Source organism: Anarhichas minor, unplaced genomic scaffold, assembly GCF_050575085.1.
Source record: "Anarhichas minor isolate MPS153535 unplaced genomic scaffold, ASM5057508v1 ptg000014l, whole genome shotgun sequence".
NCBI lineage: Eukaryota > Metazoa > Chordata > Actinopteri > Perciformes > Anarhichadidae > Anarhichas > Anarhichas minor.
In genome coordinates this window covers 15,062,854-15,124,658 of record NW_027466460.1, presented here as the reverse complement: position 1 = coordinate 15,124,658, position 61,805 = coordinate 15,062,854, and the positions used below count along the sequence as shown (strand labels likewise).

Genomic DNA, 61,805 nt, shown 5'->3' with positions numbered 1-61,805 from the left:
TAGAGAAAAAGTTTGGTTTTCTTTAGGCTACACACGCGCGCGCACACTGCAGTGTAGGTCCTGAGAAAGCTACGACATACGAGTCTGATTTGAAAGTGTTTCGTAGTCACGTGTCTGTGATGTAAAACGCCGAGTCTGAAATACATGAAAGGTCTTCAGATGATTAGGGATCCAACTGTTGTGTAAATGTAGCACAGAACTTATTACATCTGAGGAATCGGCCTCTTTCCTCCCAAAATCACCTCAGAGACGTTTACAATACATGCATTACATTTACTAAAGAACTGTACTCAAGCACAATTTTGAGGTACCTGTAGTTTACTTAAATATTTACATTTTATTTTACTCTCTACTACATTTTGGAAGCCGATATTGTACTTTTTACTCCACATGTATTTGATAATTAAAGATACTTTGCAGATTAAGATTATTGATACAAAATATAAATCGATTAATACATTCTGATGTATTATAGATTAAACTACTCAGTGTATAAAATGGTTTAAATTGACTCCACCTTTACCAGCTGCAACATTAAAGTGATGATTATAATACAATAATGTATATTATTCTGCATCATGAGTACTTCTACTTTTAGTACTTTAAATATGTTTTGATGTTAATACTTGTGTACTTTTACTTGAGTGAAATGTTGAACACAGGACTTTTTACTTGTAACAAAGTATTTCTACATAGTGGTATTGCTACTTTTACAGTAAAATATCCATGTACCACTACTATTGTACAGACAAGAGAAAGACTATATAAGTATATCAACCTCATTACACGATTCTGTAGTCAATCATAAGTATATTTGAAATACTTCTGACTGTTTTAACCGACAGAATTACATGTATACCAGAGAAAATGTAAATAATAGCTTAAAACACAAATAACGTAATATTTTAATATGCATTTAAAAAGATGTATTAACATGGATTAGATCATTGATGGTGTTAAAATCCAAATATGTCTTCGTAGAAAAGATATATACAATTTTTAATTTATTTTAAATAAGTAAAAAAGTAAAAAATCCACAATAACTAAAATATTATATATACACAGAATATTTGTAGTATTTAGCAATTTTACATTTATGAATGTAAATTGTATTATTATTATTATTATATTATTATTATTCAAGATTGACAAGTACAATGTTTTCATTGCCCTTGAGATCGTAAGGAAAATCTCGCGATATCTTCAACCCGAAGATATCACGAGATTACCGAAGTAACCCGAACGGGTGAAGGAGAATAGCACGAAAACTCCCGAACTCTCTCCACACTGTGTCGTCCCCCCCCCCCCCCTCCTTTTTCATCATGGCTGCTGTGTCTACTCTCTCAAGTTAACGCTCAGATTGGACACTAACTCGATTTCGTACCTTCCCAGAGGCTCTTAAACTTTTTAACCTGACATCAAACTTCGCTTTTGGATGCAAATCCCGTTGTCCACGCGGTTGTTCCCTCTGGCTTCATTTAGAGGATAACCTTCACACAATCACTCCCTTCCACCACTGGGCCTTTTTTTTTTTTTACCCCAAAAACAACCAGCTGCCAGCCAACAACAAACGAAACCGCTTCCAGAAGCGATGGTTTGACTCAGTGTGAAAATGTGTGAAAACTGCGCCGAGCTGGTGGAGGTTTTAAATGAAAGTAAGTAGTATTTATCTTATTTGCACTGCTAGGCGATGCTTGGAACTAGCTGCTTGATGTTAGCATCGCTGTCCACTGGAGCTAGCTGTTAGCTTCTAGCTAAATATAACTTTGTGTGTTTTCGTCTCGTGCAGACTTCTGCAGCCGTACGAACACGTGGCATTGTGTCTGCGTGTGCTCTCGGCCGGTGACGGTCGTTGTCTTCGTGTGTCAGACTCTGTCGGGTTTTCATGTGTATGCCATTTTTTTTATTTATCCATCCCAAAAATTGGCAGTTCATGTTTTTTTTTGGGGCCTGTCTGTCAAAAACACTCCTCACAGAACTCACACAAAAAAAAAATAACCGTGTCGCCTCTATTGGTTGTTGTTCGTGACATTACAGTCACGACTTTAAATACTTCAGCGCTGTTGAACACTGGTGCACGGGGACGGTGTGTGTTTGCAGGATGCTAAGACGCGTCTTGCACGGATGTGTTGGAAGTTAGCAGAGTTAGCTTAGCCTGACTTTGTTTGATGTGTTTGTCAGGTCAGTCTGCTAGCTGTCCACTCCGCTCCCACCCATTGTTATGCGGATGGAGAAACATCCACAGCTTCAAAATGACCCAGTTAACATGTCAATACCACGAAGAGGATGATTGTAAATTGCTTGTTTACTTGCAGAGTCTCTTGAATCTTAAATCTTATAACCTTTAGTAGTCGAAAGCTAGCGGCGACTAAAGCTAGCCCACTAAAATTAATGGCTGCAACGAGGCGCATATTTTGGCACACACAGCATTACCGTTAATCCTCGGTAGCTTTAGGTGTGTGTCTTTCTCGGACCGACGTCGTGTGCACATCAGCCTCACTCCATGCTGGTAAATTAAATCACTGATGCGAAGAAGCCCCCCATTTTCACCTGCAGGTCTACCGCCAAGTATAGCAAAGCGAACGTAAATACAAGGTTTGCCTTTTTATAGCTACAAGTTAGCCGTTCGTCCATGGCGTGCTAACCGGGCCTTTTGCTGCACCTCAAGGATGTCCGTAAGACACGGAACAAAGCCTGTTTGTGTGTGTTATAACACTATATCTGCAGAGCTGTTACTATGCAGTGATTCACCGTTTATTTGTCGTTTTCCTGTGTGGGTCCAGCCTATTGTGTGCGTGTGTCATGAGCTTGTGTGAAAGCTCCTCCTGCAGGGCTTTAACATACAATCCTGCACCTGAATGTAGCATGTTCTCACTTAACACACAATCCTGTACCTGAATGTAGCATGGGATCCACTTTAACACACAATCCTGCACCTGAATGTAGCATGTTCTCACTTAACACACAATCCTGCACCTGAATGTAGCATGGGCTCAGTTTAACACACAATCACACAGGAGATGCATGCATGACACAGTTCTACTGACATGCCTTAAACGTGTCCTCGTATGACACGTCAGTATGACATCTGGTTGTCGTTTTTAGCAGAGACCCAAGTCTGCGTTGGAGTTTAATGCAATTAAGTTGCTAAAGCATACAACAACACAGAATTACATTATCACCAAATAAAAGCCTGTCTTGCCCCATGCCTGCATGTGTTCTGTTTGTCCTGTTCTCTCTTTGTCTCTTTCTTGTTAGGGAGTCTGTCAAATGACTTTAAAGGTCACAATCATTAACGTTCCATCCTTAATAGAGACGGCTGATCGCCAAAGCCGGCCAGCCGTGTTGGTCAGAATGTGTTGCCGCTGATATTGGGTGAAGAGGCCTTGTTGATGTTTCCGCTTCATCCCAAAGGTGTTGGATGCTCTGTGCCGTCCAGTCAGGTTCTTCCACACCGAGCCGGGGAAACGGTTTCTGTGTGGAGCTGGCTTTGTGTATGGAGACGGTGTCATGTTATAACAGGAAAGATAAAAAACACACACACTGTTGACACAAAGCGAGAAGCACACTATCGTCTAAAGTCTGCTGGGGTCTAGACCAGAAGTACAATGTCCACATATCTTTGACTATATACTGTATTTAAAACAAATTATTGTGTGATTAATCTGTTTCTTTCTAGTTTTTTTGTTCACCCCAATTCTGCGATTGTTGTCAGTTGTTATTAGAATATGTGGACAGAAACAAACGCATCTTAGTGACTAGAGGACTGTTTTCTAATATTGATTTGTGCAACAGTATATTTTTTGGGGAATGTATAGGTCAGGTTGTCTAATTGATGTTGATCACAAAGCATGTGTTGCATTGTGTTGCATGGTGAATGGAAGTCAAACGGTATCGATTTCATTATAACCGGCATTCTTAAGGACGAGGTCATTGTGTGGAAAATTGCAGTAATCGTTGTGATGAACTGAGTTGTTAAGTCAGATGTCACAAGTAGAGCTGGGTTTCATTTTAGAAGAATTAATACCAGTGAGCTAGTGACGATACAATACCTGACTTTCAGTTCCAAAACAATACTTTTTTCGATGCCCTACTTTGAGAAATACCAACATGTTTTATTTCTGCTGAAGCCGTAAAAACCCAAAGTTCTCAAAAGTGTAATGTTGTCTCAACACAAGCAGCCATACAACGGCTTAGTCTCGGCTAAAATGAAGTGAATCACCAAGCATTCAATGCTGGCATGCTTATGATACTACAGATACAATTTAGTTGGTACCAAAAAAGATCTCTCATGAATATATTAATATATTGTATTTTTGTACAATTGTGCTTTAAAGGTTCACTTTTTTTCCTCACGCTTCAGACTGAAGTTTGAGCGTTTGATGCGGTGTTGGGTTCTAGTTAGTTTGCTCCGTGCTGATGCGTTCGCTTCGCCTCGCTGTAGTTTGGCTTCGTTCTGACTCAAGTTACGCGACAGAAAATCTGCCGCTCGTGTGCTTTTTCACCAGTTCAGCTGTTTGAAACCCAGTAAAACCTGGTTGTTTTAGTGGCAGGATGAAGTCTGTCGGGCCGGATGCAAACTGGTGTTGTGGAGGATTGTGATGGAGGGGGGGGGGGGGGCCTGTCAGCTGTGACAGCTCTGTCTACAAGACTGGCAGGTCCATGTGTTGTGTCTGTAGGTGACCTGTGAACTCAGATGTGCTGCAGCAGCATGTGTTTGTGTATGTAAGAGACAGAATCCTCTTTTACAACAGGGAGCCGTGTTCAGCGGGCGTTTCCCGGCACACGGCTGATCCTCGTCGTTTCTAAAAATGCAACGATTTGCGTCTTTTCTGTTTGTACGTGTGCTCAACGAATAAGTTTGACTTGTGGACTGTTTGTCAGACAAAACAAACAACGTGAAGATGTCACTCAATGATATATTTTGTAGTATTTTCAGATTTCTTTCCTAAGTTAACTGAATGAAATTGAGCCGGTAGAATCTATTTATACAACAGTTTATACGCAATGTGAGCGTGTCACAAGTGTCAGACAGCATTGAATGACTTTAGCCCCTCTCCCTGTTTAAAGAGTCTTAAACCTCACACACAAACCGAATCGCTCAAATAAGTGAGTTTAGTTTCCGTGAAACAAATATGCTGATGATGCAACTTAAACAATGAAGGTAGTTTGGAAGTCCCACTTGATGAAAAAAGACATTTTCATATCGAAGTAGGAAAAAACAGTTGTAAATAACGACGTAAATGATTCTCTTTCAGTGTCGTGATGTTGTGCATGCGGCCTTACTGACTACATTTATGCACAAGCTGCTCTTTCTGCCCTCATTCCGAAATAGACCATCTTCTAGCTAAGCTGTTACCATGGCTGATGAAAATATTCATTCCTCTAATATTTCCATGCGGACGCCGCCGCCATTCATTCCTTCAACAACCTTTTGCGATATTTGCTCGTATCCCAATAAAATCCTTTGTTTGAGTTGGTTTGTGTATAACTCACAGATCTGAGACTTTGTCGTAAAAACCCTAATTGAGATGCATGTTCTCAATATATATATATATATATATATAAACTGTATACACGTCCAAAGAATGCTCCTATCTCACGTCTTCATCGGAAAATGCTACATTCTAAATGAGGAAGGCCTAATTAGTTATCCAAACGTCTAAGCGCTTCATACGACCTGTGTACAATTCAGAATGATGCACAATATTCACTGCGGTCGCTGTCAGACTGTCACGGCTGACTGGGACACTGGAATAGAACTGAGAGGTGGTCGATGTCTTTAGTAACACCGGTACCTTTAAGTTGAACTGTCCTCGATGGGGAAAAATAGGGCTGTAAATATGTTGTTTTATTTTGAAGGAACTAGTGCTGACAGAAGCTGACTCATAGATTCATGTTGATGGTGACGGTAACCACGGACTCATGCAGACGGAAATGTGGTGAAAGTTCAAATTAAGAGCCACAGCAGCTCGTCACTCATCGATTTCATACTTTTAGGTTTATGAGCTTTATGTCACTTTTTTGGTCGTCTTTGTTGTTAATAAATGCGACCTGTTAACAAGGCTGTCGTGTTCAGATCCACTGTTGTATTCATCAGAAGTAATAATGTACAGCCTGTTTGTTCAGCCTGCTACCCAGCGGGTCTGTTTCAGCTAGTTCGGTTGCGTAAAGCTCGGATCGGGTTCGGTTTTGTTATTTCAAATGTAATTCAGTAACAATGTTCTCTATCTGAATGTGCCAGAGTGTGGTCCCCGTGGTTCATTAGTCTGGTGAGATAATAAAATAAATAAAGGTTTTGGTATTAACTTTGTCTTACAGGCTTTGGTCTCAGTCAGAGACTCGTGCAGAACTGAAACACTAAATAAGAAACATAGAATGTTTGAGGTGACACGAAGCCGGCTGCTTCGCTTCACTACTGAGCATAAAAATGAAACCTGTTAAATTCTGACAATCGTGCATCGCTTTTCTTTTACTGTCGGGGAGATGCTGGTTTAGATGGAAGCTCGGAACACAAACGTGTGTTTCTGAGGTGTGTTGCTGTGAAAGTGTTGTTTACTCTCTGACCGGAGGAAGTGAGGAGGAGCAGATAACATGACAACCTTGAGATGTTGTGTTAACTGTTGCCAGAGCGGTATGGCTGATGTCCCCATGGTGGACGGGCGGGACGGCTTCTTGTGCGGCTGTGTCGGGCTCCAGGAATGACGATGTCGGCATTTAGTCGACCACTTTGGTCCAGACTGAAATAACTCGAGGTGCAAGGATCATTTATTGTCTTTGTGCTCAATGACACTATAAGATGGATATCATTGTGCTGACGTTAGCATTTAGCTCACAGAGCCACTGGGTTAAACACAACTTCACCGAGCCGTTGGAATGACTCATACGACTAATAAAAGTATCGGAGGGAGTTCTTTACCTTTTGAAAATGACAAATGTAACCAGAATAATAAACACATTTGAGAATTATTATCTTTACATTCTTAAAATGGCAGTTTTCAGGTGCTTTGCTTGAAACATTAGTTTGTCTTCAGAATATTGAAGCAAAATACCGAAACTCTTTTAATCCAGCGGCTGAAGACCACGAGCAGAAACCTGTTGCTCTGACAGTGAAGTTGTCCGTTCTACTACAAGAGTTGCTTTTCATCCTTGTATCCGAGGTGCTTCGGGGAGTTGGGCGCTGAGATGACGATGAAGTTGCGGTAATTCAGCCGTAGGCCTCACTGACTAAACTAAAGAAAATGGTTTTCCAGCAGAGTAACTCGCTCACAGTATCTTTACTGCTCAACTTGTCCGTTTGACTGTATAATAGTCCATGAGACGGATGGAGAGCTCTGGGTAGCCCTGCACTGAGATGATTAACCTCTCCTCCGTGTATTTACCGTAGACTGTTATTCACGGAAGAAAGAAAAGATATCTGCCGGCTCTGATTGGTTGTTCCTCGTCACACGACATGTGCATCCTGTAAAATAGACACTTGGGAACGCGTGTGCACCGCGACGGCATCGCTCTTGCTTTTGAGTCTACGTTGACGACAATGAATTTTCGGGCTAAAAAAGACCTTCTTCCTTCTCCATGCATTCGTTTTAAAGTCTTTATCTCAGCTTTAATCCTTTGAAATAAATGAAGCAGTGACGCCCAAACCTCTATCAAAGTGCATCTTTGCTTTTCTGGTTTTGTCGTTTTGAGGCTTCAGATCTTCTGCCTCTACCTGCGTTTGCTTTCAGAAACACATTTTAGTTGAACTGTACTGTTTAGAGTCACAGCTGCAGCGCTCATGTTTAAACGCCTCCAGTCTGGCTGAACGTTGCAGTCACCGTGTTGATCACACGGTGCAGGTGTCCTCCCACGCTTTTGTATTTATATCCACGGTGAGCTGCAGCCGTAAACTGGCTTTAATGCTGGCACCCGTGTGCCCGCTCCCAGACGACGTGGTCGTCACCAAAGCAGCGAAGCGACGGCAGGAAAATGGCCAAAATCCGCCGGGAAAACATCCCAGAGAGTGGAGGTCGGCCCCGGGGCCACAGAGGAGCTTCTGTTCACTGAAAGCGGGTTCGGTTTGCGTGAGGAAAGACGTCCTGCTTTGCACGGCCAAGACGGTTGATTGAGAACTATTGTTGTGTTGTGTGTGTCTTTGCTGTCAAATCCAGGTCAGCGATTCAATGGAGACACCTGATTCCTCTAAGCTGGGTGTGACTGATGTTCATCTCCGAAGGCCAATAGAACAACTGTAACTTTAGACGGAAGCGGTTGAAGTCTGGTGCCAATATTTAATGTCTTTGTAGTTGGCAGCCTCCGTATTTTCAGCCTTTGAGGCCGATAAACATCAACAAAGTATGGGAACCAAGTGCAGGCATTTTCAATTTGTGTCCATATTGTCCTTTTTAATTTATCCAGATATGATAACGTCCTCCGTGTTTGCAGTGAAGCTGATCCATTCCTCCTAATTTTTTGTGGAAATGTCTTCCACTTATTCATCAGTTTTTCCATCCGACACGTATCCCGTAAGGATGGGACGATGTAGGCTTTAACGATGGAAACGCACACCATTAGTTGATCGTGGGGAATTTCCACTACTGGGATTATTGTGAATATTCTCACATGAGTTACTTGAAAAGGCTGTCGAGCTCATAATCATGTAGAGGAGGGAAAATAGAGCCTACAGGATTTAGGAAACAATGTACGTTAAAGTGATTCCAGTATGTTTTAGTGCCGTTTTCTACTATGTTCATCCATTGTTTAAGACTTATTTCAGTCAGCTAGTACAATGTTTGGATCTTGTTTTGTTACTATGTCTCTTGTTTGCACTATGCTGCTGTAATCCTGTAACTTTCCCCGCTGCGGGACTAATAAAGGATTAATTTATTTTATCTTTGTCATAAAAGAATAAGAAGGTAAACGACACAATGTGCTCTGCGTGTGTTTAGTGCGATTACTCTTGTTTAGCCTCAGGCGTCTGTTTTGGTTTTAGCAAATGATTTAGTTTGACTGTGGGGGTCAACATTACATCCTCATTTATAACTGCTAAGTATTTTAATGCCAGCCGTGTTTTTCGGTACTTTTCAGTTTCGGCTCTTTAAAAGATTAAATAGCAGAGCTCAACACTATCAAATGTTTAAACCGCTGCATCGTTGAATTAAGTTTTGTAACCTGAAAGTGAGCGACCGCCAGATCGCTGGTGGTGTTTAGTGTTTAGTCTTAAATAAGAGGATTTTCTATTGATTCCTGGGACGTGGCCAGCTCTCCTCTCACGGGTATCTTCTCTCGTTCCTCCTCAGTTTCGGACACAGACGGCAGTGAAGGAGGCTTCCAGCTGAAGAAGGAACATGCCCTGCGAGTGCTGGGCTACATCAGCTCCTGGACACAGAGGTCAGTGCGTCTTCCTCTGTGACCTCACGGGAAACACGGCACAGAATATCTGCACAAACTACCGACTCTTGTAACACTTTATTTACTCATCACTTGAGCAATTTACATGTCGGATTGTCAGTGAATTCTTTAAACTAGAGACTGTTTTTATACGACTGTATTCATGTAGCCCAATATCACACATTACTAGTTTGCCTCGAGTGGCTTTACAATCTGTAAATCTTTGTAAAATGTGACAAACAGCGTGAGAGTTTTCTAGCGGCAGGTCTTTTCCTCATTATGACTGAGCTCCTGTTGATTTCCTCTCTAACGCGTCCCGTTTCCTCTGCGTTGGGTCTTCAGACAATGTCTCTGCTGCTTCAAGGAGTACAAGCACCTGGAGGTCTTTAATCAGCTGGTCTACGCCCTCATCAACCTGGTCATCGCTCAGATCAGCAGCCTGAGAGACCGCCTCTGCAGCGTCCAGGACCGCCTCCATAAAGGAGGCGCGTCCGGGGCGGAGGGGGGGTCCGAATGGAGCGGGGGCCTCCCCCAGCCGTCCTCGCCCGGGGAGGACGAACCCGTGAACGTGGAGAGAGACTCTGCCGAAGAGGACGCCGACGCCCCCGACCTCAACCAGAATAAGGGCCAGAGTCAGGGGCCCAACCATCCGTGTGAAGCCCAGATGGAAGCACTGGGGCCTGGGGAGGGCGGCAGTGGGTCTGGGGGTGGTGGTGCTGGAGCAAGCAGCAGCGACAGCCAGGACCCGTTCAGCTCCTGGAGCACAGAGGAGAGAGAGAAACTGCTGTTGTGTGCCGCCAAGATCTTCCAGATCCAGTTCCCCCTCTACACAGCCTACAAACACAACACACACCCCACCATAGAGGTGAGGACGGGATACCTCACTTTCTCTCTAAATTATCTCAAACAGATTTTTGTTCCCCCCTGCTTCCAGTCTTTATGCTAAGCTAAGCTAAACGTCATCTGGCTCTAGCTCTGGACTAGAGCTGGGCAATGTATCAATATTATATCGATATCGTGATATGAGACGTAGTGTAAATATTCTGTGAAAGCACCAATGGTCTTCAATATTGATGTCGAGACATTTTCTCAATATGGTCCAGCGGGCCACTGGACTTGGAGTCGTATTGATGTTCTCCTCCAGGCTCTAATGAGTCCACATGGACGTTCCTTCACACTCACAGATGTGTCCTGTGGTGTCTCTTTTCAGTCTCCTTTGAACGTTAACGTTGACCTGTAATTAACTTAACAGAACTCTGCATTCAAATAATAATTACTCACAAAGGTTGTCTTGTCACGTTTAACCTCCCAAACCCTGATTTCACTGTCCGCCCTTTTGTCTCCCGTTTCTTTCCCGCAGGACATATCTGCTCATGAAAGCAACATCCTCGGCTCCTTCTGCGACATGAACGTAAGAGATCTACCTTTTCCTCTTCTCCACCGAGTCGGGTCAAGTGTCCGCTCTGCTTCCTGTCGGTCTCCTGACACAAACGGCAGGAAATAACACTGACGTCTGTCGCAATAAACACAGACTTCTAGTTCATCCCAGTCAAACTCCAGACACCAGATTCACTTAAAGCTGCTTCGGGAACCATTGCTCAATGCTTCAAAGAAGTTGTTCTCGTGTTTCTCAAATTTATTCACCCCGATAACTGTGTTTTTGGGAACCTGCCTGAACAAGCCCCCCGCCCCAAACCATCCAGAGCCGGAGCGATGATGAAAACTAGATGTACTCCAGTAAAGTACATTTGAACTAGTACTTGAGTAGATGTACTTAGTTACTTTCTACCACTGCAAATGAAGTGAAAAGCAGAAGATGTCGTACCAAAGAGCGGCGTTGTGTCTCTTCTAGACTGTCATTCATTAAGGCAGATGTGACGTCAGGTAAAGACTGATGAGGATATATTAGTAATGATAACTCTGCTCATGTTAGACGTTTCCTTGGAAGAACACGTTCATGTGTTCATTTATGTGAACGTTTTCGCTTCACGTCAGTCAGTGTGTCTTCAGCGTTGAGTACAGTTCTGTGTTGGGCTCGGTGTTGTCCACGTTTGCTGCCCTCTCCGCTGGTTTTGTCCCATCGACGCCCACATTACTTCAGTGTGCTGAGCCTCCTGAGCTCCATGGTAACAGGGCTGCTCCTCACGCTGCGCTCTGTGTTCTCAGATTAACATTTTAGGAGCTCACGATCGGTTTAATAACCACGCTTTGTTCTTCTAAACCGCGTTGAATGAGCTTGTGTGTGTTGTGGTTCTTAGATTTACGGGTTTATTCTGTGCCGGGTGAGTTTCTGTGTCTTGAACATGATTTCCTGCAGATGAAGTCCCTCAGAGAGCCGTAACGTGTCCCCCGATAATCCGCTCGCTCGATGGCTTTTACCTTCACACCCGAATAAAGTTTTCATTGAGCTCAGGGGCCGGATGCAAACTAAAATAAACCACCAGCGTTCCTTCTTTTTTCTTCAACATGATAATTGATGTATTTATACTCGATTCAAACACAGATTTCACGTCGTTTCAATCAAGTGCACAAAAATTGGCATTATTATTATTTTTATTTTTGCAGGAACAATAAAAACGAATTGTTCTAGAATTGTCTTGAAGCTAATTTGCATCTGTTGTTTCTCTGCAAATTGACAAAAAACAACGACGACCACATGATGACAAACGGAGTACATAAGACCACATCAATCCTGCGTCGTTTAAACCAGAAAGAAATGCTAAACAGACTGTTTAGCATTTAGACTGTAAATGTTGAGAAATGCAGCAGATCTTAAAACAAACATTAGTGCGTTTTGCATCAATTATAATGTTCTGCACGTTTTTACAATAGAAGTGGTGAAACATCCAAACATACGAAGACCATTCTGGCAGTTTAATTGCGTTTGGATTTTACTGCTTAATTCAAGATAAATCGCCTGATTTTTAAAGGAGGAGGTCAGTTCAAACTGTCTGTGTCTCTCCCCTCGTCGACCAGGACGTGGAGGTGCCTCTGCATCTGCTGCGTTACGTCTGTCTGTTCTGCGGGAAGCACGGCCTCTCCCTGATGAAGGAGTGCTTCGAGACGGGCACTCCGGAGAGCCTCCCCTTCCCCATCGCCCACGCCTTCATCACCATCGTCTCCAACGTGAGTCCAGACCACAACGCCATGATTTATGAACTCTAAAATCCATAAATCTGAATTAAATGAAAGATTGAGATGTATTTTTCAGGTGGATTTGCAGGGAAAGTGATTCTTAAAGGCTGCGATTTATTCATCCTCGTTGATAAACACGTGGTGGAAACAACCAATGTCTATCTGCTGTTTTCATGTGTTTGATGTTAAATTCTTTGCGGTTTGTTTTTGGCTCCACAGATCCGAATATGGTTGCACATTCCTGCGGTCATGCAGCACATCATACCGTTCCGCACCTACGTAATACGGTGAGTTCACTCCCAACAGACGTGTGTGTGTGTGTGTGTGTGTGTGTGTGTGTGTGTGTGTGTGTGTGTGTGTGTGTGTGTGTGTGTGTGTGTGTGTGTGTGTGTGTGTGTGTGTGTGTGTGTGTGTGTGTGTGTGTGTGTGTGTGTGTGTGTGTGTGAGAGAGAGAGACACGATCCATGTGTGATGGTTGAATGTGGAAACATCAGAAAGCTCTGCAGCGTTATGTTTGCAGGTGCCAAAGCTAGCTACATTAGCTCGCTAACACAAAGCTAACATTAGCTTGATAACAGCTTCACTACAGCTTCCCTTTATATCCGGCTCTATTTTCTCCATAAATAAATTATGCATTTCATATAAATTGCAATTATGTTTTTGTGTATCTACCCTGGAGAATCTTGCTGAAAGATTTTATACAAGATACAGTTTTCTTTTTTTTACCCGTATGTGTGTGAGAATAAATCCTCTATTTACCACAGTAGTGAGGAGAGTTCCCTTCAAAATAAAACAGTATCAGTAAAGCAGTCTCCCATGCACCCGTCTCTACACAGACGCACAAAGATCACCTTCTCTGCACATTGTTGGTAAATAAATTGAAATATGAAAATCAGCAGCGTCTACAGTCCACGTTCCTCCATGCAGCTGTTGTGACAAAAGAAAATGGAGAACACGTTTCCTGTTTCACCCAGAGCTCCGGCTCACCGCTGCATGCCCGTCTTTATTCCCTGGTCTGTGTCTGACCGAGTAGCTGCCATTTTGTTTTTGAACACCTTGCTCTCCTGTCAGCGCTGCATCCGACAGCTCCTGGAAGAAGTTAAGCTTCTGCAGAGGACTGCTGCTGATGTTTTGAGTCAAGTCAGAGCAACCCAAACATCTGTTTATGACCGCTGGTCCTCAATCAGTAATCTCCTCAATCTCAGGGTTCGTCTGCGCTGTCAGAGGATGAAGTCATACTTATTGCACGTTTTTAAACATTGAGAGTGTAGTCGTGTCCGTCCGTCGGTGTTTCCATTTCAAGTGAGGAAGCCAGACGTCTCTCTCTCTCTGTCTGTCTCTCTCTGTCTGTCTCTCTCTCTCTCTCTCTGTCTGTCTGTCTCTCTCTGTCTGTCTCTCTGTCTGTCTGTCTCTCTCTCTTTCTCTCTGTCGCTCTCTCTCTCTGTCTCTCTCTCTCTCTGTCTCTCTGTGTCTCTGTCTCTCTCTCTCGTCAGTGCACCTCGCTCATTCGTGCTCTCTTCCCCCAAATACCAAAGTGCCACACATGTGTGTTGCTAGGAAGAACTTCCGTCGCCACGGCAACAGTTGCCAGGCCTCCAGTGAACCTCTCCTCACATGACCCCCCCCCCCCCCCCCCCCCAGAGGAGGGGCCGGTCATGTGACGCAGGCAGCGGTGCTGATGCTCAGCAGAGTGTCAAACACTGGGCTTGAATACAAAATGATTAAAGGCTCGTCTTCTGGATTTATTCTAACTTCCCTCAAAATATGATCTTAAAACAAACATTGCTGCATTTTGCGGGTGAATTCGTATCAATTATAATAATATAATAATAGTTTTTACAATAGGAAAAGCGGTGAAACATATAAAGACCATTCTGTCAGTATAATCAAGGCTGATTTTTAAAGGTCAGTTTAAACGAACAGTGTTTTGAGATTTCTGAGTTTTATTTACATCGACGAGGAGAAGATTCTGTGTCGTTGAGCTTTAGCAGCCAGGCAGCACGCACCAGCAGCTTACGATGCACGAGCACACTCGCCTGGAGTAACGAGGTGAGGGATTGCGTTTGTCCATGTGGATTCACAGCCGAGCAAAGCTGCACAAGAAGACGTTAAAATAACCCCAAATAACATGCAGTACGGTCAGAAACACTGAAGCGTTGAAAGTGCAGACGGAGGAAAGCTTTAGGAGGGAGCAGAGCCTGCAAAGGTTGCGTGAGCTCATGGACCGTAACACTTAATAGGTCATGGAAACTTTGAGCTCGTTGATTGCGGCCTAAACACGAGCAGTCGAACAAGACTTCAGCCTGAATTAAATATAGAAAACAAAAGAGCAACAATATGGTTTGCATCAGAAATCCTCTGATCAAAGAGATCTGAGCTTTCGGTTGCTTTTGGTGCTTTGTATGTGTTAGGGAGGTAATATGCATGTTTGATTCTGGGGTGAACTGTCCCTTTTAAGTGCTGTTTTAATTATATTTGTGTTACGCTGTGTAGGAACATGACGGATCGAGCTCAACTTCTGCAGGATTATTGTGTTATTGTGAAAATGTTTTCTTATTGACAATATAAGACGGACTTTACTGCAGCTAACGGCCCCTCCTCCTGAACTCTGGTTGTGGTTTGTTGTTTGTTTGAGTGTTTCACAAAACACTGATTCCCAAAGTTCAGTTTGTCCATTTTTAAATCTGTTTGATCGGCAAAACTCAACCCCCTTCAGCAGCGACTGTAGCCTCCCAGCTCATCAGAAAAGATCTGAAAAGCAGAAACCCGACCAACTCCGCTCAGAGTGGAGACCGGGTGAGTCAGCAGCGCTCTGCTGCTGATCGCATCTCTCAGCGTTCGCCTACACAGGAATGTGATTAAAGATGAATCTCAAAGGTCCAAACAAAGTTTTTAAAAGGTTGGAGAAGTTTCATAGACAGAGAGAGAAAGATCAGAGATCATAGATTTCTTTCTGATATAGTTATTGAGTCTCATTATCACTGTTGGGATGAGTCTTCTTTTTGGCTCGCTGCCCACCAGTTACTCTATCCCCCCCCCCCCTCTGGTGGATTGTTGTGCTGTCAGAAATGCCGGTGGTGAATTCTGAAGACGGTGTTTTCGTCCGCAGGTATCTGTGTAAGCTGTCGGACCAGGAGCTGCGGCAGAGCGCGGCGCGCAACATGGCCGACCTGATGTGGAGCACGGTGAAGGAGCCGCTGGACAGCGCGCTGTGCTTCGACAAGGAGAGCCTGGACCTCGCCTTCAAGTACTTCATGTCCCCGACGCTCACCATGAGGCTGGCCGGACTCAGCCAAATCACCGTGAGTCACCGCCAACACCGCCGGACTCTCTCACGGGGGGGGGGGGGGGGGGGCATTTTAATGGTCCCGACGGGGCTCTTGGCGACCGTCCTGTGACAGACCCGTGTGATTGGTTCTGTAGTCGTCATTTGAGCTTCAGCTGCAGATTTTCTTTCTTTTCTCTCACTCACCATCTGAACCGACGAGACATTCATCTAGAGTCTTTTGATTTTAAGGTTTCTTTTCTATGTTACTGATGTGAAACAGATGTGTTATGTCTTTACTCACCACGGAGTCACGTGTGTCTGTGTTCCCTCAGAACCAACTCCACACCTTCAATGACGTCTGCAACAACGAGTCGCTGGTGTCCGACACAGAAACGTGAGTTGGTTTAATTAATCAATGATGGGATTTTATTCAGCGTTGAGTGGATTTTTAGGCTGCAAGTAATTACTAAAAGACGGCGGTAGTGTTCTCAGAAGGTGCATGTGTAATGTTTACAACTTGTAATCCAGTTTCCACCAGTGAATAAACATTTACATGTGAATGGAGTTTGATAACGTAACCAAAGAGGAATCTTCTTGTCGCCTCTCTTTACACCTGTAGGTATTCATCCACACAGTCAATGTGCACCGTGTCACACACCTCGTGCTCTACATGTTGAGCTGTAGTTGTGTTAACTTCACCGACTGTCTGATTCTGATTCTTCTTCGTCCCTTCAGGTCCATAGCGAAGGAACTGGCCGACTGGCTGATCCACAACAACGTGGTGGAGCACATATTCGGACCCAATTTGCACATTGAGGTGAGACCTTTTGATGCAGTGACGTGAACTGTCAGCAAATTCATTAACACGTTGCATTTAGACTGCAGACTGGAGGTCATTTTATGTTACCCAAGCATGGACGATTTTTAAGTGTGTGTGTGTGTGTGTGTTCTCCAGATCATTAAACAGTGCCAAGTGATCCTGAACTTCTTGGCTGCAGAGGGACGACTCAGCACGCAGCATGTGGACTGTATCTGGGCTGCAGCTCAGGTAAGACGGGACAGATTTACAGCCGACTGTACGCGGCGTTATCCCGCAGCAGGAAGGAGCCTGCAGTATTTATCACTGTATCAGTAGCATCAAGGTGATGAGCCCCAGATGAAAACAGCTGGCGCTGGTCTTCTTCGAGTTAATAATGTATAGATGTGAACATTTTTATGCGTGTGTGAACTTTTCCTGCTTTAATTGTAGATAGGTCCACTAAACACTTTTTATACTTGACTGTGACCTGATCTCTTTTTCGAGGGAGCTCTGGCCAAGACAGCAGCTTAAGTTTCACAAAAGCACAAACAATGAACCTAAAACATAACTGCAATACGTTAAAAACAACGTTAAAACATAAACGAGCAAGAGAAAATTGCATCAACCATTGAATTTGCAGTATTAAGTAAGAGGACATGTACGTCCAGTTTAAAATTATCTGGTTCAAAGTGACTCTGTGGCAGAAACCAAGATGAGGGTGCAAAAACCTTTAAAGCACCAAAGACAGTGCGTGTTTGAGGAGTGATGAAGACAATTTGTTTGCATGACTGAAGGTTGCAGCTACTGATGGTTTTAAGCGTCACTGGAGAACAAAGATAAGGTTCATATAATATGTTCAAATAAAGAAAAATGCACCAGTGTTCTACGTTTCAAAGAAGATGAAGTAGCATGTATAAAATATAATTCTGTTATTCTTACCCATGTTACATTATTTTAGAACATTGTATACAGACATTCTGTACCAGTCAATGAGGATAGATATGAGATGATTAACTCTGCTTTTTGTTTGGTGTTTTAGCTGAAACACTGCAGCCGTTACATCCACGACCTCTTCCCCTCGCTCATCAAGAACCTGGACCCAGTGCCTCTCCGCCACGTCCTCAACCTGGTGTCAGGCCTGCACCCCAGCGCCCACACCGAGCAGGTACCAGAAACACTGTGAACGACACCACGCTGTTGTACTTTAAGGAGTTGATTATCTATAATAAAAGCTCCTGCCTCCCCTCCTCAGACACTGTACCTGGCCTCCATGCTGATCAAGGCTCTGTGGAACAACGCCCTGGCGGCCAAGGCCCAGCTCTCCAAACAGAGCTCCTTCGCCTCCCTGCTCAACACCAACCTCCCCATGGGCAACAAGAAAGGTCCGTCTGGATTCTCGTGCAACTCCAGGAAGTTCTGAATAATATTGTTAGAGCGGCATTTTATACGTTTCAGGACTCCGTCCAGAGAAACCAGCACTCATCAACATTAGAACATTTCACACTTTTTTACTGAAGGAAGAAGTACTCGGATCTTTTACTTCAGTAAAAGTAGTAACACCACAGTGTAGAGTACCGTTTCAAGTAAAAGTCCTGCTTTCACTTTAATCTTCACACTGGCCCTTTAAGTACAGTGCTTGAGTAAATGACAAGTGTCAAAGTAACAGGTGAGGTTCTGCAGACCGTGTGCATCCTTCCCTCCTCAGCCTCTGAGCCGCTGCTGCTGCTGTCACAGGTCCGGTTCTCCGGTTCTCACTCTCGGTCTTCTTGTCTTTCTCTCAGGTTCACCGGCAGCCAGTCCAGACAGCAGCGACAACAGCGACACGCAACACAGCGGAGGCAGCGACATGGAGATGGACGACCAGATGATGACTGGCAGCAAGAGGAGCCAGCAGAGGCTGTCTGACACAGAGGTACACACACACACACACACACACACACACACACACACACACACACTGACTGCTGGTGGTGGACACATGGAACCAGCAATAAGAAACATTGAGTTTAAATACTGAACTTGTGTGTTGTGTCACTGTGTGTTTTTTACCCTAAATTTACAGAAGCTCAATGGAATATTTAAGATTAAACATTAAGTATTTAAGAGGTCAAAGGAATCCTGTCTGGGCCAATAATGACTGAACATGAACTAGATTTTGTGCTCTGTTCTTGTGTTGTTGTTTTTTTTTTTCTAGGGATTTGTTCTCCCCTCTTTCTCTGACTGCCACACTGAAGTGATTTAAAATAATTGTATTGATTCTTGTGTCCTCAGGAGTCGATGCAGGGCAGCTCGGATGAGACGGCCAACAGCGCGGAGGAAGGCAGCAGCGGTCCGGGCAGCAGCAGCGGCCGCAGCGAGGCCTCCAGCAACGAGGCCGCCTCCAGCCGAGCCAGCCAATCGGCCGGGAGCCCCGGCAGCGAGATGCACTCTGACGACATGGCGGACAGCGAGGCCTTGAAGGAGGAGGAGGAGGAGGAGGACGATGACGAGGAAGACGACGACGAGGATGACGACGAGGATGACGACGACGAAGAGGACGAAGACAAGGGGAACCGGTCGGCTGCTGAGAGCGGGCAGCAGAAGGAGCCAAGGGAGCAGACGGAGTCCAGGAAAAGGAAGGCGGGGGAGGCCCTCGGCGAGGGGCCGAGCCAGGGGGCGGGGCCCAGTGGTTCAGGGGTCAAGTCCAAGGGTCTCCCCTTCAACCCGGACACTTCTGCTATCATGGGTAGTACCGCGTCGACGTCGTTGGAGAGCCGGATGAGGATGTTGGACGCCTGTTCTGCGTCGTCGTCCGCCCGGCCCGAGGGGGCGGAGCCCCAGCAGCAGCAGCCGCCGGACATCGGCCCCTCACAGATGGTCCAGGGGCCTCAGGAGCCTCCGTGCCTGCCGCGGCCCGGGGACTTCCTGGGTGAGGCCATGGGCAGTGAGCTCTTTAACTGCCGCCGCTTCATTGGCCCCCAGCACCACCTCCATCACCATCATCACCACCACCACCACCATGAAGGGTAAGACCGAACTCATGGAGCGCTCAATGAAAAGTCACCAAAAACAGAAGAAGAATAATCACAGCACGTTTTTATGATTATGTTGCCTTCTTACCTAAATTCACCTACACAAATGGACAAACTTTAATGGATCTGCTTCTCTGCCTCCTCTTTTATAAAACCCTCCCTCCTCCGTCAGGCCCATGGTGGAGGACATGCTGAGTGCCGACGACGTGAGCTGCAGCAGCTCCCAGGTCAGCGCCAAGTCGGAGAAGAACATGGCCGACTTTGACGGTGAGGAGTCGGGCTGCGAGGAGGAGCTGGTCCAGATCAACTCCCACGCTGAGCTCAGCTCCCACCTCCAGCAGCACCTCCCTAACCTGGCCTCCATCTACCACGAGCACCTGGTGCAAGGTGAGCCACACACTCAAGGCCTCGACAAGTTTGGAATCAACCGATTATTTTGATCGATACAATAGCTTTGTTTTCACTAGAGGACTAAATAAAGGTTGACCTCTCAACGAACCGGAGGAACTCATTTTGTGAGCGCTCTGTATCTCTGCAGGTCCAGCCGTTCATAAGCACCAGTACTCCAGCAGCCACGCTGTGACCGACATCAACCTGGACAACGTCTGTAAGAAGGGCAACACTCTGCTGTGGGACCTGGTGCAGGACGAGGACGCGGTATGAAACACGGCTTCTCTTTATAGACGACGACGTTAATGTTCCGACATGTTTTATAGACGGGGCTTGCTTCAAGTCCACACACTAGGTCTTCCTTCACCCGGGTCATAACTGAATTATTAACATGCATGTAGACACTACGGCTATGCGATAACTGTTGGCTTCCAAGGATTATGAAAACATGTGTGTCTGTGTCATCAACAACGTCAGCAGACTGTTTTGGGGGTTCTATAACGCAGCAGTAGTGTTGACACGAGGCAGGAACGTGTGTTTACAAATGAAAACGTAGTCGTGTGGATGTCTCCTTGGTGCCCTCTCTCCCTGCGGGGAGTCGAGGATGCTGCAGCCCACCCGACTGGTCTCAAAACAAGGATCCCGTCTTGTTCACCACACTCTGTGGTTGTGACTTTTTAGCTGTTTCATAACCGTTCACATTTACACAACTGATGAATTTATAAACATATTGTTTAGTAGAGCACTAAATCGTGTTAATATATCGTGATCTATCGCACGTTTGATTTGTCTGTGTGTAGATTCATCTGTCTGAAGGTCTGATAAACGAGGCGGAGAAGCTGTTGTGTTCACTCGTCTGCTGGTTCACCGACAGACAGATCCGAATGCGCTTCATCGAGGGATGCCTTGAAAACTTGGCCCACCACAGGTACGAGTGACCCGAACACATTGGTCTGATTTTAACTCTGGGTTCCCCCTGGATTTAATCATTTCAGAGAACAGACGTGGATGAGGATCATTCCTGGGCACAGAACACACTCGATGTTTTATTCCTCTCTTTTCTCTTGTCCTTGTCTTCGACCCTCCCCTTCTCCCCTCCCCTCTCAGGTCTGTTGTGGTTTCCTTGCGTCTACTCCCCAAACTTTTTGGCACTTTTCAGCAGTTTGGCTCCAGCTACGACACTCACTGGATCACCATGTAAGTAAAACCCCTTTATTCCACAGGGACCGCCAAAATCAGCACAAAATGAAGGTTCCTCGTCGTAGCTTTCAATACGATCTTAAAAGGACACGAAGAGGAAGCCGTCTTGTTTCATGAGTGTGGTTCTGATGTGCGTGTCGGTTCTGTCAGGTGGGCGGAGAAGGAGCTGCACATGATGAAGCTGTTCTTTGACAACCTGCAGCACTACATCCAGGAAGTCCGTGAACACCGGCACAAGTTTGCACTGTGAGTCTGTCAGCGCTTCATCACTGCCCGCCTTCAATACCTAGTTCCTTAAAGACACACAGAGAGCAGCAACTCAAACATTTATCTGCACGACCGTTGTGGATTTCAGTAAAATATGTTTTCTCGACTAATACCGACCCGTCTCCCTCGCAGGTACAGCCACAGCGCGGAGGTCCAGGTCCGTCTGCAGTTTCTCACCTGTGTCTTCTCCACACTGGGATCTCCAGACCACTTCAGTAAGATTCAGCTTCTTCTGGATAAAAGAAAGATGTTTAAAAGACGTTTGATACTTTGATTCACAAGCTAAAGATGCGCTCTGAAGGCCTGACATCATCATGATGTCAACTTTATAGATGTTTATGACTGTTCTATTAAGTTATACAGGTGTGATCAAGTTTATGTTTGCTCTTACCCCAATACAATAGAGTTTTTCACACCTGTGTGTGTGTGTGTGTATGTGTGTGTGTAACTGTGTTTCAGGACTGAGTCTGGAGCAGGTGGACATCCTGTGGCACTGCCTGGTGGAGGACGCCGAGTGCTACGACGACGCGCTGCACTGGTTCCTCAATCAGGTCCGCAGCAAGGACCAGCATGCAATGGGCATGGAGACCTACAAACATCTTTTCCTGGAGAAAGTGAGGGCGAGGAGGGCAAACAAAAACGACGTACAGGAATGAGAAGTTTACCAAGAAATGTCAGGCGTTTATTTTGAAGTCGAACTAGTTTGAGTTTCAGGGTTTCCTTTGCTCCTGGACATGTTTTTACGTTTTGTTCTTGGGAAGGAGCATCAATGAGTGCGTTTACGTGCACCTTGGTTTCCTGGTTGGGTGTCTGTGTGTTAATGTCACTCTCTGTGTCTTCAGATGCCCCAGCTGAAGCCAGAGACCATCAGCATGACGGGCCTGAACCTCTTTCAACACCTCTGTAACTTAGCCCGCCTCGCCACCAGCGCACTGGACAACGCCTCCAGCTGTGAGGTACACAGAGAACTTCATATTCAATATATATTTAAAAAAAAAAACTTTAACAGTTTTCTCAATACAGTTTGGAGATGAAAGAGATATGCTGACGTGTTACTCGTCTTGCCTTTAGTTAGATCAGATTAGACGGACAGTTAACTCGTGTGTGTGTGCGTCTCCAGCTGTGCGGGATGGACCAGCTGTGGGGGATCGCTCTGAGGGCTCAGTCTGCTGACATCAGCCGCGCAGCGATCCAGTACATCAACTCCTACTACATCAACGGTTAGTTTACCTCCATCACTCACACACAGTTTACAGACCGTTATGCAACTATATTGACTCTCATATCAAAGTAGGAGTGTGTGTTTGGGGGGAGGGGACGGAGGAGCGTAACGGTCTCTTATATACAGTCTATAGTAACGTCAGCAGCAGCGTTAACGGCCAACGTACGGCATTTCCATTCAGTTACATTATGATGCGTTCAGGCTCTGTTCGGTGAAAATGAGTATTGGGTGAAAGGTAAATTACAACGTTATCATGATGTGTTCACATGTTTTACCATCCTGACTCATGTCTTCGCATACCTCGTTGTGCGTATCTCCAGCTGGTAAGACGGGCCTGGAGAAGGAGCAGGAGTTCATCAGGAAGTGCATGGAGAGTTTGCTGATGGCTTCAGCCAACCTGGAGAAGGACGCGCACTCCAGCCTGACCAGCATCGAGAGGGGGCTGCTCATGCTCAAAACGCACCTGGAGGCCTTTCGACGCAGGTACGCACTATCGGCGAGGTTAACACGAGATGAAGGGACATAAATAGAGTTCAACATATCAACAACACGTTGTTTCCTGTCCTCGTCAGGTTTGCGTACCACCTGCGACAGTGGCAGATCGAGGGGACGGGAATCAGCAGCCACCTGAAGGCTCTGAGCGACAAACAGTCTCTGCCGCTCAGGATCGTCTGTCAGCCCGCCGGCCTTCCTGACAAGGTGACAAATCGACATCTCCTTCTAGGAATAGATACTGTGAGAAACCAGGCGGCAACCTCCGGTTCTGAAAAGTGAAGCCAGTGCTGAAGTTCCTTAAAGCTTCATTCTCTCTAGTGTCCACCAGGGGGCGACTCCTCTGGTTGTATAGAAGTCTATGAGAAAATGACTCTACTTCTCTCTTGATTTATTACCTCAGTAAACATTGTAAACATGAGTTTATGGTCTCAATCTCTAGTTTCAAGTCTTCTTCTATACAGCATGATGTTCATTTAGTACATTATGGTCCATTTAGAGTCAAATAGACCATAAAGCAGGGTATGCTTTAGGGCGGGGCTTACTGTGATTGACAGGTTGCTGCCATTACCAGAGACGTATACAGCGTCTCTACGTCACTCCTCCGCTGTCCAAATAGGGTTACTTCTGATAACTGGTTGCAAAAAACCAAGATGGTGACGGCCAAAACGCCGAACTTAAAGCTTCAAAACATCAGTCCACAAACCATTTCAGAAATCAAAGCTTCTACTTATGACATGCGATCATGGAGGTGTAATTAGTCCTTTTAAGTGCTTGTATAGTTCTTAAAATTTCCACAATTTCTAATCCTACACATTTAACTCGGAGGTAGATGTGCAAAGCACTCTAGCCTTAATTCGTCTTGAGAAATTCAATCTTTCAAGCCAAAGGTTATTGAATATATAATGTAAATCAAGCTGTTACATCAGTAGATTGAGCCTTTGTGTATATGTTTTTGTCTTTTGCAGATGACGATCGAGATGTACCCCAGTGACCAGGTGGCCGACCTGCGAGCTGAGGTGACCCACTGGTACGAGAACCTGCAGAAGGAGCAGATGAACCAGCAGGCTCAGCTGCAGGAGTTCGGTCAGAGCGGCCGGCAGCCGGCGGACTTCCCAGGTCAGCTCCCTCAGATCCTCTCCTTGTTACTGTTTACTTACACTGAACACACATCTCTAGATCACTCAAACAGCGGTCACACAGTCAGTAGGTGCCCCTCGTTTTAACTGTCTTCAGTGAGCTGGTGTGTGACGTCTGTCTCGTCTGCTGCAGGAGGCTTGATGGGACCAGTCCGGATGATCTCCTCCGGCCACGAGCTGACGACCGACTACGACGAGAAGACTCTGCATGAGCTGGGCTTCAAAGATATGCAGGTGACTTCCTGGTTTCTTTGGATATTGTCGATTAGATTAATCCTTTTTGTCCGTCCAAAAATCTGCATTTGCTTTGTTTTTATTTGTCATCATCTGGTGACGGACGATGACAAAACGTCTTGTAGTTCTGTCGTAATTTGAAATGTTCAACACAGACGAATCCCAACTGATGTCGTGAGTGTCTGTCTTTATTCCCAGATGGTGTTTGTGTCTCTCGGAGCTCCGCGGAGGGAGAGGAAGGGGGAGGGCGTCCAGCTGCCGGCCTCCTGCCTGCCCCCTCCCCAGAAGGAGCACATCCCCATGCTGCTGCTCCTCCAGGAGCCGCACCTCACCACGCTGTTCGACCTGCTGGAGATGCTGGCCTGCTTCAAACCGCCCAACACGGAGAAGGTCCAGGAAAACCCTGAGGTGGGTGTGACTGAATGGAGGAAACTTTTAACTTACATTTGCAATTATTCATGTATGCAGAGTAACTCACATGATCTTTTTGTCTTCATTATAACAATGAAATCGTGTGTGTGTGTGTGTGTCCGTGCAGAGTGCGCGGTGTGAGGAGCTTCACCTGCATGCAGAGAATCTGTCTCGTCGGGTTTGGGAGCTGCTGATGCTGCTTCCTACGTGTCCCAAGATGCTTCAGGCCTTCCAGAACATCTCAGACGACACGGTCAGTCATCACACTTACCGAACCGCTTCCTAAGGATTCGGCCATCGCTGGAATCAGCGTCGACTGATACCGATCACTTTTGAAGCCTTGTATTAATCACGTAGCTTTATTTATTTATTTAATTATTCTTAACAATGTTGTATTCTAAAATTAAGAGATGAGAATAAGATCTGTAAATTCCTTCTGTTATACTTGATTATTGAACTTGTGTGTGCAGAATGGGGAGGGTCTCTGCTGGAAGGAGCTGCTGAGGATAAAAAGTCCTCACAAGCTGCTGTACGCTCTGGAGATCATCGAGTCTCTGGGAAAACCCAACCGACGGATCCACCGAGAGTCCACTGTGAGGACATACACACACACAACGTTGTTTTATTTTGTTTTTTCTTTTTCTTTACTTTGTACAATGTGAAGGCAGAATAGGCCGTAAAGACATAAATACTTATACAAACATGCACACAACCACACAATGCATCAGGCTTTTTTTCTAGGCCTTGTGTATATTACCTGGTACGTGTTTGTGAATCTGACCGTGTGAGTGTTTGTGTTTCCAGGGCAGCTACAGCGATCTGTATCCGGACTCTGACGACTCCAGCGAGGATCAGATAGAAAACAGCAAGAACTCCTGGAGCTGCAAGGTACAACACCGCACTCCTGTGAAAGAAAAAACGCTGTTCACTTTAGGGCCGTTGTCAACCGAAGACATCTGTCGACGACCAACTTAAAGTTGATTTAATTGACGGATCTGTAAAACTGAGTTTCTCTATTTAAAATGACACAATAGAACCAGTTTAAGTCTTGACCAAAGATGTGTTCATACATGTCTTGTTCTGTCCTCCAGTTTGTGTCGTCCGGAGGCCTCCAGCTGCTCCTGGAGATCTTCAACTCGGGCATCCTGGAACCCAAAGACCAGGAGTCCTGGACTGTGGTGAGAGAGACCACCTCCCTTTCTTGAGTCTGAATGTGATGAGTCTGTCTGGTGAACAAAGATGCCCGTTGTGTGAAGTCTCCCAGCGTCTTGTTGTTTTTCCATTTTGTTCTCTTATCCGTCTCCTCCGCAGTGGCTGCTGGACTGCCTGGCCTGCCTGCTGAAGTTGATCTGCCAGTTTGCGGTGGACCCCGCGGACCTGGACCTGGCCTACCACGACGTCTTCTCCTGGTCCGGCCTCGCCGACAGCCAACGCAAGCGGGCGTGGCCGGGCAAATCCCGCAAGTCCACCGTGGAGCACGGGAAAGGCCTGCACATCCCTCGGCTGACTGAGGTAGATGTCCCACCGGACGGTGAAACGGCCGACTGTTGAAGTGATTATTCTGAGATTCTCTCTGTTGGTTCGCAGGTGTTCCTCAGCCTCGTTCAGGGTACCAACCTCATCCAACGTTTGATCAACGTGGCCTACACGTACGACAACCTCGCACACAGGTGAGTACAGAAAATCTCCTCCTGCTATTTAAATGTGAAATGTCTCGGGTATAATTTACATGTTGTCTTTTCCCTTCTGCAGAGTTCTTAAGGCTCAGTCGGACCACAGGTCTCGTCATGAGGGTGAGAACTTGATATTCATTCATGATGTACATTTACACACAATGACACAAAAGCACGCAGACAAGATGAAGAAACCTCAACAGCTCAAAACAAATCAAATACAAACAACATCAATGGACCGGATGCAGACAAAGAAACCAGTGCAAGCTGTTGATGTTTGTCGGTGACGTGACGGTGATGTTTCTGTTCTCACCAGTGACTCACTACTCCATGTGGCTGCTGGTGAGCTGGGCTCACTGCTCCTCCACGGTGAAGTCCAGTCTGGCCGACAGCGACCACCTCCACGACTGGCTGAAGAAACTCACCCTGCTGGTGCCCGAGGTGAGCCGGCGAGGTGTAAATTCCATCTGAATGTCTTTAGCTCACTGCTCTAGGGAGGCGGGGGCTCTTAACGTAGTACTTCCTTCTATGTCAAAGTACTATTAAATTAGACTGTGACTGTGTGTGTCACGATGAACGCTTGAGAAGCGCTCGTGTGTGGTTTTGAGCCCTCAGCTCAGTGAAGTCCTTGAAAATGAAAAAATAGTGCCTGAAAAACTACCTGAAAGTCTTTGAATGTCCTTGTGAACCCTGTATGGCTGACTTCTTGTTGTTGTCTTCAGCCGGCTGTGAGACACGAGGCATGTAACGGCCTCTACAAGCTCTCTCTGTCGGGTCTGGAGGGCGGAGAGTCCATCAACAGGTCCTTCCTGCTGCTCGCCGCCTCCACGCTCCTCAAGTTCCTGCCTGACGCACAGGCCCTCAAACCACTCAGGGTGGGTCTCACACACACACACACACACACACACACACACACTCACTCGAACAGGAAACCCGTCTGCAGGCTACACTCTGTGTCAGAAGTCCTCTGGGACGATGATCTGACTCAATTTGAGCTTTGCTACAGTGACACCAGTCTGTTTCTGTGAGACGTTGTCCCTCGGGTGGGATTAATGCCGGAGACGCCGGGACACAATCTGAACAAAGGCGCCCTGTGGAGGTTTCTTCTTCTTCTTCATTTAAACAAACAAAAGTTGTGTTTGTATTCAGTGTTACTTGCCATAATGCATTGTGTGTATCCTTGACGTCAAACAAAGGCTGTATTGTTTGCATCTTGTCCTTCCCTGTCGTATACAACTCTGACTGTTAATGATTCAGAATGTGCGTACGTTGCTGTTAAAAGGGGAGCTTGACGGTAACTTGTGCATTGTGCAGGTGGAGGACTACGAAGAGGAGCCTCTGCTGAGGACGGGCTGCAAGGAATACTTCTGGCTGCTCTGCAAACTCATCGACAACATCCACGTGAAAGACGCCAGCCAGGTGGGACACTCGCCGACCACGGTGCCGACGGTCGTATTGTCAGTCGGTGGTGTTGTTGTGATGCGTCATTGAGCCGTTGCTAGTATTGGTCTGTTTGAACTCACAGAAGGTCTCTCCCTCTCTGTCGCTGGCCGGCTCGATGCAGACCACCCTGCTGGACCTGGACGCTCTCGCCCGACACCTCGCCGACTGCATCCGGAGGTCAGACACACACACGCACTGAATACAGGAGTTCTATAGCACCTTTAAGCAACAAGGCACAGTGCGCTACATGCTAAAAAGCCTCATTAAAGAGCCAAGAGAATAGAAAACAAGCCACAATAGAATAAGACGGGTGTAAAATAAATTTAAATGTTATTTGATTTAATAAAAGGCGGCTGCAAACAGAAAGTCGTCTGTCTTAAGTTAGAAGAACTGAGAGTTGCAGCGGACTCAGTTTTCTGGGAGTTTCATGTAATTTGTTGTTGTTCTGAACACAGTGGCAGATTTCAACGTTTTGGACATGAAAAAATTGTATCGTTGCATTTTAATTCTTGTCTAAAAACTGTTCATAAAACTACTTTTTTTTTTTTTTGCATTTCATTGTATCTATATCTGGACTTTTGTTAATAAAAAATCACAAGAATCACAGAACTCAACCAGTAAATGATCGATGATCTGCTCTGTAAGACTTGCGATGAACTGTAGAGCTCGTCGCTCAGCGTGGAGGTGTAACGCCAACATGACCCCTCCGTGTTCCTCTCTCCTCCAGCCGCGAGATCCTGGACCAGCAGGACGGCACGATCGAGGACGACGGGCTGACCGGCCTCCTGCGTCTCGCCACCAGCGTCCTCAAACACAAGCCTCCCTTCAAGTTCTCCCGCGAGGGTCAGGAGTTCCTGCGCGACGTCCACAACCTCCTCTTCCTCCTGCCCAGCCTGGCCGACCGCGCTCAACCCAAATGCAAGTCCCACGCCGCCCGGGCCGCCGCCTACGACCTGCTGGTGGAGACGGTGAAGGGCTCAGTGGAGAACTACCGGCTGCTCCACAACTGGGTGATGTCGCAGCACATGCAAGGTGAGGACCGCTTCACTTTCCTCATTCTTTACCAGAATCCGAAATGTAGCGGCACACAAAGAAAGCTGTTTAAAATAAAGCTTTCTTTGCTGTTATATGAGTAAGAACGACGGTCACGGACCTGCGCGGTTCATCACGTCTTCTGAACAATTAGATTTTTGTCCGCTAGGCGGCATAAAAACTTCAAAACTCATCTGCAGGCTACACTCTGTGTCAGAAGTCCTCTGGGACGATGATCTGACTCAATTTGAGCTTTGCTACAGTGAATCCAGTCTGTTTCTGTGAGACGTTGTCCCTCTGGTGGGATTAATGCTGGAGACGCTGGGACATTCTCAACAACAACAACCATAGACGTGGTTTAAAACCACACCAGAACAGAAACGTCTCGGTCTACGTGCTGAACATTAAGAACCTGCTGATGCTCTTCCTCCAGCCTCTCACGCCCCGTACAAGTGGGACTATTGGCCCCACGATGACGTGCGGGCCGAGTGCCGCTTCGTGGGCCTGACTAACCTGGGAGCGACCTGTTACCTGGCCTCCACCATCCAGCAGCTCTACATGATCCCCGAGGCCCGCCAGGCCGTCTTCACTGCCAAGGTCAGTGCCTGCAAGACAGACTGAGGGCAGAGAAACTCCAGTTAAGCATCCTTCAAATTCAAGCCAGAGTGTAGATTCTCATATGTGTGTGTGTGTGTGTGTGCAGTACGCTGAGGATATCAAACACAAGACCACGCTGCTGGAGCTGCAGAAGATGTTCACATATCTCATGGTGAGTTTTACATTCATAGTTTTATATTTATATCTAATTAATCAGTTTTATATCAGTTTGCAGTTCAGCCAATATTTCACAGAATTTTTGTCTCGTGACTGTTGGTCTCAGGCGAGTCAATCATGGCTTCACAGTTGCGCTGAGGAGTGCAGAATTTTATGTATTCTACAGAATCTGGTTGCTATTTACGTAGGTAGCAGGTCTTCTTCACAGAGCCGGCCTTGTTGTACCGCCATGTTTTAAATCCTACGCGCTGGTCCTTTAAGGAGAGCGGAGCTCCCGAAAAGTTCAAGCATATCAGTGCAGACGGACGTCTTTACATCGGCTAAACTTTCCATTTCTTCACCGTCCGTCCGTTCGTTCAGGAGAGCGAGAGGAAAGCGTACAACCCCCGGCCCTTCTGTAAAACCTACACCATGGACAAACAGCCTCTCAACACCGGGGAGCAGAAGGACATGACGGAGTTCTTCACCGACCTCATCACCAAGATAGAGGAGATGTCACAGGAGCTGGTAAACTCACACGGCTCCACACAAGTCAGACCAATAACAAGTTATTATAAGTGTAGTAAGTCAAGAACTGGTGATGAATAAAGACAACACATTTCCTGATATCAGAATAAACTGAATTAAATGCTTCAGAGTTAAAGGAATAAAAGCACATTTGGAAATAACACGTGCACACATCGGGATAGTGATAGAAGTGACAGATTTATGTTTACATATTTATTTACATGTTCGTGAATGTGTCTTCTTTGTTCTCACAGAAAAACACAGTGAAGACTTTGTTTGGAGGCGTCATCACCAACAACGTGGTCTCTCTGGTGAGTTTGAGGACATTACTTAGATTTAATAATTAAAAATGTTTTCCCCAAAAATGTTGTTATTTAGGTCTAAGGACCGAAAAGAAGCCATCGAGCTCCATGCATCTGTTACCTTTGATTTCATTTATCATTTGAGTATTTCTGACACCTATTATTCTTTATAATAAATACAAAGTCACGTTATTATTTTAATATTATAGTGATTATAAAGGATATTGGTGCTGCTCTTTAAGTTGATTTTAGGTTTGCCTCTACATGAAGAACAGACTTCATATCGTCAGAATGCTTTTTCCAAACGTGGGGCAGAAGTTTAAAGTCGTTAAATTGAAAGGTTACAAAGCTGACCTCGTGGTGAACTTATGAATCCAGTTGTGGACAGTTTGAGAGATGTTTCGTGCCGTTTGTCCTGCAGGACTGTGACCACGTCAGTCAGACGGCAGAGGAGTTTTACACCGTCAGATGTCAAGTGGCGGATATGAAGAACATCTACGTGAGTATTTAAAACACACCACTATCACACAGTGGTGGAATGCTCGAGTAATGTACTTAGGTACGCATTTGAGATACATGTACTTTATTTTATAACTTTATATTTCTCCTCCACTACATCTCAGAGGTAAATATTGTACTTTTTACTCCACTACAGCTTTAGTTACAGTTTTTCATCTCCTTCCTGTCCAGTTTAAACCTCTTACTCATGTAAGGTCTTGAATACAGGACTTTCACTTGTAGTGGAGTATTTTCAAAGTGTAGTATTAGTACCTTTATTTCAGTAAAAGACCTGAATACTTCTTCCACGACTGGTATTGACTGTTTCTCTTTCTGTCTGTATTCAGGAGTCTCTGGATGAGGTGACCATCAAAGACACTCTGGAGGGCGACAACATGTACACCTGCTCCCAGTGTGGCAAGAAGGTCCGGGCTGAGAAAAGGTCCGTGGAACTCCTGTAGGAATGTTGAAATTTCACAATTTATATCCGTAAAATAAATCCTCTAATTGAATTCTCTCCTCCCACAGGGCGTGTTTCAAAAAGCTGCCACGGATCCTGAGTTTCAACACCATGAGATACACCTTCAACATGGTGACCATGATGAAGGAGAAGGTCAACACCCACTTCTCCTTCCCGCTGCGCCTCGACATGACGCCCTACACCGAGGACTTCCTCATGGGCAAAGGAGAGCGCAAAGAGGGTTCGTCCAAACATATCAAATAGCGTCTGAGGAGTTTGTGTTTTTGGTTACGCCGCGAGAGGAAAAGCAGTTTCTGAGCCGTGTTTGTCGCGTGCCGCAGGTTTTCGGGAAGAGGGCGAGGCAAAAGTCACGGAGAGCTACGAGTACGACCTCATCGGCGTCACAGTGCACACGGGCACGGCAGACGGCGGCCATTACTACAGCTTCATCAGAGACATCGTCAACCCGCACGCCTACAAGAACAACAAGTGGTGAGCGCAGAAGCACGTCGAAGGGGAAACGATGATGAGCGTTAAGGGCTTTTATTGAGTGAGACGTCGGTTAGAAGGTTCAGGTCGCTCAGGTTGGTTTAAAAGCATCACTTCTCACAGGTACCTGTTCAACGATGCCGAGGTGAAGCCCTTCGACTCGGCACAGCTGGCGTCCGAGTGCTTCGGAGGAGAAATGACGGTACGAGCTGCAGCCAAAAAAAAAAATAAACATTTTATCCGTCGCTCTTGAATTTTGCTGACATCGCTTTTTTATCTTTCAGACTAAAACCTACGACTCCGTCACGGACAAGTTCATGGATTTCTCTTTTGAGAAGGTGAAGATGGATTTCAGTTTTCAGTGATCTCGTTCAGTGTTTCATGATGTGGTCCAGAAGGTAATAACGCAGCGTTGATTGAACTTGCAGACACACAGTGCCTACATGCTCTTCTATAAGAGGGTGGAGCTGGAGGAGGAGAACGGGAAGGACTTCAGTTTTGACGTCTCTCCCGATCTGCTGGAGGTACCGAGGCTCTACTTTTGTATTTAGAGTTCGAGTTAGTACATTTATAGTTACGTTGAAATGTTAAACGTACACGTCTGTGTCTCTTTCAGTGGATTTGGCACGACAACATGCAGTTCCTCCAGGATAAAAATATATTTGAACACACTTACTTTGGGTGGGTATCAAACCTCTTACTTATTTTGACAGAATGTATTTATTACTTCCACTATTACTTATAATTATTACTTTATTTGTAGCTTCATGTGGCAGCTCTGCGGCAGCATCCCCAGCACTCTACCGGACCCTAAAGCCGTCTCCCTCATGACCGCTAAGGTGAGAAATAGACCAGCTTCAGGTTTTACTTTTTACAACAATTTAAGAAAGTTCAGCGATTTTATTCTGACAATTAAACGAGGTTAAGGTGATGACTAGAATAACAGAACAGACGTTGTGCTCTAAAAGGCTTCTCGTGATGTTAGAATTAGAGCCAATAACACTTTAGATAATCTATTAAAGGTGCAAGATACTAGATCGGGAGCATTTCTATTGGCTCTCAACATGGCGACCACTGAGCCAGCATCCCGTAGCTAACAGCGCTAACAGTACAAACTACAGCAAACGTGCTAAAAGAGCAAACAGTGTTCCTCTTCAGATGAGAGGATTTGTTGGTATTTTTTAGTTTTCTGTCATTGTAGACTGTCTTTGCGTCGCATGAAACTTTACTTTACTGTAAATGCTCTTTTCTTTGCAGCTCAGCACATCGTTCGTCCTCGAGACTTTCATTCACTCCAAGGAGAAGGTAAAGCTCGCTCGCCTGACGTTATCGTACGTTTGCAGTCTCACTGCTGGACAGTGGAGACAGACTGACGGATGTGTTTCCTTCCTGCTCTGTTTCCTGCAGCCCACCATGCTGCAGTGGATCGAACTCCTCACCAAACAGTTCAACAACAGCCAGGCCGCCTGCGAGGTTTGATCCCGGCTTTGACGAATAGTTCACCTCGTGGTGCAGGTATTTGTTGTTTTGTTGACTCCTCATGTGGACCGTACGGTGTTTTCACTTCCTCTGTTTCAGTGGTTTTTGGATCGGATGGCTGATGACAACTGGTGGCCGATGCAGATCCTCATTAAGTGCCCCAATCAGATCGTCCGACAGGTGAGTTTTTTATCCGATACAACTTCATTGAAACGTAACGCTCAACGCTTCTCCTGTTCTCTGTTGTGCGTTCCTCTATCCTGTCCCTCGTTTTCACCCCCAGAGCTCATTTAATTAATGATTGAAGTTCCATCGCGTCACAAACGCACAGCTGACTCACTTCTGCTTCTGTCCTCCAGATGTTCCAGAGGTTGTGTATTCATGTCATCCAGAGGCTCCGTCCGGTTCACGCTCACCTCTATCTGCAGCCCGGCATGGAGGACGGGTACGTCGCTGCTTTTCACAACGTTTTACTCTCGCTTTGGTTCAAAACACACAAACTGCTTATTTAGATTTAAAATAATTACTTATAGTTCTTTGTACTTTTTTTTACGGTCTCTCTTCAGCAGCCAGCAGAGAAAAACGTCTGAAAGAACTTAAACTAGAAATGTTCAGAACTTTGTTTAATGTTAATCCATCACATTCAGTGACACATGGAGAGTCTGTGTTCATGGTGCCGTCAGAGATGTGCAGCACAAGCAGACAGTGTTGTGTCTGTGATGTCAGTGTGATGGCGGCGATAGAGATCCAAACAGGAGCCGCGTGTCGCTCAGTGTCTCCGTCACTCCGGACTCTGAGAAAGATCTGTGGCTCCACATCACTGACACACACAAGCTCTCGCTCTCGTACACACACACACACATATTCTGTGTATACGTGTACGTCCCCACCTACGTCATGTGTATGAAGTAGTTACTACATCGAGTCTATATGTATTTATTCAAGCACTCTTTGTACTCGGTACTCTTCCACTATTGTATACAGACTCAGATTGCTGTTTGTGTTCACTTCCTGGGTCAATAAAGAAGACTCTGGTTCTGAACACGTTATTTTTTTTTCTTCTTATTCTCGTCTCAGCTCCGACGACATGGACGGTCCCGTGGAGGACATCGGCAGCCGGTCCTGCGTCACTCGCTTCGTGAAGACGCTGCTGTCCATCATGGAGCACGGCGTCAAGCCTCACAGCAAACACCTGACGGAGTACTTCGCCTTCCTCTACGAGTTCGCCAAGATGGGAGAGGAGGAGGTCGGTCTGAACGCATGTTTATAGACGAGAAAGATGTTTGTGGTCCAAAGGCGTCGTTTGTTTCACTGGTTTTCATTTCAAGTGTTGCGAGTCTTCACAAACCTGGAAGATGAGTCTCAGTGTGGCTGCAGCTGGACGGTGTTTTAATAGACTCCACTGTTACTAAACCTTTCTTAGTTCTCATTACGATGTGTAAACTGATGAGCCGTACTTGTGATGTGTTGTTCGAGCTTTAATCGTCTTCTGTTTTTGTGTCTCCAGAGTCAGTTCCTGTTGTCACTACAAGCCATTTCCATCATGGTGCATTTCTACATGGGAACCAAAGGCCCCGAGAACGTAAGTGCACACACTGATTACTTTACTTATGTTTATGTTCTGATACTCGCCTTATTTATTTATTTATTTATTTATTTAGAACGGTGCGCACTGCTTTTATTTATTGGTTTTCTTTCTTGATGTGTGAATGAAATGTGAGCCTGTTGTCCTCTTACGGATGAATGATCAGTGGAAGAGGAATCATTCAAATCAGTTACTTCAGTGAAACTTAATTTACACACAATTAAATAATTGTATCTATTTTATTCTTCTGAATCTTATTATTGACTTTTATTTTGGTGTTAATTTCATTCAATGACTCGACCGACCCATCAATAGTCAATAAAGTCTATTGAATCGAACTGAACCGGGTTTAGATGTGTACATGAAGAGTGTCCTCCCTCAGCCTCAGGTGGAGGTGCTCTCGGAGGAGGAGGGAGAGGAGGAGGACGAGGAGGAAGACATCTTGTCTCTGGCGGAGGAGAAGTATCGTCCTGCAGCTCTGGAGAAGATGATCGCCCTCATCGCTCTGCTGGTGGAGCAGTCTCGCTCTGAGAGGTACGACGTGGATTCACTATATTACGGAGATGCTCTCTGAAGGTATAACGTGTAACTTTCCAGATGTAAAATGTCTTAAGACCACTGGACTGATGTTACATGTTTTGTTGAGTTGTGTACTTTTATGTGAAATGGTTTTTACCTCGAGCGGTTTCATTTAATGTGCGTTTGATGCTCGACTCTCTTCTTTCTCTTCCTGTTCTCCAGACATCTGACTCTGTCGCAGAGCGACATGGCGGCGCTGACCGGAGGGAAAGGCTTCCCCTTCCTCTTCCAGCACATCAGGGACGGCATCAACATCAGGCAGACCTGCAACCTCATCTTCAGCCTCTGTCGCTACAACAACCGCCTGGCCGAGCACGTAGGTTCATCTCAGTCACACAGAGAGTGATCAGAACTGATTCACAACTGATACCGAGGACTCGACTTACTGCGTCCATCTGTTAAACACGTTAAACACCGGACCTTAAAGGGAAAGAACAAAAGTATTAGATATAATACTTAATAATTTATAAATATATGCGTAAAGATATCATTATTTCCTGAACTTCCAGCAGAGTTTGAATGTAGAAAATAACTTTAAATGTCAGATTCTTTAAATTCGGCACAAAGACAAACATAGTTATTTGCAGAAAGCGTTAGAAATAAATGTTTTAATGTATAATTCTCCTCCTGGCTGTTCAGATTGTGTCGATGCTCTTCACCTCCATCGCAAAGCTGACTCCTGAGGTGAGTTGCTTTATTTGTAGCTTTAAAAACACAAGATGTAAAGCCATGCAGATGTATTTGGTTTTATTTAATCCAAGGTTTTGAGACATCTGTGTTTCTTTTTGCTTTATCTTTTATATTATTAAGCTCCTCTGTGGAATCATGAGCGCTGTTCCTTCATGCCAGTTTTAAGCTCGTACTGAGTCAGACACTAGATAATCTAAAATATGAGTTCTCTCCATCAGGCTGCCAATCCTTTCTTCAAGCTGCTGACGATGTTGATGGAGTTTGCGGGCGGACCACCGGGGATGCCCTCCTTCGCCTCCTACATCCTGCAGAGGATCTGGGAGGTAAAATACTGAAATACAATTTACCTTTAATGTGACAACAAATTAAATCTGTTCAGTGTTCCTTTAACCAGAGAAATCAGGATCGTCTGTGACTACAAACACTAGACAATGACCAAGTTCAGTTTAGTGTAGAGGTTTTTTCCATCACCTTGAACGTCTCTTAAAATAAAAAGTGTCTATTTTACGAGGGACGTCGGACCAAAATGGTTTCGTAAAGAAATTAAATGACCAGTCGTCTGAGTGACGTCTTTGTTTTGCTCCGTGTGTCTTCGTGTGTGTGTGTGTGTGTGTGTGTGTGTGTGTGTGTGTGTGTGTGTGTGTGTGTGTGTGTGTGTGTGTGTGTGTGTGTGTGTGTGTGTGTGTGTGTGTGTGTGTGTGCGTGCGCGTGTTCTTCCCATCAGGTGATCGAGTACAACCCGTCCCAGTGTCTGGACTGGCTGGCTGTCCAGACCCCCCGGAACAAGCTGGCCCACAGCTGGGTGCTGCAGAACATGGAGAACTGGGTGGAACGCTTCCTGCTGGCTCACAACTACCCCCGAGTCCGCACATGTAAGCGCCTCGGCATCCCCCAAAATCCAATGGGGCAGTGTTTTTTAAATTTTTTATCACCACCTGTGTTTTTAACAGTTCTGTTTTTACCTCAGAGGTGAAACTAACAAGTTTAACCGACGACAGTAGGTTGTGGTATAAAAGAACCAAGTCCAGCCTCACAAGTGGATGTTATAAATATAACCACTCTAATAAATACGGGCTAACATTAAATGACAAATAACAATGAAACTCGTGTCTCGTCTCTCCAGCGGCGGCGTACCTCCTCGTCTCCCTCATCCCCAGCAACTCTTTCCGCCAGATGTTTCGCTCCACGCGCTCCCTCCACCTGCCGACCCGCGAGCTGCCGCTGTCGCCCGACACCACCGTGGTCCTCCACCAGGTGTACAACCTGCTGCTGGGGCTGCTGGGACGCGCCAAGCTGTACGTGGACGCCAGCGTTCACGGCACAACCAAGCTGGTTCAGTACTTCAGCTTCATGACGTACTGCCTCATCTCCAAGACGGAGAAACTCATGTTCTCCGGATACTTCATGGACCTCTGGAACCTCTTCCAGGTACATTCAGCACATTTAAAATTGTATTTGTTATTTTCTTTAACAAGTAAACATTTTAGAGTCTCAGTATAAAGGTAGAGTAGAAGCTGTCATTCATGTAGTTTTTAAACGCTGTTCTAATAATATGAAATGTATCTTAATCGTCCATTGATCTGCTTATAACTACGTAATAACTGAGCTGCAGCTCTGCTAGGATCACTAGTCTGAAGCTTTAGCCTCGTCTTCTTCCTCTCCGCCTTCAGCCCAAACTGTCGGAGCCGGCCATCGCCACCAACCACAACAAGCAGGCGCTGCTGTCCTTCTGGTACAACATGTGCGTGGATTGCCCGGAGAACGTCCGCCTGGTGGTGCAGAACCCCGTGGTGACCAAGAACATCGCCTTCAACTACATCCTGGCCGACCACGACGACCAGGAGGTGGTGCTCTTCAACCGCGGCATGCTGCCCGCCTACTACGGCATCCTGCGGATGTGCTGCGAGCAGTCGCCCGCCTTCACCCGGCAGCTCGCCTCGCACCAGAACATCCAGTGGGCCTTCAAGAACCTGACGCCGCACGCCAGCCAGTACCCCGGGGTGAGTGGAGAGTCTGAGAATCTTTATTTAATGCTGGCTGTGTCGATGCAGCAGCGTTGGACACGGCATTTCATTGGTTATCATGTTAGGATTTTATTACCTGTTGTTTTAGGATTTGGTGACGTTAGATTGTTTCACAGCTCGCTGGGATCAATCCTACAAATGACAACGCTCATTTTTCTTCAGAACAACAACGTTTTATTTGTGTGTGTGTGTGTGTGTGTGTGTGTGTGTGTGTGTGTGTGTGTGTGTGTGTGTGTGTGTGTGTGTGTGTGTGTGTGTGTGTGTGTGTGTGTGTGTGTGTGTGTGTGTGTGTGTGTGTGTGTGTGTGTGTGTGTGTGTGTGTGTGTTTGTGTTTGTGTTGCCCCCTGCAGGCGGTGGAGGAGCTGTTCAACCTGATGCAGCTGTTTGTGGCGCAGCGGGCCGACATGAGAGAAGAAGAGCTGGAGGACGTCAAACAGTTCAAGAAAACCACCATCAGCTGCTACCTGCGCTGCCTGGACGGCCGCTCCTGCTGGACCACGCTCATCAGGTGAGGACACACACACACACGTTTATTGAGACAATGGTATTGTGAAGCTTGCATGTGTGAATATGTCCACTTTAGAGCCTGGACTCTGGCACAATAAGCCTTCAGGAGCTTCTCTGATCTGGATCCTAACGCCTGGTTTTGCTGTTCCTCTTAGTGCCTTCAGGGTTCTGCTGGAGAACGACGAGGACCGACTGCTGGTGGTCTTCAACAGGGGACTCATCCTCATGACTGAGGTAGGACCAGGATCTGGATCAGGATCTCCTCTTTACATCAGACAAAGAGAGAATCAAATTTCAGACCATCTTAATATCAGAAATAAAGAGAAAAATAGGGAATTTGGAGGCAAATTTACAACTTTTGAACTTTGCTTTTATCATTTCTGTTAATTTAAACAACAAAAGCACCCTGAATAACTTAAATTAAGCTGAATGATGGAATACATTCTGTTGAAGTCAACAATTGCAGAAATGAATAGTTGTAGTAATAGCAGAGGAATCTATTGCACTTCTGTCCGTCCTGGGAGAGAAATCTCTCCTCTGTGTTTTTATTTTTCGATGCTAAAGTCCAAGAACAGAAGATGTCGTATGTTGTAAAGATATAAATACAATTGCCCCGTCTGTCCTCTGCAGTCCTTCAACACGCTGCACATGATGTACCACGAGGCGACGGCGTGTCACGTCACTGGCGACCTGGTGGAGCTGCTCTCCATCTTTCTGTCCGTCCTCAAAGCCACCCGGCCGTACCTGCAGCGCAAAGGTCAGAATCGAGATACAACTTTATTGATTCGGGTGTTACAGCAATAGACAGAATAAACAAACTATTAAAGAGCAATTAGACTCGACATTTACAAGGCAAACAGTACACACACAACACACAGTACACACAGTACACACAACCAGAGCCGTTGCTAAGAGTAGTTTATAATATAATGTAATTTAATGTGGGATATAAAGTCAAATATATTGTGGAATGTATTGATATAGTACGACATAATGTACAGTTTAGAAATACTATACTACTGTTCTGAGCAGATGTTTCTGTGTGTTGTCATCCAGATGTGAAGCAGGCTCTGATCCAGTGGCAGGAGAGGATCGACTTTGCCCACAAGCTGCTCACACTCCTCAACTCCTACAGCCCGCCCGAGCTCCGCAACGCCTGCCTGGGTAACACACACACACACACACACACACACCAAAACGAAAAAAATTATCAGCAGATTAATCCATAATGAAAATATGAATTAGCTAATTGTTCAGAATGAGCTCCACCTCGACTACAACAGTAAAACCTATTTTCAATGCAGGACTTTCTTTACTTTGTTAAATGCTTCGTCTACCTCTCGCGTTAATCTTTCTTTGTTCTGGTTCCTGCAGATGTTCTAAAGGAACTTGTTCTACTGAGTCCTCACGACTTCCTGCACACTCTGGTTCCCTTCCTGCAGCACAACCACTGCACCTACCACCACAGCAACATCCCCAGTGAGTCTCCTCATTAAAATGTCTTTTATGAATTAAATCCTTTATATTAAGGGCAGTTTCAGTGACTGTGTGTTTTTGTCCACAGTGTCGTTCGGTCCTTACCTGCCCTGCAGAGAGAACATAAAGCTGATGGGAGCCAAGAACAACATCCGACCTCCAAGACCGGAGCTCAACATGTGTCTACTGCCGTCCATGGTGGAGAGCAGCAAGGTGTGATCACTCAACACTCACCTGCAGCTCTGTCGCCTCACCTGCAGCTCTGGAAGGATTTTCAGTTGTTTTTTTTCATCGTAAACTGAATATTTGTTGATTAAAACCTGCAGGAACCTGATATTGGTAGTAAACTGTGTGTGTGTGTGTGTGTGTGTGTCTCAGGGTAAAGACGAGGTGTACGACCGGATGCTGCTGGATTACTTCCTGTCCTACCACCAGTTCAGCCACCTGCTGTGTCGCGTTGCCATCAACTGCGAGAAATTCACGGACACACTCGTCAAACTGAGTACGTATGAATCTGTGTAAAATTAACCATTCATGAACACACACCTGCGTGTATGTTTACATATCAACTGTGTCTCTCAGGTGTGTTGATAGCGTATGAAGGGCTCCCTCTTCACCTCGCCATCTTCCCCAAACTGTGGACGGAGCTCTGTCAGTCTCAGGTTTGTCACATTTTAAACTCACCAGACGAACGTGTTTTGAGTCTCACTCGTTCAGTTCCCTTTTTACGGCATTGACACAGTTTGTCCTTGTTGCTCTTTCAGTCTGTTCTGGCTAAAACGTGTGTGAAGCTGCTCTGTGATGATCCAGTCTTCAGCGAGTACATCAAGTGCATCCTGATGGACGAGAGGACGTTTCTCAACAACAACGTGGCCTACTCCTTCCTCACCTGCTTCCTGCACAAGGTACCAAACAAAAAGCTTGTCTTTAGACGTTTTTGTTCTTTGCCAGTTATATCTGTTTCTTTTGGTGAAGAAATGTCTTTATTTGTGTGTAATCACCTGAAACTTTAACAGACGTTTTTGTTAGCTTACAATGAGTCCTTCATATCTACATAGGGAGCAGGTCCTCCTCTAAGAGTCCGCCATGTTTCTACAGTAGCCCAGAACGACCAAACCAAACGCTGGCTCCAGAGAGAGCGTTATGCATTTTAACGTTACCTGAAGGCCACCGTAGTTCTAAATAGAAGACTTAACAGAGGGTGTTTAGTTGATTGCAATCTGACCTGTCAATCACAAGCTAGCCCCGCCCTAAAGCATCCCCTGCTTTATGGTCTATTTGACTCTAAATGGACCATAATGTACTAAATGAACATCATGCTGTATTGAAGAAGACTTGAAACTAGAGATTGAGACCATCAACTCATGTTTACAATGTTTACTGAGGTAATAAATCAAGAGAGAAGTAGAGTCATTTTCTCATAGACTTCTATACAACCAGAGGAGTCGCCCCCTGGTGGACACTAGAGAGAATGCAGCTTTAACACATGAAGCTTTGGCTTCACTCAGCAGCAACAAAGGGACAATCATTCCTCAGACTTTTAAAAAATGTTGTTTTCTCCCTTGCCTCTCAGGGCTTCCGTAGTCCAGCCTGCAAATAATTGTCTAGATGTTGTCACCTTAGCATCACCTCGTGTGTTTGTGTGTGTGTGTGTGTGTAGGTCCAGGTGCTGTCCGGCCCCAGCTGCTCCAACCTGATCGGTGTTCTGGTGACGAACCTGCTGAGTGAACAGAGCAGCCTGCAGCCTGAACTAGCGGCTCACCGCCTGGAGCTCAGCAAGACCAGCGGCCTGCTGAACGGCGTACGACCACGAACACACGCTCAGACCAAACAGCACTTCCTGTCGTCTGTTTCAGACTGAAAACTCACTGTCTCTCTCTCTCTCTCTCTCTGTGCGTCAGGACCTGAGGGCCTTGTTGCTGTTGCTGTCCGTCCAGCCGCCTCAGACCGTGGACCCGGCCCTCTGCCCCGCCCTGCAGGAGCTGCTGGGCCGCTGCCGCGTTTGTGTCCAGCAGCGCAGCGCTCTGGAGCTCGAGGCCAAGGACCACAAGGCCAAAGGTACAACACATGCAAAGTATAGAAACAGAGACGGTTTCAGTTTTGTTCGTACTCGCGCTTGGCGCCGTAGCGCGAGCCCTGAGCATGAACGGAGGCGTTTAAACTCTGCGTACAAACAAAATGAACTGTGAGGAGTCGAAAAGACAATGAGTGTAACTCATAGATATGCCCGTAGACCACAACCTCCATTTGTAATTATCTGTATATCTCATATTCATGGATGTACAAATCATACCAGATGTTCACAACATGTGTCGTGTCTCTCTCAGCTGAGGATGAAGGGGCGACCCCGGTGAAGCGGCGGCGGGTGAGCAGCGATGACGACCGAACCGGCGATGCAGCGTCGGCGCCGCTCTGCGTGGCCTCCACTTCTTCCTCGTCCTCCTCGTCGTCCTCGGCCCTCCCGCCCTGCGGCGAGCCGAAGCCCGACCACCAGGAGGCGCTGACGCCCGCCAGCACCTCGGACACGGAGACGCGAGACTCCTCCTCGCTGATCGACCCGGGCACCGAGCAGGACCCGCCCTCCCCGGACCCCGCCCCCGCCTCCTCTGGAAACCTGGACTCCTTCCCCAAAGAGGAGAAAATGGAGGCGTCTTCGTCGTCGTCCTCCTCGTTCTCCTCCTCCTCCTCCCTGCTGCAGGAGGCGGGGGAGGGCTTTGGGCAGGGGGAGGAGCCTGAGCTGCCGCGTCACTCGACGGCAGGCGAGGAGGAGGAGGAGGAGGCAGAGCAGCGGGAGGGGAGGAGGGGTGAGGCGATGACGTCGGAGGAGGTGAAGGACGAGAAGGAGGCGGGCTCTAAGACCAGCAGCAGCTCGGCCCCGCCCCTCTCAGAGGACGCTGCCTTCCCATCAGCTGTTGGGCTGGTGGGGGAGGGGCCAGAGGGCTGCAGTGGCCACGCCTCCTCCTCCTCCTCACAGGCGATTCCAAGCGCCGCCCCCCCACCCGACATGCTGGACATGCTGTACAGGACGGTGGAAGCCACCATCGCCATAGTTACCAAACTGTCCGTTAAGGGCCCGCCCTCTTCATGACATCATCAACTCACAGCCACCATGAGATCTTTAACTAAAACCTTTTTTTTTTTTTTTTTTTTTCTCTTTGGAAATTGAAATCCCGCTCGGAGGAAAAAAAACACCTTTTTCCTGTTTTTCGGTTTCTTCTTCTTCTTCTGCTGTTTGTGTGCTGTTGTCCTCCTGCTGATGTTCAGTCGGTTGGTTTTTCAGCTTCAGTGGCGCTCGCCGTGTCGTTTCGCTCTATTTAGCTCCGACTCCACCACAGAAGAAAAACACAGAAAGTCGTACAAAGCTACAGCACATTGTTTTCAAAAGGGCAAAAAAAAGAAGTTGTTTTTTTGTTTTCTTTGTGTTTTATACTGATTTGAATTTGTTTTAGAAAGTGATTTTATTTGTTTGAGGTTTGCTGTAACGGGGAAAGGTTTACACAACTTTCGTCTCCTGTATGTAATTTAATTTTATTGCATTTTTACTGTGTATAAAAATGGTCGTCCTCTGTGCCAGTTTTGTACTTTATGAACGAGGCAAAAAGAAAGTTGCCTTGACTTCTTCTGTGGTTTAAATATCCAGAAACTGAGTTTACCTGTAAATTAAGAGAACTACAAGAAACTTGATTCTGTAAAGAATCCTCTAGTCATTGCCTGAAGGTGTATATGAAAACTATATAAATATATATATAAATATCTTTATATATATATGAATATATAAAAGCGGTGCTTTATTTGACTGGTTGTAATAAAGCCCCCCATGTTGGACCAGCTGGAGCTTTTTATTTTCTTTACTGAAGTACATTCCATAATCTATTGTTTACTTTCGCTTCTTCTGCTGTGTTCTGATTTTATTTTAATAGAGAATAAATTAATAAAAACAGTTTTAATATGAAGAATTATGAACTGAAGTCCATGTGGAGCTGTGAAGTTCTTTCCTCAGAAATAGAAGTTTGTTTTCAGGCTGCGGACGGAGACGTACGGGAAGCTCACTGGATCACAAAGCCTGCTTCACGTCAACGTAAGTAAAGAATTCTTTTTATTTTTTACATCACACGGGGGAGGAACAGACTGTGGGAGTTTACTGCAGCAGCGCTTTGATGGCTTTTAACGGTCACAACTGTAGAAATCCTCGTCAGTTTACAACTTTGTTATTTTAAAGTTTCGTGAGCAAAGAAATAAAACTTTGTGTCTGACAAAGAAATCAACAAAGTACAATTACTGCCCCACGCTTGACCGCCTCCGCCAACCAGCAGTTTACTTTAATGTCTGAACAAAATGTCATTTCATCCTTTTATCTAATTAGACATTTATGAGAAATTGTCATAATTATCACATCATTTCTTGAGTTATGGCCGAGAATGGACGGACAACTCGAAAACAAAAGATAAGTGCTGAGTGTCGTTATAACCATATAACCATAACAAATGAAACAGTTAAAGTGATTCCCATAGAAAGTTTTCTACTTCTTTCGATACGCGTCACGTGGAATGACACCACCAGCGTGAACGCCTGTAACGATGTCGTTTAACTGGAAGAGGTCCGTCGATGCCTCGAAGGCATCGCGGACTGATATCAGCCCTAATAAAGTGACATCATCTGAGGCTCGTCACATGAGGAATGAAAGCAGCTGTGAGGCGATGAAGGGAAATCAAATAAGACGATGTAACGAGTTTGTCTTTTCTAATCCACGTCTCGCGGCCCTTTGACTTCAGGAGGAACGTTCACAAACATCAAGATGATTTGTTCTTTTATTACAATTATTTTCATTTTCTGCTTAGTTTTTATTTTATATTTTACAAATATTATTATAGAATATTTCCAGACTGATACAATTCAAATGTTATTGATCTACACACATTATTTAATGAACCAGCATATTATTATTTACAATTTTGATAATAAAGTTCATCAAAGAAAAATAAGAATAAAGCTGTCGGCAAAAAAACAAAAGTGACATTTGAACATTTGATTTATAAACGTGTTTGTTCCAAAACATTTTGCCCAGAAACAAATCTCTCTTCAAACTGAAGTGCAGCCGCAGCATTTCTATAAAGTGCCATTCTGATAATTCTGTCTGAATATGAGCAGAAATAATTTGCAGTGTTTCTGCTTCACAGAGAATTTATTAGAAACAAACACTCTGAACGCGACAGCAGCTGAGTTTAGTTCTTAACAGTTTCAACGTCACTTCAGGATTAAAATCAGCTGCTGGGATGTTTGTGGTCGTGCGGAGGCTGAAGAGTGCCACTGGAATCATTTAATGTGGACGTTTACATCGGGCAGTAACCTCCCGGTCTGACAAGTGAAGCCAAAGCTTCATGTGTTAAACCTGCATTCTCTCTACTGACCAGCAGGGGGCGACTCCTCTGGTTGTATAGAAGTCTATGAGAAAATGACTCTACTTCTCTCTTGATTTATTACCTCAGTAAACATTGTAAACATGAGTTTATGGTCTCAATCTCTAGTTTCAAGTCTTCTTCAATACAGCATGATGTTCATTTAGTAAGTGATGGTCCATTTAGAGTCAAACAGACCATAAAGCAGGGGATGATTTAGGGCGGGGCTTACTGTGATTGACAGGTCGCTACCACGGCGTTGTCTGGTTGAAATCTATTTACTAGCTTTTTGTCAGAGCTTTTCAACAGCCGGGTCATTACTCAAAGCAACTACGGGAGTTTTAAAAAGTCTGTTAGTGACTTAAATCTGTTTCTGTGAGGACGAGAGGACGAAACAAATCAAGCAGCAGCAGGAAATCTGTTTGTTCTTATTCTGTTGGATCATTTCAAAGTAAATAAAAGAAATCGATTCACAAATAGATATTTAGAATGTTTTTAAAACACTTCAGCAGCCACATGAAGGAAATAAATAAAATCATACTAAAGAATAAGAGCTCACGTGTGCTCGACTTCGCTAGAAGTCGTGAAAGAAACTCGTTTAAACTGACTATAATTAAACTAATTATTTTAGTGCAACTCTGCAGACTCCGTACGGTCGGACTGAAAGCTGTCGTGTTCAGATCAGAGAGTAGAACTGCTGCTGTAATCACCGTCCTCCGTCCGGCTGTCCCGTTTGAACTTCACAATGTTTCCGTCTGTCTTTACTGTCCCACCGTCGTCCGTCCTCTGCTGATCGTCCTCCGCTGCTTTCTCTTGTGACCTCGTCTGTCCCTGGAACACAGACAGGATGTAAGTTTACTAAACATGTCACGGTGCTTTGTTCTGTACTTGAGTATTTCCTTTTTATTCATCTCCTTCCTGTCCAGTTTAAACCTGGTATCTCCAGATGTGTTGATGTTGAATGTTTGTGATGAACTGAAGGATGAAATGTTCCTTCATGTGTTGATGAAATCCTCCTACTTCTTCAGATGAATAAACTCTTTGAAAAGACTCTTGGATCAGCTGGAAGATGCTTCATAACAAAGCTGAAAACAGGTTGTTTGTTCTTTCTAGAGATACGAGGTTCTCACAGGACAGAGACGCTACAAACACGTGATGATCTTATAGAATATGATGCTTTGATGAAGATTCAACTAAACAAGATGTAAAGGAGTTAAAATAAAATACCTGTCCAAAGGTTTCATGAATGTCCAAAGACCGGTTCCTGGAACAAAACGGATGGATATCCATTAAACCAGTTTTCAAACAGAGCTGTGAAGACATTTGAACATGAAGAAGAGTTGTTCAGAGGACTCACCTGTAACCTTTAGCAGATCGGTCGATGTCAAAACTCTCTTTGTCAGAATCCTGACGCTTCTGCGTCATCTTGAACCTGTGAGAGCGAACAGTGACATGTTGAGGTCTGACGGGACTATTTTAAACTTCCTTCTGGGAGGATTCACGTATTGAGACGCTGATAATTAAGGATGAAAATATTCCAAACATGTCTGTTTACTTTGTGCTGGTTCTCCTGTCTGTCTCTATAAACACGTCTACTGTAGTGAAGAACCTCATACAAACACACTTCATAACATCCGGACTATCCCTTTAAGTTCACATGATGAACCTGTTAACAGAAGCACATGAGTGTTGATGTTCTCCAGTCTCACCTGATGATCAAGGCAACGGCAACAATCAATCCCAGCATGCACAGGGCCAACATGGTGCCCAGCGCGATGACCACAGCCTGGCTGGAGGCGGGACTTTTAGGCTTCAGCTCCACGTCGAAGTGAAGCCCCTCCCCGAACACTTTGACCAGCGCCGCCCTCACAGCAGCTGATTGGCTCTGCAGCTTCCTGGTGGAGAAAATGTTGTGTTCAATGATTTAGTTTATTGATGTTTATTGGACGATGCGTGCATAAATTAGGCTTTTCAGTTCCTCAGAGAAGCCGTAGGACAGATTAAATAAAACCCGACTGGTGGAAGAAGTGTTCAGAATCTTTACTTCAGTAAAAGTACTAATACCACACGGGGGAAATACTCTCGTGGGTGAAAGTCCTGCAATGAAAATGTTACTTAATTAAAAGTATAATCGGACAAAATGTCACTGCTATTAATATATATACTATTATATATTATTATCATGAGGTTGTTATTACTCGTGCATTAATGTAAAAGCAGGATTTTACTGCTGTAGTTGGTTCCAGTCCAATAAACATTATTACTGATTCATTACAATTATTAGAAGGAAATCAGCAAATATTCACATTTGAGAAACTGGAACCATTAAAAATACACGATTATCAAAATAGTCCCAATTAATTATTCAAGCTGTACTTGAAAGAACTGTTCAGTAGTTTAATTAACGACAAAACATATCTTAAATATTTTAAAAACTACGATATTTCCCTCTGATATGTAGTGAAGTACAAGTATGGTGGCATAAACTGAAAGTACTTCAGTAAAGTACAAGTAACTGAAATGTGTACTTAGTTACGTTTACTCATGTACTGTACTTAAGTTAAGTTTGTCATAACTTGTCTGTAAAAATCAGCATATTATAGTTAATCTATTTTGTTATTGATAGCGGGCATCAATCAGATATGTACACATGTACACTGCATATACAGATCTTCAGATGATGCTCACTTTAGTTCTACACATAAAGAACAAGGAGTGAAAAACAAAAAGAAAACTATGTATAACTAGTGATCTATTCTTTTTGACTGTTTTAGGTAAATATCCAAGATACATGGTCTTACTTTCTAGAGGTATTTCATCTTCTAAAATGTGTTGCAGGGTATTGTGTGTCCCTCTCCAGTAGTTCACGTTTTAACATTGAAAGTCAGACTCTTACTCTGTGACCTCTGTGGAGGAAACGACCTCTGCTCCGTCCTTGGTGATGAAGCTGACCAGAGTCTTCACGGCGGCGCTCTGCGCTCTGGACTCGGAGGAGGATCCGCCGTTAGCGCTCGACACCTCGATGATGTTCACCGTCCAGCCCAGAGCCGCACCCAGAGACCTGAGAGGACGAGGAAGAAGAAAGAAACCAGAACCATGTAACCCTGAAAGAATGAATCTCTAAACAATGGTAATTCTGTGATAAACTCGTCTCACTCCTCCAACTCTGGGACTTTCTTCTCCACGATGTTGGCCGGCTGGTTGAGGGAGATGACCACCACGTCAGCGCTGCTCGCGCTTCCCTGCACGTCCACCTGCGGGGAGGAAGAGTGTTTCTGAGGTATGCATCTTTAAATTAAAATGTAATTACCTGAGGACACCAACAGAGTATACAGGAAGCAGTAAAGCTTATTGGAATGAATAAACACAGTTGAGTAAGGACATTAAAATCAGTCATTTACACATTTATTACAGCTTTTCTTATATTCTTAATGTGCCGCCTGTTTTGACTCGTCTTGATTTTGGATTCTACTGGTTGTTGATTTGCATTGCGTTTCTCTAACATGTTGAGCCCCTCCCTCCGGCCCTCCACACTCACCTCCAGCTTGGTTGTAGCGTAAAGTCCTCGGGGGTCTTTGGCGTTCACCTCCACTGCAGCCGTCTGTCCAGCCAGTCCCACCGCCGACACCACGTACACCAGACCCGAGGACGGGTCCACGTCAAAGTGAGGACTGTCTGCAGTCAGACTGTAGACCAGCTGACCCTCTTCACCCACATCAGGGTCTGAAGCCTGGGGGGGGGGGAAGTATCAAGATGTTTTATCCTAACCGACGTACTTTCATGTCCTGCTGGTTAGCATCAAGCAAGACAAAGCTAAACTATGGCTTTTTAATGACGTCCTATATTATATCATTTTTATGACATTCTATACTAAGAAGTATAACATACTTTATTATGACTTTACTACAATATACTCTGACTTTTTTTACAAAACATTTCTATAACTCTAGAAGATTTCTTGCAGCTCTTTTAAGTGCAATAGCTCTCCATGTTTGACTCAGTAGATTCAGATAACATCGTCTCTGATCGAAGAGATCCGTTCCTGATGATCCGTCTCACTGCTGCTCAGGAACCACATCCCTCAAAGAGAGAGCAGCCTGCTGGGTTTCACTTCACAGTACACAGCTCCTGTTAATCACCGCTGCAGTCAAGCAGCCGTCACACTGAACGGTCCTTATCTGACACACTGACGATGTTATAACAGTTGGTGCTTCTTGAGGATGTAACTGACAGAAGCTGGGTGCGTTTACCTTGACGTGGACGACGGGGGTTTTGTACGGGGCTATGCTGAACACAGAGGCTTTATACACCTCGGAGGGAAACCGAGGAGACTCGTTCACGTCCTCCACCTGAACTCTGACCTGAGAGAGAGAGAAGGAACAGGTCAAGATACTGAAGACAGACTTTTTCTCCCAGGTTTCCTTGGGTCAAGATGAATGTACCAGTATAGAGAGCGGAAGTAAAGAACCTCCAGGTATTTAAAAAAAAGAAGAAAATCACACTATTTGTATAATAATCCCTGCAGAAGTTTGACATGTTTCCAGTTTCCAGTAATCACTATCACCTGAAATAATCAGCCCCTAAACATGTCTATATAGATATCATTTAAAAAACAGATCATACCATTGTAATGGCTGACGTAGGGGGGGTCCGTGTGTCCACTGCCTCCACATCCAGGATGTACCACTCCTGCTCCTCTTTGTCCAGCTGTGTTCTGGTCAGGACGGCTCCACTGGCACTGACGGAGAACAGGTCAGTATGTGTGTTCAGTGCGTAGGCGACGTCGTAGAGGTCACTTCCTGAGAAGGCCGAGACCCTCCCCACATCCCCCGCCGGCTGGTTCTCACGTACGCTGAAGTTGTAGGAGGAGCTCCCGAAGGCCACGCCCTCCCCCAGACTGACAAGCCTGAGATTCACCACGACGCGAGCTGTAACAAACATACATTATATACAGGTATGACCAGCAACCCCAATCAGGGTCCTGTGAGGAGCTCCTGACAGCTAGGGGCGGGGCTTAGTTCAGTGTTAGTTCTGAACATCTAACGTTGAGTAAAACTACACGGTGCTGTCAGATACCTGTGGAGTTCAGAGGAGGCTGGCCGTGGTCTTGAGCCTGGGCTGTCAGCACCATTGTGGTGTCCTGTGTGAGATCGGTGAGGTCCGAGGTCAACGTCAGGGCCCCGGTCTCACTGTTTAAGGCCAAATACCGAGGACTTCCTGCAGAGAAACTGCAACAGCAGAGAGCAAAAAAAAAACATCTTCAGCACAATACAAGATAAACGAGTCCGAGGAGTCGTGTGCAGTCAGTGGCACACGAGCCCACCGTACGGAAACAAGTACCAGAAAGTTGAGATAAGAATACCAAAATGTTGTTGCATGAGGTCCACCGTCTTCCAATACCTGGATAAAGAGTCAGTTTGTGGCAACTAACTAACTAACTAACCAGTGCATTCATCATTAGAGACCTGAGTTTAAAAAGGACTCGTGTAATGTTATAAAACACTTGAACATGTACCTTCTGTCTGGAGAATACTGTGGTGGTGCGAATGAAATGACAGTCGGTTGCTGACCTGTAGGTGATGAGCGAGTTGTTGCCGGCGTCGCCGTCGGTGGCGGACAGCGTCAGCAGCAGCTTCCCTTCCTTGGCGTCTTTCAGAAGGATGCTGCTGACGTAGCTGCTGGAGCTGAACTCAGGTCTGTTGTCATTGACATCGATGAGGCTCACCCTGATGCTGGTGATGTTCTGGTGCACAGGAGTCAGTTTGACAAAGAACTTGTTCAGTGAAGGAGGCTTGCATTGTATCATTAGTCGTATTTTATTATCGATATATATGTTTTATAATTAATTACAATTTAAATTTATATACATTTATCCTCTTCTTTGGTTCCTTTATGATGTTGGTTAACCTTTATATTGCCTGATTAAATTATATATTATATTATTTATATGAACATAAACTCAACATTAAACCTTTTAATCTTTTCTGTAATTTAGTGTTTTTTTCAGGTTTGTGCACAAAACAATCAAAGTGAAACTACAAAATATTTTGCTGATTTTCAGTGTGTGCATTTGGATTAAAATGTGTCTAAATTCAAGAGTTAATAACATTTTAATGACAAATCTACTGAATTTTGGGGTCTTTCGTTGTATTTCCTTCACAAACTGGCTATTTAATTGCAGCACAATATATGAGATAAGTGATTTTTACATTGCAAGATCTTATACACAATGCAAAACTTCAACGTCCATCATTAAAACACTTGCTTGTAACCTTCCTACAACAGGAATATAAGCGATATCAACAGGAGTGAGTCACAGGGTCTCTGCAGGGGTCTCTGCAGGGGTCTCTTACCTCCCGCTGCGGGCTGCCTTTGTCTGAGGCCTTCACAAACAGCTCATACGTTTCTCTGCTCTCCCGATCCAGAGAGCCGACAGCCAGCAACGTCCCGTCCTGCAACACAACACATGACCTCAGAGCCCCAGCAAATACTTTCACATTTCATACTTCCACAATCCTGTCACGCAGCCTCACCTCTCTGAATCTGAAGAGCGGGTGAGGGGGGAGGAGGGAGAGGGTCACCTCCCCGTTAGGGCCGAGGTCAGCGTCCGTGGGCACGATGGTGAAGATGTCTCCCGGAGTGACCTCCGAGTAGTCGCCCTCGGGGATCCGGAGCGTGTCGGGGATAGTCGGGAACTGCGGAGCGTTGTCGTTGTAGTCCAGGATGGTGATGTTGAGCTGGGCTGTGGAGTTCAGACCGTCAGTGACTTGATCCACCGCCACCACCTGAAGATAGACGCAGAGAACAGCGTGAACTCTCTGCCGTGATCTCTGTTTGGAGTTATTTTTGTTTGATAAAACGACACGGTCTTTAGCTCAAAAAAACTTTAGAAAACCTCAAAATGTGAAGACAAAATACGACTCAAACGTGTTTTGTATTTTATCGATAAAAACGAAAAGTTGCCAAGTTTCACAAATATTTCAAAATAAAAAAACAAACAGACACCAGACATGTAGGATACATTGAGATTTAGATTCATAAACTGTAATTTAAATTACACACACACACACACACATGCACAACGTATGTATATAATGTGTGTGTGTGTGTTCACAAGCAGTTTCGGACATATATGTTTCTGTTAAATGTAAATGTGAAGACTTTTTAAGTTTTCCTCACAGCAAATTTTGAGATTTTTCATCTTTCACTTGAAATATTTTACAAATTTAAATTGTGTGAAATTTATAAAACAAAAATAACTGTAGTTCTACACACATCATTTACCCTCCAAGTAATAAATGCATTATTACAACAGTATTGTAAAGGACGTCACTATCAGAATATGCATCGAATAAATGTATACGTGTCAGATAATGTTGTATTTTGTCTGGTACTCTTGAAGATGTAAACTGCTGCGTGTTTCTTTCACTAAAACAGGCAAAAACCAGGAGATAGAAAACGTAATCATGAAACGTTTGTACCTGCAGTACGTAGCTGTCCTGTGTCTCTCTGTCCAAGGTGACGTCGTTCCTCAGTGAGACCAAACCTTGGTCGCTAATGTCAAAGGTGTCACTGGTATAGAGGAAGTAACCGCCGGAGAATCCACCCTGAAAAGTGTGTTAAATAGCTCTGATGACTTCATGGTCAGATTTAATCATCACTTATCTGACGTAACATACAGTATGAACTTAGAGCTCCTCTCATCTGAGCTCCATTACAAATCTACCAGGTTTTTAAATCCATTAGATGAATAAACTGCTACTGCAAATACAGATACTACTGGATCTGTTTACCATACGTAGTCACCATGCGATTGCATATTCAGCACTTTGCATTTTTGACGAATAACTCCTTAATCACAAGGAAAATGATGAACATATTTAGTTCTTTCCTTGTTTTTTTGGTTTAAGATCTAATCTATTCAATTTTCAAATCACAAAAAGTTGCCTCAGAGGCCTGATAATCGGTACAGCATTCGACATCCTCTGTCCCAGGACCCTGGCCTCTGAACAGGAAAAACTCCCCAAAAAAACCTTTCAACAGTAAAAGTAAAGACCCCGCCGACTTCAAAGTACTTCAAACATTTTGAAAATGTTGCTCCTGCCAACAAATTTCATGAAATAAGCTACATAAATGTAAAGTGTTAAAGTTATTAGTTTATCTTTTATTATTGCATATACAGTATATATATATATATATATATAGTCACCAAAGCCATCATCTGCAAATCAGTATGACGATGCATCACTTAATGTGTGTTGACACAGAACCAAAATAAGATGCAGATTAACCGGTTCATAACATTTTATATTAATGAAACAATAACTTCTGAGCGTCGTGCAGCCTTAGAGGAGATTGGGCTGTTTTTTTTTTACTCGATTCAAATGTTGACTCAGCAGCTACAGTTAATAAACAACAGAGCTGGTAGTAAAATGTTATGCAACTGCGCTGATTATAAGGAAGTATAGTTTGCTGTTACACAGTACACGTGAGAAAACAACTACACACACCATAATATCTGATCTTAAAGAGCTAAGTACCACATCATTTAGGAGATTCAACTCACCTCATCCCTGTCTGTGACCTCCAGGGTGAGGATGGACGCACCGCTGGCCAGGTTCTCAGAGACGGCCACGTTGTAGATCTCCTTACCGAACTCAGGCGGGTTGTTGTTCACGTCCTTCACCTTCACCACCACAGAGCTGTTTCCAACCAGAGAGGGAGTTCCCCCATCAGAGGCCTGAACCGTGAGACTGTACACCTTAACCTCACTGTAGTCCAGAGGCTGGGCCAGCCGCAGAGTCCCGCTGGAAGAGTCCAACTCAAAAACAGGAGGGTCTGAGGAGGGACTTTGCTGGAGAATACTGTAAGTTATTCTCCCGTTGGCTTCTTCATCGGGGTCCACAGCTGATAAGGTGAGCAAGCTTGTACCCGCGGACTGCGTCTCTAAGACTTCATGCTGATACTCGGCCTTTGAGAACTTGGGGACGTTATCATTGATGTCGGACACTTGGACCAGCAGGGAGGCTGTGGCCGACCTGGAAGGACGACCCTGATCTTCAGCCAGCACCAGCAGGTTGTACTCTGCCTTAGTCTCCCTATCAAGTGCGCCGGCCACACTCACCATCCCAGACACAGGGTGAACAGAGAACCTGCCCTCTCCTCCTCTCAGAGAGTATCTGATCTCCTCGTTGAAGTTGCTGTCTTTGTCTGTAGCTGGAACAGCAGTAACATTGGATCCTACCTCTGTGTCCTCGGGGACTGATTTCGTGACAGAACTGGAGGTAAAAACAGGACTGTTATCATTGACGTCAGTGACTTCAACCTCCACGACTGCATTGTCAATGTTGACCCCGTCGGAGATGGAGATGGCCACAGAGTAGTTGTGTGGGGCCTCATCGTAGTCGAGCTTCACTTTAGTGGAGAAGTCACCGTTGTTGGAGATGGTGAACTTGTCAGCTTCTGTAACAACTTGGAGAGTCACAGGAACTTCAGCAGCTAATGAGAGGAAGTCCACCTGAATAAATACATTAAAAAAAGAAACAACAAAGTTAAACATCCCTATGCATCAACTGATATGCTTCGGAGTTATCCTGTCTGCTTGTCTTGGATATTAGTGGGAAAGGAGGTGGATGAGATGCCCCTTCACATTCTGGTGAAAGTCAACCTCACCTTGAGGATCACTGTTCCTGGGTCTCTCTCTTCTTCTATGGTGCCACTGTAGGCGCGCTGAGTGAACTGTGGTTTTGAGTCTCCAACAGCGAATATCTGCACCTGCGCTGAGGCAGAGCGCGACACCACTCCTCCTAATGGAGAATAAATGTACCATCATATATTTATACAATGTTATCACTGTGACTGGTAGTGTAAAATGAGAAACAAATACTGTTCACATCTACCATCTCTGGCTGTAATGAACAACAAGAACTCCAAGGTTTGATGCATTTCCAGTGGAACCATTGTGGTCAGAGTGATTGCTCCGGTGTTTTCATCGATGGAGAAGTAGTCGTTTTGATTCCCAAAGTCGATCGAGTATTTGATCTGTCCATTCACCAACGCATCTGGATCTTCTGCCTCAACCTTTGAATCACACCATAGATAAGAAACACATCAATAAACATTTCCATGGGTTTTCTTTTATGAGCCTATCCTCGGACATTTCCTGGATTGGTACAATTTAGTGGTTTAGTACAATCTACCAGGAAACAACTGACCAATTCTAAGCACCCTTTCCGTAAATGCAACAATCATAGCTCAGCACCAAGTTAAACAACCTTGGCTGCCAAGAGCCTTTATTAACGTAACATGTTAAGAACTACAAAAACACTTTGAAGATGGTGAAAATAAGTGTTCTGATATGTAAGAACAATACTCCTAAATTTGTGGACGGTGTGTTTTTTTATGTGGCTAAACGGTGTAGATGTGAAATGTTTCTCTTCATATTTTAAACCCATACATTTCAGGATGCAAGTTGTTTATCTAAAAGCCAATTTATAACAATTGGAGTCCCACAGGGAAGTGTTTTGGGCCCCCTGCTGTTTTTATTATTTGTCAATGACTTGGAATTTGAAAATGTATTTTTATATGCTGAAGAGCGAGACGATCATAAGTGAGGAATTCAATGGGATCGAGAGTTGTTTTGAAGACAATGAGTTGTGTGATATGTTGGATGTTTGGTAGACATTGACCGGGTTGGAGAGCCCATGGAATTAAAGACCCTCATGACAGTGAGCAACAGAACCAACTACAGAAGTGATTGATCAAGGAAGGCTAAGACTGAATTTTCTTGTTATAAGTTGCTTTGACGACTCAATCTGTTCATTGTTTGGTTTGAGAAAACGCTCACAGATGAACTACAAATCTCTCAGAACGTCTTTAAATGAAGCACAGATCACATGTTGGCAAGCAACAATTCCAACAGTTTGAATGGTTAACACTGAACCATTTCCAATATAAGAATCAATGTCTGAAAGCACTGTTATCATTGTTGGGATAATAAACAATATTGTAGAGACTCCTCACCTTCACAAGCAACATCCCCTCTGTTTGGTTTGGGAAGACTTTGCTCTCGTACTGGCTGCTGGTGAATTTAGGGCTGTTGTCGTTCTCATCCAGAAGAGTTATATTCACATTTGCTGTCACAACGTGGTTGGGTGTTTCCGTCTCCCTTGCTTCAACCTTTACGATGGACAAAAGCGTCTCAGGATATAATCAGGACTGTTAATAAAAAACATTGACCACAAAACTTGTCCATGTGAGAACATACGGTGCCAGCTTCAGCTGGAGAGCAGTGGTATTTTTTAACATAATTAACTCCAGCAGTTGGAGTTTGTAAACTCCATCCACATGTGAACACACATCTGCTGATGAAGAAATGCACAACGGTTAAAGGCTCCTGGAAAAGCTAGTAAGTGGACTTTGAGTTGGGATTGTTTAGTCAAACTACTATTTTCAAAGTCTTGAATGACTTTAAATGGTAAAAAGGTAAACGGACTCGTACTTGTCTAATCTTCGGACCACTCAAAGCTCTTTAACACTACATGTCATTCCCCCATTCACACTCATTCATACACTGATTGCATGGGGCTACCATGCAAGGTGCAACCTACCCATCAGGACTAACGTGGACTAGCAGAGCCGGGGATCGAACCGCCTATTATCTGATTGAAGGAAGACCCCCACAACCACTGAGCCACAGTCGCCCCCTTTAAAGCTTAACTTTTAAGCCGACACAGACAATAAGTCTATAAGTGCTATAAATAAGATCAAACCGGTTACCGAGCTGACATGTCAACGGATCTATCTCCATGACAGCGGAGCTAAATCCGTCCACTGATGAAGACCGTGTTATGCAGTTAAAGCTCTAGAAAAAGCAAGCAAGCGGACCCTGACTTGGTATTGTCACATATTTAGTTTGTATGACACTGTATAGCTCAGTAGATATTTAGGGATTTGTTATACCTTGGCATATTAGATGCATGAATGCATGTTTTTGCCTTTTAGAGACAATATTAGATCAAGCTCAATTAAGTGGTTTTAAACAGGGTTGGTCAAGTATAAACCACCTCACAAGGGGAGGAACAGGCACAGTTGCTTAACCATAACCCTGTTTTAAGGTGGAAAACATTTCAAATCTTAATGAATCTGTGTCTCAGATTCTACATTACCTGAAACATGATCCTCTCCGTTGTCTCTCTGTCCAGAGCCGTGGAGTTACTTACTCTGATCGTCCAATCAGAGCTGATGGAGAAAGGTGCAGATTCTGGTAGGATCCGCAGCGTTCCCACAAAGCCTCCCTGTGGAGGATTAAAGTAATCATATGTTGTATAACATCCAGGTTAAGAAAACACATTTTTTACCATCCTTTAGTTCGTTTCACTTTTTGAGCATGGATGAAATATAGTTATAAACTCGACTATCAAGCACTGCATCATTAGTGGGTACGTTGGATAAATATGTTCTAGATTTGGGACTTAAAAGCTTTCGTCACTTGGTGGATTGAACTCAGTAACGCTGCTCACCCTGCTGATCATTTAGTCCAACCAACAGTCGACCAGATCCAAATGTAGGCTGCAACATTAGCATTATCAAGCTAACAGATACTGTGCACGCAAATCGATGATGCTTGATTGATTGGTGGCAGTGAGCTGAGTATATTTTTACCCGTTCGCTTCCTTTGACAAAGTCGTGACTAGCTTTTAGCTATCTCTGGAGAGTCATCTTACTTGCCCATTTAACACCAAGCCAGGCTATTTTACATGTTCCAATTGAAGAAGCCTCGATCACAGTTTTAGGGGGCATTCGTGGGGCCTTTTCGCCCATTGCCCACTTAAATTTCTGATAATGACTCTATGTGTCCCGCCAATAATTTACCCGAGTACACACAGGTGGTCTGAAGGCTGCAACTCACCTCATCCCTGTCTGTGACCTCCAGGGTGAGGATGGACGCACCGCTGGCCAGGTTCTCAGAGACGGCCACGTTGTAGATCCCCTTACCGAACTCAGGCGGGTTGTTGTTCACGTCCTTCACCTTCACCACCACAGAGCTGTTTCCAACCAGAGAGGGAGTTCCCCCATCAGAGGCCTGAACCGTGAGACTGTACACCTTAACCTCACTGTAGTCCAGAGGCTGGGCCAGCCGCAGAGTCCCGCTGGAAGGGTCCAACTCAAAAACAGGAGGGTCTGAGGAGGGACTTTGCTGGAGAATATTGTAAGTTATTCTCCCATTGGCTTCTTCATCGGGGTCCACAGCTGATAAGGTGAGCAAGCTTGTACCCGCTGACTGCGTCTCTAAGACTTCATGCTGATACTCAACCTTTGAGAACTTGGGGACGTTATCATTGATGTCGGACACTTGGACCAGCAGGGAGGCTGTGGCCGACCTGGAAGGACGACCCCGATCTTCAGCCAGCACCAGCAGGTTGTACTCTGCCTTAGTCTCCCTATCAAGTGCACCGGCCACACTCACCATCCCAGACGCAGGGTCAACAGAGAACCTGCCCTCTCCTCCTCTCAGAGAGTATCTGATCTCCTCGTTGAAGTTGCTGTCTTTGTCTGTAGCTGGAACAGCAGTAACATTGGATCCTACCTCTGTGTCCTCGGGGACTGATTTCGTGACAGAACTGGAGGTAAAAACAGGACTGTTATCATTGACGTCAGTGACTTCAACCTCCACGACTGCATTGTCAATGTTGACCCCGTCGGAGATGGAGATGGCCACAGAGTAGTTGTGTGGGGCCTCATCGTAGTCGAGCTTCACTTTAGTGGAGAAGTCACCGTTGTTGGAGATGGTGAACTTGTCAGCTTCTGTAACAACTTGGAGAGTCACAGGAACTTCAGCAGCTAATGAGAGGAAGTCCACCTGAACATAAAGATTAATATTACACTAGGAATGTGTAGATAATCAGAGGTGAATACCTAAATACAAATCGACTTTGCATGTTAGATGAACAGTTGGTTGGAAAAAACATCTCTTGACAGTTTGATATGGTCATAAAAACTTACAGTCAGAATCACAACTCCTGCGTCCTGCTCTTCTTCTAAAGTGCCGCGGTACACGTTGTGTAAAAACTGAGGGTTTGAGTCACCAGGGGCCAAAATCTTCACCTGTGCTGAGGAGGAGCGGGATATGGTGCCACCTAGGAGGAAGAACATCGTACTGACTTATATCATTCAGTATGAAGAATCTTTTAAACTTTTTCAGAATTATGTTGTTGCAAATCCAGGGCTGGTACTTTTTCACACTGCACCAAAGCCTCAGTATGCTTCAAACAAACCAATTTGTACAACATCTTGTCCAACCACGTCACAATGTTAAACCGGCTGCTACCTATGACTGCACAGACAAAGGCTACCTCCACTTAGCTGTGTGAGACTGTGCTCTACACAGAATTTCCACTGGTTATCCAACATCCAATCTCAAGAAATCACCAGCAGCGAGCATTCTGAAGATGTTAACCCCGGGTTTTCTGTATAAAATAAACTTATACTGCCAAACTGTGAAGTGGATGACACGACTCTACTGAATGAAGTGCAGTCGTGTAAAGTTTCAGCCCACAGACAGCAGTTTGACAAAAATCTCATGACCCTAAATAAATAGATATTTACAGTTGGACTGGATTCAGGCTTTATGCCACACAATTAATCATTATTGTGGCTTGAAAAGTTTTGATTTACTGCTGATTGGCTCTTTTACTTTAACTGAATTAATCACAATCAGGTAAAGTTATTGGTGAATTTCTGGCAGGCTGTCGATAGTGTTGGAGTCTCAGCGAGGTATACCATCTCTGGCTGTTACGTAGAGAGGGAACTCCAATATCTCGTTCTGCAGCAGGGGAATGATCTTAGCCAGCGTGACGTCTCCACTATTTTCTTCGATTGAGAAGAAGCCGTCATTGTTGCCAAAGTCGATGGAGTATTTGATCTGCCCGTTCTCGCCAGCATCCGGATCTTCTGCCTTAACCTTTGAGTTAAATTACACAAATCATCATCTTAACACCGCTTCTATAAACGCCGAACGAAAAAGACATAGCAGCAAAGTGTCAACAGGAAAAGAATGACAAAAGAAAAATAAATTGTAAGTTGTAAAAATCATTGTTAGTTAAAGAAGTGTGTCATCAGCATTGCAGTAGAGGGCAGATGTATCTCTACCTAATGTGTTAAAGAAAGAGACCTGAACACCAGAGTATCTGTGCTAATGATAACTTTCAAATGTAAACAAGGATGGTTTTATCAAAATCAAACAAGCTGGGCCAAAATCCAATCTACTACGGCGAGGGCGTCGCCCACCCTCCTCTGCCTCTGATTGGCTGAGGCTTACCCTGATATTCTTACCCTAAACAGTATCACTCCTCGCTTACCCACCCGACCATCGAAGGCCACGAATACTAATCAGAGGCAGAGGAAGGAGAAATGAGCTTCCAGTCCAATGCGGAATAATTCGGACTGTTTTTAGGTTTCGACTATTGGGATTTCAGAATAATGGTCCGTCAGTTATGAGAACTATCTTTAAGTGTATAAAAACAAAAAATATGCTGCTGTAACTCAAGTTATGGACATAACAGCTGTTCACATGCTTAACACTGGGGGACAACATATCTGAATGGTAAATAAAATATTGAACCTTATAAAAATCAGGCGACAACATGGACTGTTACATGACTGAAGTAATGTTGAACAGAAATGTTTTAATCACTCACCTGGACCAGCTGCATTCCCACTGTTTGATTTGCAAACACTTTCCCCTCATACTTGTTAAAGGTGAATGCAGGACTGTTGTCATTCTCATCCAGAAGAGTCACATTGACTTCCACCACTTCAACAGCGTTGGGTGGATTCGTCTCCCTTGCTTCAATCTTTTAATTAACAAAAGAACAGCATCAAAGTTTAAGCTCACAATGTTTAGGTCCAGACGCAACACTGTTACTGTATGTTATAGCTTGATACGTTTGGTGA

The 61,805-nt window shown here is 44.9% G+C and overlaps 1 protein-coding gene across 5 annotated transcripts; it reads left to right on the top strand.

Annotated features, from left to right (window-relative positions):
* The first annotated feature begins 1,302 nt into the window (after positions 1-1,302).
* usp34 (ubiquitin specific peptidase 34) lies at positions 1,303-44,423 on the top strand. 5 transcript variants are annotated; one of them, XM_076091748.1, is made up of 78 exons: positions 1,303-1,655; positions 9,279-9,369; positions 9,712-10,234; positions 10,730-10,780; positions 12,346-12,495; positions 12,724-12,791; positions 15,614-15,806; positions 16,105-16,166; positions 16,508-16,589; positions 16,728-16,820; positions 17,611-17,736; positions 17,824-17,953; positions 18,353-18,483; positions 18,843-19,576; positions 19,755-19,969; positions 20,121-20,239; positions 20,773-20,900; positions 21,080-21,169; positions 21,323-21,418; positions 21,572-21,654; positions 21,899-22,053; positions 22,282-22,395; positions 22,560-22,659; positions 22,982-23,144; positions 23,234-23,360; positions 24,122-24,272; positions 24,390-24,526; positions 24,725-24,934; positions 25,065-25,190; positions 25,408-25,530; positions 25,742-25,825; positions 26,029-26,115; positions 26,249-26,449; positions 26,525-26,607; positions 26,690-26,730; positions 26,927-27,051; positions 27,333-27,485; positions 27,925-28,029; positions 28,175-28,230; positions 28,781-29,085; positions 29,519-29,682; positions 29,789-29,854; positions 30,220-30,366; positions 30,621-30,677; positions 31,090-31,167; positions 31,514-31,608; positions 31,695-31,867; positions 31,968-32,118; positions 32,239-32,317; positions 32,400-32,453; positions 32,544-32,639; positions 32,732-32,796; positions 32,879-32,954; positions 33,373-33,420; positions 33,523-33,588; positions 33,694-33,774; positions 33,954-34,039; positions 34,672-34,840; positions 35,102-35,176; positions 35,562-35,713; positions 35,921-36,074; positions 36,398-36,442; positions 36,667-36,771; positions 37,173-37,320; positions 37,572-37,876; positions 38,119-38,448; positions 38,823-38,980; positions 39,135-39,213; positions 39,610-39,736; positions 40,036-40,143; positions 40,354-40,458; positions 40,544-40,668; positions 40,834-40,957; positions 41,038-41,117; positions 41,220-41,360; positions 42,116-42,256; positions 42,357-42,513; positions 42,783-44,423. In XM_076091748.1, exons 1-78 carry the CDS (start codon positions 1,613-1,615, stop codon positions 43,541-43,543), a joined length of 11,025 nt encoding a protein of 3,674 aa, XP_075947863.1. In that variant the 5' UTR covers positions 1,303-1,612; the 3' UTR covers positions 43,544-44,423. The 5 variants fall into 5 exon arrangements, with proteins under 5 accessions (XP_075947863.1, XP_075947861.1, XP_075947860.1 ...); XM_076091746.1 differs by having other exon boundaries at positions 28,139-28,230; XM_076091745.1 differs by having other exon boundaries at positions 28,136-28,230.
* The last annotated feature ends 17,382 nt before the right edge of the window (positions 44,424-61,805 follow it).

Coding starts and splice junctions, on each gene's coding strand:
- usp34 (XM_076091745.1), top strand. CDS start 1,613: ATGTGTGAAAACTGCGCCGAGCTGGTGGAGGTTTTAAATGAAA. Junction 19,577..19,754: donor CACCACCACCACCATGAAGG/GTAAGACCGAAC, acceptor CTCCTCCGTCAG/GCCCATGGTGGAGGACATGC. Junction 24,527..24,724: donor TGGGCTTCAAAGATATGCAG/GTGACTTCCTGG, acceptor CTTTATTCCCAG/ATGGTGTTTGTGTCTCTCGG.